This window comes from Aphis gossypii, chromosome 2 (assembly GCF_020184175.1).
Source record: "Aphis gossypii isolate Hap1 chromosome 2, ASM2018417v2, whole genome shotgun sequence".
NCBI lineage: Eukaryota > Metazoa > Arthropoda > Insecta > Hemiptera > Aphididae > Aphis > Aphis gossypii.
This window is the reverse complement of record NC_065531.1, coordinates 48,416,725-48,471,991: the sequence shown is the minus strand read 5'-3', so window position 1 is coordinate 48,471,991 and position 55,267 is coordinate 48,416,725. Positions and strand designations below refer to the sequence as shown.

Below are 55,267 nucleotides of genomic sequence, written 5' to 3'. Positions count from 1 at the left end.
AAGACATTTCTGTGGAACAACTAGAGAAATTCGAAAAATAAATTTATAAATATATATTTTTTATAGATTAACAATACATTTTTAGTGTTGATTAGGTACAATTTAGTGTTGATTAGGTACATTAAACGTTGATTGCCGACTACCATGATGACAATGTGAAATCGTTGGGGAACATTAATTTGATTTATTTTACGTATATCATAACCATTATTACTATTTAAAACTATTATTATTATGTTAATAATGTATTATACAATTTAGAATAGTAAAATTGATGATAAGCAATAATTAATTAATTTTTAAATTATGTAATTATGTTTTTTCTACTTTAAATTTTATTGGAAAAAACTAAAACGTTTCATGTCCTTTGTTTATCATCATTAGTCATTACTAATTTTGATCACTTGAACTTTTTGTATTCTATTATTCTAAGTATTGTGTAATAATATGTTCTATTTAGTAAACAAATTTTAAAAAAATAACGATTTCGACCCTTAAAATCAATCCCTCTCGATTTAACCATTCTGAATGCTTGTTGATTAGCATAACTGACGACAAAGAATATATTTTGTTAATTTTTGGTTATTTCTACGTATTTTTTTCAAAGGATTTTTGAAATTGATAAACATGTATAATGATCTGACCGACCATATTTTTTGGGCGGTTATAGAGTCCTATAACTTCATTCTAATTTAATCTATTTTGTATTATAGGTACAATTTTTTTTACCAACCTGCTGTATTGTAGTGTGAGTTGTAATAACTATCAGGCACAACCTTAAGGAGTATTGAAGCATCCACCCAATGAATAATAAGGTTGTTCGAAATAGTGATTTATGAAATGAACTATTTGCGTATGCATAAAATAATTGAGTATACATATCGAATAATGTTGTAATTCCTAAAATAACGATTGACAGGCCCATTTGAAAGCCGAACAAACATTTTAGGTCGTCAATTGCTTCCCGAGATAGCCAATGTTTAATTCTTAATAGCTCGATAGTGTTCGCCAATAGATATCTTTTGTCCTTCGGACAGTAAAAATCTTTTTCGTATAAAATCACACTAAACGATGACGTGTCATCTGTATTCTTTGCAGTAGTCACTCTGCAGCTTGCAGTAAACGGATATTGTACACTTACACTGTAGTCAAAGTACTTTTGTTCACAATTTATTTGAATTAACTTCTCGTTTATATCTCGAAACTTCGTGTACACCACAAAACACTGGATGGCGAAGTGCAATTCTGTGCATATCATGCTAAAGTTATGCACGTAATAGAAAAAAAAATAAATAGTCATTAAAATGGGATTGGTGTGATTATGAAATAGATAAAATAATTTTAAGCCATTTATTGGTACGGTAACAATCATGCACAAGAAAATCATTGTAAAAGAAAAGTACTTGATGTGTTTCCAAGCGATGGTGTTCATTGGTATATAAATCTCAAATCCTTCTAATGTGGTCTTAAACTTTTGATATTTTTTGTACTTGACGTTGTATATAACAATCATTTTTGATATCAACGAAGCTATGATTCCCGCACTAATTGTCACTGCTGTTAAAGACATAGAAAACGCTTTTGACCAGTCGTCAAACAATTGGTTTACCAAAGAATACATAATAATTTGTATTATGCCAGTGGTTAATAACATTATAGAGTACACAGTTTGATATATGTTATCGTCGTTATTTGAGTCGAAGAATATCACACCGAAACGTTTTAAATCAAACATAATTTGTGCCGCTCGTATCGCCTCAATATAATATATACATGCAGTAGTTATCTACAAAAACATACAAACTTTATACATTAACATGTCAACATACAATTAATTGTAAAAAAAGAAATAAGTAATTATTACTGAATACTTAAAAATTATTATTATAAAAGTAAAATACTTTTCAAAATCATGAGTGTTTGCAGTTCAGAGAATCGATTTCTTTTCCTAAACCTCAGTTGAATAGCTTTTTTACCTAACTTCTTAAAATGGAAATAAAAAATGTATTATAGTTTATATTTTAGATTTAGAAACACTGCAATGAATGTATTGATTTAGTGATTTTATAATGATGAGTAAGTGTTTTTCTGTCCATCAAAGTGGCGAACGAAGGGGGTTGGACCCCGGGTCTGGACCCCCCCCCCTTGGATCATGCCATAGTATTTATTTTTATTTTATATTTTTAAAATTACACAGAAAAACAGAAAAATAATATGTAATAAATAAAAAATTTTCCTGGATCCCCCCCTTAAATAAATCCTGGTTGCGCCACTGGTCCACCATGACCTTTGGAACAGTAAACATTTTCATTTTTGATGATGGTTTCTGGTAGAAAATTAGATATATATTATATATATACTACAGTAATTACTTTAGGAAGTCCGAAAAAATTTTTTTTTTAGTTTTCTTAATTAATGAAATGTTCATTAAAAGTTTATACTATCATTTATTTTATTTATTTTCTATTTATAATTTATTTTAAAAATATTTTGACTAATTTTGAGCGATTTATAAACATGATACATTTTTGATTTTTTCTAAAAAATTGACTAGGTATAAATGTTAATTTCAATTTTATTCGATAGTTCAAAATTTTAAACAAGATCCCGTATGAATTGTTGTTATATTTGTATAATATTATAATATAATATATCTATTTTATATATATTATATATAAATTATTGTATTTTATTATATTACATATAATAAAATTTAACTTTATGAGTGTTTAAAGTATTATAAAGTATTTAAGTATATTTTATTGGTAGTAAAAAATGTATAAAATCTTCAATTTTTATAATTAAGACTTAATATATGAAATTTAAAAAGAATATTCATTAAAAGTGCTGGGACTACAAAAACTGAAAAGTATAAAAACATTTTTTTTAATAATATATAATAATATGTATCTATGTATTAGTTCAGATTAAAATTAAATTATTAATGAATAAGGATGTTAATTATTATATTGTTTGAATTCAAAAATATTATTTGTAGGGACTTAAACTTTGATACATAGCCACATAGGTATTATGAATTTAAATTTTAAAAATATGTTGGTAGATTAATTTTAAAATATTACCTATCTATTTATATTTTATAATATGTAACTATAGGCCTTTTTCGTACAAAATGATACCTACCTATATAATTGAATTCAAATTTAACACACTCACTACAGTGATCCACTCATGATAAAATATTAAAATGCACAGCAAAGCGGTACCCATTGGCCACTTGCCAATCTTTTTTTATTTCGACCTTAGATTATTGCAAAAAGACCAACTGTGATAATTTAATTAAGACAAAAATAAATAGTAGTAGGTAGTTATTAAATTAAAAATCCTATTATTCACTTATTTCAAAGTATTGATTTAAAAATACGATTAAAATAGTGAATCATATCCTCAAACAATTTGTGTTATTTTGTTTTATTTAAAAATTATTGGTAGAAAATTGATACATTCCAATCCCACTTTATTCTTTATTTTTTGTAGTATACACAATAATATCTTAACTATTAATAGTTAATATAATATGTAGTTTAAAAACAAATTATAGCTATTAATTCGAAATTCAAACAGTATCAAATGAGGAAACCGCCCTCCAACATGAATGAAATTATTTTATTGATGAGTTTCAAATTGAAGTTAAGACTTAAGAATAGAAAAAAGATTGGAGATGTTTATGGATTTTAATTTTTAAGAAATTAAAGTTTAATTGTTAAACAACGTTTACACAATTATACATTTGATGTGCAAGGCAGGAAAGAAAAGAATGTGAAAGAGGTCACAGGGGTTTGTAGACGTGAAGTTAAAAAAAACATATTTTGGACACAAATACATATTTCCCTTCGCCACTTTTTCAGGATTAAGGATATGGACAAAATACCTAAAACATCGGTAGGTGCGATTAAAAATATTTCTATTTTGCAAAAGAGCAATAATTTTTCTTAAAATATTGTTGCCATAGATTATGAATGTTTTTTGTTTTCTAAATATAATATATTATAGATTTTATGGTATAAACTTTTTCATTCAATTCGTTAGAAAATCCCAATCTAAATAACTCAATAATTGATGAAAGTTTCAAATGTTTGCGACTTATACTTTTTAAATAATAACAAATATTTAAAAAACGTTTGAGAATAAATAATTATTGTTACGCGATTTCGTAAAATTTCTTGTTTTTCCGTGAATTTTTGTGGTTTTAGCCGACTTTTTAGAAAACTTCTTACTCTTTACCTCTATAATACACTCAAGATAGTCAATTTGCTACCGGAAACCACCCCTAAAGTTATAAATTGAAGCATTATTATTTAACAAGTTATGGTGTACACACAAAAAAATCCACATCTTTGTAAAAGCAATACATCCATCACTCCATTTAGAATTTAATAGAATGATATTGGATAATACCTAATAATTATTAAATATTTATCACACCTAAATACATTAGTCTTATTTTCTAAGCATTATATTAGCTTAATTTTGAATGAACAGTACCAAAAGAACTATAGTATACTTAATCTTACCAGCATATCAAGATATTTCTATTAATAGTGAAATAAAATGTTTTATTTTCTACTTTCATCATATCAAATAATATACAGACTTTAATCTTATACTCGCCACAACTATTAGCTTACTTAATCCTTTAAACATATATGAATTACTCACTAAAATAGTGCATAGACTTACATGTTCAATACAACCTATTAAATATTAACACAAAAAAATATACATAATATTTATTTTTAGAGAGAATAGTTTAATGTATTTGTAATTAACTTTATTATATATTAGTTATGTACCTGAATAGCGAATACACAGCAACACATAAAATGTCATCATGAATTTGAATGTTGAAATATTACCAACATAAAAATTATTAAAACTCTAACTAAAATATTATAATAGTATTGTGTTTATTACTTTTTATTACTTACAATGAAGAATGTTCTGTTTAACCATTAAAAAATACTTCAAACTGACTTGTTATTATTATTTATGAAGTATCAGACATTTAAATGTCAAAACTAATGTAGGCCATTTTAATATTATTTTAGTGGTTTTGTTAGAGAAGTATTATTTATATTAAATTTCATAATAGTTAGCTGTTGATACCTAAAATATAGTACATAAATATTTTGTATAATATACAAAAACAAATTCCAAGTAATATTTGTAATTATTATATGAATTAAAGCTTAGGTTTTAAGATTCATCTATTAAGATGTAATATAAAGTTTGGGACATAAAATAAAAAAAAATCTAAAGCACAATAAATTGCAGACAATCACTTAAGCTAATGTTTTGTTTTTTGTTTCTTCACAGCTGGAGTCTATGGTCATTGAAATATGTATTAAATTTAGGATATTTCAATTATTTAACCTGTCAATATTTTGGCCTTCCAAAGCATTTATGTATAAATATATGTCTTACCACTTATGTGAAATAGTCGTATTAATAATACCAAAATATTTTTCAAGTTTAAAATATTTGAACAGAATTGTTATACTAATGGATTTTTAAAACTAAATTTACTAAAATATTAATTAGAAGTATAAATAATTTCTAAAAGTAGCCAATGTATTATTTTTGTTTCTATTTCAATATGTTATTCATATTGAAATATAAAAATATCATAACTAAACTAAAATTAATATTAACATTTATAGTTTTTATAAATTTATTTAAAAGGATGAAGAAATAATTGAATAAAAACAAATGCTAATTTTTTTTAATGTCCTTATATTAGATAATGATCAAATTTTTGGAAATTACAAGTCATTCACTTCCCTCAAACGTCTGATTGCGGATCTTACAGTAGTTGCAGCGGTCGTAGAATATACGTAAGCTCCACCTGCTACAGTTCTTCTACACCGTTTGCATGACCAAATTCCTACACAAGCTCTCTTCATGGATTCCTAAAAAAAATATATAAACCAGCACATTTTAAATATTATAACAAAAATACAATGAAATTTATAAATTAGACAAAGAGATATTTTAATTAAGAATATTTTTTCCTTTTTGCTTAACAAGCTTATAATAAACTTAAATATCTAATTAGAGTTAGATTTTTTTAATAATTTACTAAGGTATTATTCTATCCTAGAATACACTATGATCAATAAATTATAATATATTAACTTAATTGAAATAATTATCTTTATTTATAAATTATTCTGCTGGATTCCATAATAATTAAAAAAACAGTTTTATTATTTTAAGTTTTTAGTATTAATGGATTGACCTTGCTGCATATTAATATATTGTTCAATATGTTCTAATATTTTAATAAATTACAACCCCAGTGTAACATAACCTGGCCCTTCCCATACATTTTTACATAATAACAATAAATATTAACCATACAACAAAGTTTTAATGAAAATAAATTATTTAATTATTATCAACATTTTAAAATGTAATTAATGTATAACTTTTACTAAAATGAATTCAATAAACTATGTATCTAGAATGATTACTGACAGAGTAAAATAAAATATACTTGAATATAAATAAGTAAACCGCCTTTATTAGAATGTTAAAGGTAACTACTTATATTTTCTATATATACTTACTAATTGACCTAATTTAAAAATGTTGACCTATAGGGTGTTATGTTTTTTATATACTAAGTTGAAATTAGAAAATATACTTAGAAGTTACTAGTTTTTGACAAACGAATATCAAGCAGTACAAATGAAAGGTTCTTAAAGTCAACCACTCATAAACCAAAGCATAGTATTATTTTTATTTTAAAAATAATTTTGAGTACCTCACCAAAAACTTTATGACTTGATATCAGAATATAAGGTTTTGAGTAATAAAATTAAAATTCATAGATGAAGAATATTATTAATTTAATTCTCTATGCTTCTAGTTTTAAAAATTAATATACATTTTTTGATTAGCTCTAAATTTTGAATAGTGGACCTATTGCTTATTTTACTGATTATAGCCAAGCATTTAGACAGTGTTAAATAAACCACATAAAATAATCGAAAAATACTTAAACTTATTAACAATATGACAAAGCTTGATTGGCTTTTAAAGTTAATTTACTTAAAATTAAAATATTTTTTTGATACTTTGAAACTTAACATTAATAAAAACACAACTAAATCACATAGACTTTGTTGATATAATTTTAGTATATTAAGATTGAAATATCTTTACCTTTCCGCAGAATGAACAGGTATATTTGCTGTGTTGGGTTATTTCAATTTTCTTGACCATCTTACGCAGCGAGGCACCATATCGGGTACCATATTTACCTACAATTCCTACTTTCTTCGTACGTTTGGCCTGTAAAAATAAAATTATTTATTAATAGGAAACAGTAAAAAAATACAACTTTTATGTAACTATAGTTGAGTTTAATCTTGTTCGATTAAAAACATATAAAAGTTAGAAAGTAAAAAACTTAATACAGCCCCAATATTGAATTTATTGTGAATTATTCATTATAGAAGTATTATAAGTTTTACTTGAACGATTATTTAGATAAATTTGGATAAACATACCATTTTGACGGCGGTGAAATCCTTTGGACTACTTCAATTAACACAAGTAAATAAAACGAGTGTCACTAACAAGAAGAGTTAGGAAAGGAAAAAAATATTCAGTGATTATACATAATGTGAGGTTAAAACATTTTTATAGTCAGTGGTCTCAGTAAGTGAAAAAAAAATACTTACAATACAATATTTCATAAAAATGATTTTCAATTTATTTTTTATTTTTATATCATAGGTATAATTTTTTTAAATTTATTAAAATACTTAAGACAATGAATTTTAAATTAATAGTTCGTGTTCATAACTATTAACCCAAAAAAATAAAATTGAGACTGGGTTAAAATTTAATTTATTTTAGCTTTATCACAGAATAACAGACTGTGGTACAACTGTTTTTTAGCACTAGATAATATATTATCATTTAAAGTTTTTACTCTTATCTAAATAGTTATCAAAATTCATCTGAGCGGGATTTAATAATAAATAATAATCATTTAAAAATTTTACAAAAAAAATAATAATAAATAATAAATATTTTAGACATTGTGAATTTGATGTATCTGAGTGACCAGGATATCTATTACCTATTGGTAAAAGGTTACAACTTTAGAAATATATACTTACTATTAACGGCCGTTAAATAGAAACTCTATTAAAACGAATACATTTGACGTGTAACACCAACAGTAATCAGTTCTTAATTATTAAATTATTTATTATTTTTGCTTTTTTCTATAAAAGTATAAAAATACTATACAATACTCATATTATTACATTTATAATTTAATTATTTTCAATAACCATTAAAATGTGATTATTTGTTGTGGCAGATATTAATGATTTATCTTGATCAATATGTTTGAACTTGAAGAATTTGATTTAGACGATGAAGTAAATTTATTTTATTTATTATATGATTTATAAATTTGTATTTATATTTATTGAATATAATTTAAATTTTAAAACTTGTTAGTTGAATGATATGAATAGAAATTTCATTTATTTATTTTTGTATTATTACATTTAAGTATAATGTGTACAGGTACGGACTGGCTGGGATGCTACAGCATCCCTTGCCCTAAAATATATTCGTCCCTATATCGGTATAAATGTGCCTTGATTACTCTATAGTTAAAATATATGTAAATTTTGATGGCGAAAGTTACAATAATCTAATAAAGTTGTAGGTAGATTTATTATTTATAAAATATTAATAACAATCATAAAGAATACTAAGAATAATAATTTTTGTTATTTGCCCTTTAAATTAAATAGCATGCCTTACCTTTTTTACCAGTCCGCGCCTGAATGTGCACAATATATTAGGCAGTTAGTATTTACAACAATACTATTAGATTCAGAAATATCTTATGAGTATGTATTTTGTTTTTTTTTTAGGTATTTCTTAATACCCAGATGCCAACATTCATTAATAGATCACCAATAATATTATCAAATTCAAATCCTGTTACTTCAAATTTTGAAGATGATGATGAAGTATAACAATGTTTACTTTCTATAAAATTATTTTGCATTTAAATACTATATTTTTTTTTCAGATATTCCTTAATGTATCAAATTCTGTTTTTGAATTGGAATCTTCACACTCTGAAAATAATGAATTAAAAATTGAAAATACTACAAAAGAACAAAAAAAGAATAATGATGTAAGTGCAATTATATAATATGGGTATGCTATTAATACTAAGCTAAAAATGTCACTTTATTTTGTAGTGTTAACACTTCATAGATGTAGAACTCTAGTCAATCAATAGTATTCTAGTTAGAAACTGGAAACCAAAACAATAATACGTTTTTCTATTTAAGAAAAATAATATTTTATAAAACTTAATTTTATTTACTTTCTAGATTTCGCAAAATATAGTAAAAACCCAATCCAAACAAGATATTACAAAATCATATAATGAAAGTCAGCAAAATAAAATAAAATTAAATTTTGATGATGCTTTTGATTCTGATGATGAAGTAATATAATTTATAATAAATAATATAATATGTTTTGTTTGTAGTATGCATTTTTAATTATTTATTATTAAATTCCTTATGTTTCAGACTTTTTTCAACACATCAAATATAATAGAAGATGCTATGAGTCCATTAAAGGACAATGACTGTACAGCTAAATTTGATTTTAATGATGATCATAATGAGGTTTTTTCTATGAATACATTATTATGATAATTATATTGTTAAATTAATTATTGTTTAAGTCACATTTACCATTAAATTATTGTCCTTAAATTATTTTTCATAAATAAATGTTTGTTATATATTAATTATAATTCTGTACATTCCTTATTTTAGGTTTCAATTGTTAATTCTGGAAGTTATCAGTTAAAATCTTCAAACTTAAAAAGTAAATTTGAAAAATCTTAAATTGATACAGAGGCAGCTTGAACATTTATAAGATTGGGTCTTTGCCCAGGTCAAAATTTAGGAGGTGTGGTCGGGTGGTTACCTTTAATAATATTGAAATTTTTTGAAATAGCAAAAATACCTAACTTATTATTTATCCTGAGGTATATTAATATTTTTTAATCTGTATTATGAGTAAATAATATGTATTATATATTATAATATTAAAGTATAAGTACTAATAATTCAGTCCAACTGACTTTTTATTTAGTAAAATATCAAATTTTAGCACTGGTGGGTAAGTGGTAATATTAGGCTTGCTCAGTCAAATAAAATGTTCAAACCGCCACTGAATTGATACATTCATAATTTTTCAACAATTTAACATAATAAATATTCATCTTATTTATTAAATTATATTTATGATAAATCATAATATATATTGTGAAATGCTCAAAACTTGTTTTTAGATTATAATAAAACAAATTGCAACGGCCATCTTAATACAACTATTACTAGTGTAAAATCAATGACTCCAAAATATACTTCTAGAAAATTTCCTGGACCTGCTGGTCTACTTTCAGAAAACGTAAATACATAATAGTTTTGTTTGTAGTTTAAAAAACTGTTTATCGCCTTTTATTTTTTAGTATTTATTTAAAGTATTAAAAGTGTTATATTAATGTTTTTTATTTTATTTCTAGGAAGATCTATGTTTAGAAGATCCTTCAAACTTGGAAACTTTGGATATGTCAATTAACATTAATGAAAATGATAGCAAAGAAGAGGTAATTATCTCCATTGTTTTAAATATTTACAATAATTCATAAGCAAAATATAATTTTTTTATTTTATTTTAATTACAGTACAATATTAAGAATAATTAGATACTCACCCATAGTATTTTATATGTAATATATTACCTAGTATATTTCATGTTTTTATTAATTTTGGTTTGTTTTAATGATTTTCACTTAGAATTTGTGCACTCAAGCAAATGATTCATCTTTTTCTTCATCACCATATCAACAATTTCTATCAGATTTTTTCACCACCGATGTTGATGCTTTATTAGATAAATTTAATGTTGCATGGATAAAGCAGAAACTTCTTCCATACACTGCGTCTGGTCGTTCTTTCACAGATAAGATACCATTTTTTGTTTCTGTTTTAAAAGAAATTGATTGTTTATCACCAGATCCAACAGTTCTACTTGCTGACAAAACAGGACATATCAGAGGAACAATTCATAGAGCTGTTTGGAACCAATTTAGCAGTCAGTTGAAACCTGGAGCTGTTTTAGTATTAACAAATGTTGGCGTATCATGCCAAAAAATACTTAAGGGATTTACTCTTAATATTACTGGTGATCATTTAGTTGCCATTTATAGTTATTCTTCTGGTATGAATGGCCTTCATAAATTATAATAAGAAGTACTAATATACTAATTTGAAATAATGATTTATTAAATTTTAGAGAATGTTCAAGAAGTAATTGTTACTCGAACAACAATTATGACAAATAATGAAATTGTCAGTGGAGTCAAACAATGTAATGCATACAACGCGGAAGACTCAAATAAAAATTCTAATTCAGTAATAAATAAGAGTCGGATGAATATACTTAATAATTTGAAATTGGATGACACTTTGACTGATCATAGTCCCCTACCATCAAATGTCAACTGCCAAATCAAAAATAATACTCCTGGTCAACTAACACCTGCTAAAAGTGTTTTCACACCAAGAACTTCTGTAGTTCATAATCTATTCAAAAGTGTTCCTAGTATTTCTAGTGATTTCTCAGAAGAACCACCAACCAAACGAACAAAAAATGAATCAAAAACTGAAGATCAATGTTCAGATAACGAAATCTCTATTATTCAAAATATTTTTGAAGGAATTGATGAAAATGAAATGTTTAATGATTTTTGTTGTTGAAGTGCTTCTTGAGCTACAAATCTATTTTATTTCAAAGGTGCTTTTTAATTTAACTAAATTGTAGTTTGTAAAAGTTTATTTTTATTTGTAATTAAATCTAATTGTTAGTGAGAACAGTTCTCCACTGTTAATTTCATTGTAAGCTGCATTATTCTTCATATCTATTTTTGTTTAATGATTTTTTACTTTTATGATAATATTAAACAAAATAATAATTGAAAATATTTAAATTGTTCCAATTTAATTTTAGATCCTTAGATTTACTGTATTTAAGGTTTTTGATACCATATTTTTAGAGTTTTATTGATAGTAAGTACTTCTATTTTAGGATTCTCTTAGTTTATTTAGTTTTTTTTAAAAAAAAGTTGTCATCTTTCGATTGGGATAGAAGTAGCTGACAATTGTATGAAGAAAAACTTGAAGAAATTAAATCATTTTCATATAAAAATATGTCTATATATTTACCACTACAACTTTGATTGGAATATTTATGTGAGATTGTACTGAAACTGCATAATGATAGAATCAATCAATCTGGCAGCCACCTTAAAATATTTAGTTTTTTTAATGACAATTTAATTGTTCTCCCCTTTAAAAATTCATGATATTATCTAAATATATTTAAATTTTATAACAAAAATAAATGGCCAATTTAAATAAAATTTATCTTTTGAGTAAATAAAAAAACAATAAACTTTCAAGACTATTTAATATATTGAATTTAATTAATATAATTTAAGTATTTAAATATAAAAATCAATTGAAAATTCTTACTAAAAGCTTTTATTGTTATTAAACCAAATATTGGTGTTAAAAACTTCAAATTTAAATTAATTCAAGAGTATAATAAATAAAAAAAAGACCAATAAATTTAAATTTAAAGCTTAAATTACTTTTAAATGATGGTAAAAATACATTTGTTTATCGACATAATGTAACAAAAATTGTCATCACAGGTATAGTAAATATAGTAAATTAGTAAATAATAATATATTTCTTTTTAACAATATCTATAAAAACATGTATAGTTTACTAAGTGACATACACTTATAAATTCATATTAATATAAATATCTTGATTTTACAAATTTAAATCAAAAATATATGTTTTAATAATAGTTATAAAAAAATATATAATAAAATCTTAAATTCATCTTAAACAAAAAAAATTAACCCAATAGTTATAAATGTATCTTGTAGTACACAAAAAGAACACTATACTTTTGCCCTTTCTGAATTAACCACAAGCCAGACTAGTTTATTAATATCATGTAAATCATCGAACAAAAACCCTAACAAATTGAAATATTGAACCTGAGCACACATTATGTAAATTATATACCATACCATTACTGAAATATCATATTTCAATTCAATTATAATTGATAACACTAATTTATAATTGTATATTGTTTCAAATTAGTCATCTTAACGTCAGATTTATAAATCTCATTATAATTTTATTATAATAAAACAATAATATTAAATACATTATGTATTAACAAATATAAATAAATCAAAAAAAAGAAAATAATAATATTTGTTTTATATTGCAATTTTTGTATAAAAAAAAGAAATTAATTCTTTTGGGTAATGGATTAACAATTTATGTTTAATGCTCAAATATCATTACAAAATTAAATTTATAAATATTTAAATATTTTATTTATATTCAAATTTGATATTGTGGTAACTTAATGGCAATTTTCCGTCGAAGTATACATGTATGTGTCAATGTAGTAATGACATATACTAAAATAACCTGCCATAGATCATCGTTAAAATACAGAAACCAATCTATACATAATAATACTAAGAACAATGTCCATCCTTTCTTCCATCTATACATTTGCTTGTGCGTAAGAACATACATTTGAGCTAATCGGAAAAGAATACTACAAAAGTGAAGCCAACCAGTATCTAGTGAGTCATCTTCCTGAAACAGTAAACCAGTTAATTTTTAATAATATTAAATTTAAAAATATTTGATTTGTATGAAATACAAAATTAAAGTTATAAGTATTGTCCATATTATTATTTTTTAGTCAAAATATAAATAGTTGCATAGGAATATATTAAGTGTTGTTTATACTATATAAACTAGTGGCGGTTTGACAATTTTATTTGACCATGGCAAACACATAAAATATACTACCACTACCCAAAAAAATTAAAATATCTCAGGAGAAATAATAAGTTAGGTATAGGTATAGCTATTTCAAACAATTTCAATATTATTAATAATGAACACCCAAAATGTTGACCGGGGCTTTGTTGCCAAATATTGAACCAATGAAAAAACCGTATTTTTGTATGGGTTTTATTTGATGTACAGAATGGTAATATGTGCCCGGGGCCTTTTATATAATCAAGCCACCTCTGATATAAACCAACATTATTATTAAAAATAATACATACTTCAGTTGTCCAACTCCTCCATGTATCCATTACTATGACAATACTATGAATAATTAAACATATAGTAAAAATTAAAGATGTTTTGTCAATGAATGATAAAGGTTCTAAAGTAGGCAGTGGTCCGACTGAAAAAAACAAAAATAAAAAGTTAGTAATCACTAGCTGGCTTGCTCAAGAACTCTGGGGTAGGTTAGACTTAATTATTAATTTGAAATTTACCTCGAACAGTCGGAGGAATAACTTGTGGTGTATGAATATTATTCTTAGAATTTTCTTCAACAATAAAAACTTCTTGAGGTGGATCTAATGTTATATCACGAGTAATTTCAGCTAAATTTATTCTGGATGTCAATTGTTGTGGTTTATTATACATTTGTTGAATAGGATGTATAGTAGTATCTAAAAATAAAATTTAATATTAATAAATTAGATACTGACCCATTGGAGTAAATCCCAGAGGTGCTAAGGGTGCTTAGCACCCCCAATTATTTTCCAGTTTTCCATTATACCTAGTACATATCTAATATAATTATTAATAGCACCCCCCACAATTTAATAAGGATTTGTACCAATGTACTGACCAATAGGCAACATAATATTATTTTTTAAGTGTAATTTAAGAAAATGATTTTCAATCACAAAATTGTTTTCATACATCAGAAAATTAAAAAATTTTAATTTTAATATAATATGGAGTATATGTAATGTGTAGATTATTAACATAGAAATTAATAAAAAAGTTAGTCATTTATGGAAATATGTTTACAAATTGGAGAAAAGTATTTTTTTACAGACAGGAATATGTTTTATCAAGTTTCTGATGATAAAATGGCAACTGAAATATATTTATTGTGAACAAAGACAAGTAATTAGTGGATAAGGAAAAAAAAACTATGATGTTTTTTTAATAATAAGCCCATTCATAATTTGGATTCAATTTTTATTGTTTTATAGCATTTTTAAGGTACCTATTCAACTTTTTTTGTATGGGCCTTTTTCTACGTTTTTAAAGCATATAATTTTGTGTTTTAGTAATATACATAGGTATATATTAAAATATGCAGATACATAAAAAAAATTCAAAATAAAATATTTTAAATATATTACCAAATTCAATAAGATTGTAGGGCCTTAAAGCTTGTTCAACTTTAAACCGGTCATATTTTTTTGTAAACTCTCCAGCTAATTCTTCTAAAAAGCTGTAAGCCAAAACTTGAGGATATGAAGGAATGCACATAGCCATGCAAATTATATTTAAACATGGTAAAAAACTAAAACAAAAAATGTAAAAGATAAACATTATAATATTTAAAATTATTATTTATACATTTATAAAACTCCTACTAAAGATAACATCACACAATCTTACACTTGAAGATTTAAAGTTGTTTTAAAATAAAATTTGTACTTTACACATCCTTAAAATAAAAATATTTTACACATTAAAATTTTAGATTCTGAACGAAGCGATGAATGTATGTACAATGATGTGTGTTTTTTTTATGTCTGTGTACTGCATAATTAGTCGAAATAATGCCTTAATTTCAAACTTTGGGGGTGGTTTCCGATGGAAAAGTGAATATCCTTGGTGCATTATAGAGGTTAAAAGTGAACATTTTCCAATAGTTCTCAAAAAAATCGAATAAAACAAAAAAAAAGTGACGGAAAAACAGGAATTTTTACGCAAAACCAGTTTTTGACCAAATCAATGTTTTTATATGGTTGTAATTCAAAAACTAATCACTGTAAATACTTGAAATTTTCACCAAATGTTTATATTAGTGTTATCAATATACAGTCAAATGTTTAAAATATTTAAAAAAATGGAATATATGTCTTTGTAATTCATCAAGTATACAAAAACCCTAAAAACATTCATAATCTAAAAAAATAAAATAGACATTAAAAGAGAATAATTCAACCTATCAAATCAAAAATCTGAATGTAGGTATATAGAATATTATTGTTTTTATAATAATAAAGTAGTAAAAAAAAATATTTGTGGATAAAATATCCACAGTAAGAAGGTATTGTTAAAATGTATCAACTAGAAATTATTATCAAACATTAATATAGTAATATTTTATAATATAAGATTTTCAAATACATATTTAAGAAAATAGTAATTTTAAATCTATATAAATGTTTATTTTTGATTGTCATTAATTTACTTAAAAAACTATATACATACTAGTAGGTCTTGTCGTTGGTTCGAAGAAAACATTTATTTTTGGGTACTTCATTCTTCTTTAGAACACTCTTTACAATCTTATTAATTAATTTCAAGTCAATGGCGCTCTCACCATTACTACAATGGTAATTGGTGGTGGACGTCAATGGTAGGAGGTCCCGGCTTCTTAAAATTAAAGCATACAAAATCATATCCTAAAGTTGATGTACAACCAGTTTCACACTTAAAATAAGTTCATTATTAATTGACAACAGAAATTGTTACTACTAAGTGTATGTAATTTAAAAATTATATTGAGCACTGTAATTCAAGACTAAAAAGTAATAAGTAATAACTAATAATTAATAAAAATTTTCAAGTAAGTATTGTACAATTTATATTTTATACTCAATGGTAATAAGTACTAAGTAGTAACTAAATTTCTAATAATAATTTCTACTAAGTACTATTAATTATTGTATAGAAATTCAGTATTATTAATTTATTATAGTTTTCGTGGCTATTATCAGTTAATCTTATCAAAACGTTATCATTTTACCGACTCAGTTCTACCACGTCCGCTACTTAAATACTAAAATATCTATAAAAAATATTACTTTAATTCATAATACTTAAATGAAGGGTGAATTACAAGCTCAAGCTTATTAAGATATTTTTAATTATAAATTATAAATACATATTATTTTGTGTTAAATTTTTTTTTTAAATCGAATTTTCACACCTGAAAAAAAAATACAGGTATTAATATAAATAATGTATTATAATTAATAATTATATATTTAAGGGTATCGTTTTAATACAGCAGTACTAATAAAATAAATGTATATATAGATATGAAATATCAAAAATGAGGAGTAGCTGTTTTGATAAAATATTTTAAATTAAATTATTGTGCGTTTAATTTTCTAAGGTTAAATACAATATATGTAACATGTAGTTTCTTATAATTGAATTTTAAAATGTGACTTCAGGTTATATACAAAAATCGTACAAAATAGTCAGTACCTACCGATAGAAAATCGTAATAAACAACAATTCCTGTTAAAATCAGTATGTAGAATGAACATAAAGCTATCGTGAATCGTGATTTGGGTAAGCACCTACTCAGTATAATTTTTTTTTTTTTAATATTATCGTTATAATACTATGTATTAACCTAAAAATTATAAAACAGTTTAAATTAATAATAATCCATAAATATTATTTATATTCATTTGTTATTGAATATTTTACTACCATCGTTAAATCATATTGTTGATACAAATTTCATTATGTACATAGTTAAGTATATTATATTAGTATTAATATGTGGTAATGCTACAGTAAAAATCAGTAACTTCGTAATTATAAGAAAACTCAAAAATATTTATCTGTAGTAAAATTTTTATCGAATTGATGATATTATTGATCATTGGTTAAAGTAAAAAAATATACTCAAATTTTTCAATTAGTTAGAAAATAATAAAAACACAAAACTTTATTTTCCGAATAATTTTATTTTTGTAGTTACTAATTTTACCAATAGCCGGGCATTATACATAGCCACATAGGTAGTAGGTACTATATAAAATGTAATACAACTAATACAGCAATGTATATAAAATGCCTATGCATATTTTTTTCAGGCTAAATTGTTTGAAGTTATATTTTATTAATAATTAAATAATTATTCTATTTTATTATAATATTAGTCATTAATTATTAAAATGATTATTGATTACTCAGCACTATATACCCGGAGTACCATAATTAAATGGCATTTATATTCAAGCCACATAACTGTCAATTATAATTTCTATGTTTTTGGCTTATTGTACAAAAAATAACATATAGATTATTGAATCGCTCGAACAAAAATTAGAAAAAAAGATCTTATATTTTATCAGTATCATAAATCTAGTTTATTGAGAGTTTATTTTATCACTAGTTTGTAAAAATATGTATTTAATGTTTAATGGCTGATCGAAATATCAAATTACATAATAATCAAAATACTCTCAAAAATGATTCTAGTCTGTATAATTTTTGATATATTTAAGCGAAAATTATTCTACTCATATTAATGAGTTAAAATAATACAACCAATTTAGCATAGTCCGTTGTTATTACTTAAATGTCTTAGGTAAATTAGTTAAATTCAAATGTTTACAATTTAAATCTAACTATAAAATTAGTATAAACATTGTGTGTATGCATATATAATTTTTACAACTTACAATCTTTAAGTTATACTTAGTTATAGCTCTCTGCGTCTATACCCTAAACCTATTTCTATTGAAATTATTGGTGTACATAAATACTTAGGAACATTGCATTTGGTTGACGGCGGTTTCCTATTGACATGTATATATGATTGGTGGGAAGAAGGGTGATGGCTATTCTTTTTCTTAGACAATTGTCAGCTCTAGAGAGAAAAACCCACCCATAACTGAGGTTCCAAAAAGCGACGTTGCATGTTGGCACCGTCGCCTTACTCTACTTGGTCACTCCGTCTCCTATGGTTTAATATTATTATGTATCCTCGTGTTTATGAGAAATTGTTGTAGTATTCATCTCACGTATTAGTTATGATATGCTCAGATATGAGTATTGAGTAGTCTTATGTCATAGACTGAGATGATTTATTAACACCTTGTTTCCATGTATGATAGCCAGTTATTGAAAACGCCTTAAACGGTTTACATTATAGAGTAATTATTTCATCGGAATCATAGTTTGTAAATGGACTGATGAAACCATTACTTTGATTAGATCCCATGTTATTTTTAGGAATAAAAATATAATAATTCATTTAAAGAAAAAAATAGTAATTAGTACCGGATTTGATAAAAAAAAAACTAGTGGTGTATATATCCTTCGGATTGTCATTTACGACATTCTTTTAGTCCTTTTCCTGGCTTACGCAAGCGGGTAAGACGAAGAATGAATGTCAATAATGAAAGATTGCGTCTCAATACAAGTATAACTAATGACTAAATTACATTAATTATACTGTTTTTATTACAGAGCAAAAAAAGATATGATATTACAAAATATATATGAATGTAGGTGTATAATAAAAATAAAATGTATTAATGTATATTTATTTAATATTATTATATCATATAATACAGCTTAAGTACTGTAGTATACACTTAATTAGACCCATCAACATTAAATAATAACTTATTAGTTATTATGTTGTTGAAATATTTTTTAAATAAAAAAATTGTTTTCAATTTTAACACTACTCTTGAGATTAATATGTTTTTAATTCTGATTAACTGTTTATATATTTTAATATCGAAATACATTTAATTCACAATTTAAATATTGAGTAGAGGTAACTACTATGAGTACTACTTAATAACTTCTTAAGAATACAATATTTTTAGAATACTCTTTCTGGCTAGTCATTTTTTTTAATAAACAAAAGAAATAAGAATATTATATTGTAAACTTATGATAAAACTATGATAAAATGATAGTTAAAACTTATACTAACCTTTAAAAATAGGTATAAAATTGAAAAAATACGTAGGTATTTAACTTAATACCAGTAAAATAGTTAAGCTATTAACTAATTAAAGTAATGCATATGCATTATGTATCCGAACATGGATAACAAACAAATTTTAGTGAACACATGTACCTAATTTTATTTATAAATATATAATTTGTTAGTAAATCGTTAATGCTTTTAGGTACTTATATATAATACTTCAGTATAATATGTAATAGTATAATATATTATGTGCATTATAGTTATAGACTTAATAGTACACGAATATAAGATATAATGATACAAATATACAATGATTGAAAGATATACATAATGTGTTAAATAAGGCTATGACATATAATTTTGTATGCATGGCTCTTGTATTATAGTTGTGTTAATAATTCTCGATAATCGGTTTATTATATATATATATATATATATATATAAATGTTTTTAATTTACACGTTACTATTCTTGTGAATAATTAAAAATTGTAATAATAAAATATAAAAGCATAAAATTAATAATCCTCTTTTTAAAATAATTGAGCTGAGTAAATATATTATAATATACCAATTAGTAATTAATTACCAATATACCATTGATTAGAATATATAAACAATTATACAATATAGTATAACAAAAAAACTATTAGTATCATGTATCTTTCTTTATATTTTAATTCGTGTTTGTTCTAAACGAGGAATATAAATCGACTAATTTCTTTTAATTATTGCCGCACTGTGTAGTATATAGTATTATATTATTATTTATTAGTGTGTTTTTATAAACACATGTAACATTATTATAACATCGACATTCGAGATTCGACATATTTGAGGGAATAGAGAAGTGCATTGTCACAATAAAATATCTGTATATATGGACTAAGCTATACATCTGGTTACCATACACATAACACACTATCAGCTGGCATATTATATAATATATAAATTATAAATATAAAATATACAGCTATATTATATATGTTTACTCTAGATTGTTATATGGATTGTTTTTAATTCAGTCAGCACTCTTTACTCATATATTATAACTGTGACTATAGAGAATCTAAAATCTACATATTTGATCTGTTATATACTTAAAATTTCCACTAATAAGAGTGTCTTCTTCTTCGTGTTATTAGATATTATAGTAGCAGGTATGTCATTTTCGTGAGGTGACTGGGGAATTTTCCATACCTTAAATATTATTAATTGTTATAGGAACTCAAATTTATGATATCGGTCAATTTTAGCACATTTAGAAAAGTGGGCCCATATTGTATTGATTGTAATAACTAATAAGTAATAACCCAACTAGATACGATCTCTTGAACTCTTATACGTAATTACTTTTGAATTAGAGAATATATTAAAATAGGTACAAAGGTAAGTTAACGGAGAAAATATGCAGTATATTTATATTATGTGAATTATAAACCATAATAATCATATATTATTATTTAGATTTAATTTGTAGGTAAATACTGTAATTTATATGGTATAATATTATAATTAATAATTATCAATTTTATTCATTTAAATTTATTGATAAATCTTTCTTTTAATTTTAATTTTAAAGTTTGTTAAGAAATAAAGGCGTTAGGTATTAAGTTTTTAATTTATTTTTACTGTATGAATAAATGCATAGATTTAAAAATATTATTATAATATTATATAAATTTATATTTATCCATATCATAATAGGTTAATAATGAAAACAAAAAGGTAATAATTTATCTATTTTATCATTATCATTCAAATGAGTGCAGTTTTTCGAATAAAACATGGTTCCTTGTAAATGTGTTAAATCATTATTTGTAAGATTTTTGTTTACAACTACTTCATAACTGAGCCGAATACCAAGTATAGGTAGAATTTTATAAATTACATTTTTTTGTGTTGTTAATTTTATGTTCCTATGTTAGTCTTTTGTAAAGTTATTTGATTTGTTATAACTTTTATGAGTTTAATTTTAGTGAGATCGGTTTTGTAATATATCTACTATTCTAACTAATTGAACGTTGGACTGATGGACATTTTTAAATTTTTCTACCATAAGAAAAATTGAAATTACAACACTGATTAGTAGTCAAGATTACTCTCACATCATATAAGTTCATTATTGTATATTTTATGTTGTACTGATATAGTTATATACATTGTTTATAAAAAGTATAATAATAATAAAAACAAAAACTGTAATGTTTCTCAGATAAACTGAAAAAAATAAATAATAATAGAATAATAGTTATGTTTTAAACAGGAATATAAAGTATCTATAAAATCGTTTTTTCATAAGTTTCTATGGTAGCGTAATGATTTTAAACGTCAAATATGCTAAAGGCAACATAGGTATTGTGTCGTGAAATTATTATACTATGCTAGAAGCAATCAAGCCACCCAGCCACCCAGGTACTAAAAAGAAGAATAGAATAGAAAAAATAACATTGTATACTCACTTCAAAAATTTATCTATGCTAAAAAAACCAATAGGTGCCTACGGATTCATAACTTTGCATACAACTCATACCCATAAATGCTATACTATAATACTATAATACCCATAAATGCTATAATGATATACTTAGGCATAAATAATGATTGAGATTTAGAGGGCCTGAAGCTCAAGACTATTTCGGACAAGTACGAGGCTTGTTAACTCCCAAACATGTTTTCAGTAAGCTCAAATGAGTATAGGTACTAGAAATTTCAAATTATACATAAATTATAAATATTCAAAAATGAAAAAAATAAGTCTATTAAATAATAATACTATGTGTAAGAAAAGTTAACATTAATATTTGTTGAACATTCAAAGTATCAAAGTATAGGCTATAGCCAATATTTTTTCCTGATTATTTTGAGAACTGCTGAGAATTTTTTACTTTTGAGTCCAAAAAATACCAACTAATTTTCTTTCAGAAACCACCCCCAAAGTTGAAAGTTGAACTTACTATCGAAGTATTTTTCTGCCCCAAAAAGTGATAAAAATAGACACAAAAAAATATCTACATAACATTGTAAAATTAATACATCCATTGCTTTGTTTAGATTTTAAAATAGGTATTATAAGTTACCTAAACATTAGAACATACATAGATGGTAGTCATTAGCTTGATAAGGAGAATTTAAAATAATATAATAATAATAATGAAAAAATAAAGACTTTAGACTGGATACTTACAGTTAAATCTCTAAAGAGCAAAAAAATTACCAATGATTTCAAAGATAGGTGCTATATTTATGAGTGTAATTTATACTTATAAATATTAATTATTTTTTAGCATTCCTTAAAATTAACTACATATACAATATATATGACTAATATGAGATATATTAAATACAATATTCTTACAAACGCGTTTTAGCCTAGGCACTCTTTATCTGTTTACTATTTATATTTTCTACCTTATTTGTAAATATACCTATATTGAAACGCCTTGTTTGTCAATAAATCGGAATTCAACAGCGAATGTTTTTTACACATACATATTATGTATGATAAAATATACATATTACATTTAAATATATATATACCTATGTAAAACCGCGCGCGATGAGTGGCTATGGCGTTAGGTAGCGAATATTATATAGTATAATATATATAAGTTGGCCGCGTTCCCACAGAAGGCCGTCACGACATATCCAGTAAATCCTGCCGCCGGCATTTGCTACCGTGGGAGTCGGTCTGCATCGGTGGCCGGTGGGTATGTATATTCCTACTTTATACATTTATACCTATATTATATTATAGATGTATATGTATTACGTGTGTATAAAAATCGTGTATATCGTCAGTACCTACATTGTATATATACTTATATACGCGCACGCAGTAACACAGGGGTCGCTTTGCTATTATTATGTTGTTATACACACGGAATCTATACTTATATAATATACTAAGTACAATACTATATAGATATAGGTTACTAAATGTGTAATATAATTTTTATCATATAGCAATGCAGCACTATTCAAATAAATCAAGATCGACGTTGGCCACAAGTATAGATACACATGTAAAATAAAATTTAGTATAATAATAATATTATATTATATTAGGTAAATATACCGCAATTATAATAACAGCATATAGAAGGTATAGGTACTTACCTCTTACCTATACCTTATATTAGGCTTATCGCTTATATAATAACAATATTACTATAGACGCAAATATTGTTTTTTATATTATATTAGATGTATTAGTTGTATTACCCAGCTTTTCCTGATTATAAAATTAATCTATCGCTATATATCTTTTTCAGTTTTGCTTTGTAGTTGAATTACCTATACAGCAATTTTATGATTTTCCACTTCTTATTAATTATGGAAATAATATTTTGGTAAGCACAACAAATTGGTAACAGACCCAACGAATGCTTAAAACTTAAAAGTCAAAGTAAGCCTAGTATCATTAAGATTGATATTCGTCTTTACGGGTTAATATCAAAAATATGTCTTGCAGAATTAAGTATTGAGTTAGTGGGTATTAAATATTAATGTTCTGCTGTACAGTAGGTATCGAGTGAACCCCGGGTATAGAGTAGGTCACTATTATGGGTGTATTAAATTTAAATGCAATGATAGGTATCATTGTATATGAAAAAGGATTCTGAACGGAGATTATTTGTCATCCTACTAGCCTAGGTTATATATTTTCCATTAGGCGGTGAAAAACGTGGTTTATGTTTTAATGATCTGAACACCCCGAAATTAAATGATGTACAGACAATGGAAATTTAAATAACTTTTGTATGTTTAGTAACTTTTAACTAAAACAAAAATCAAAAATTATTTGACAGTAAATCGTTATTTTATGCGTGAATGTATTTTGATTTTTTATTATTTTTAATTATAATACGAACCACTTATAAGAAACCTTGTATTAATTTTAAAGTATTTTTGAGCATTTAAAACTAGAAATTAGAAAAACTAAAAATTTCAGTTATATCTATAAATTGCTCAAAAAGCCGGAATATTTTGAAAATTTAACTAACTGTGTATAGATAATGTTATTATAAAAATTTAGAAAACATCTCAAGTATTTACAGTGATTAGGTTTTGAGTTAAAACTATATAAAAATTCGATTTTTATGAAAACTGCTGGAAAATTTTTACTTTTTACTTCTATAATCTATATAATACACCGATGATATTCAATTTTCCACCGGAAACCACTCCTAAAGTTTTATTATTTCGACAAATTGTGGTGTACACAGACTAAAAAACAAAAAACATAACACACATCGTAGTGAAATCAATACATTCATCATTCCTTTCAGAATCTATAAACAAGTCACGAAAAATCATAAAAGTAGTCATCGTATCTGATTGTTTTCAAACGAATTTGGTTTTAAGGTTGTTTTTTTTAATATATTTCTAAAAAATGTACTTCTACACGAAACATTTTTTTCTTATTATAATAGTAATAGGTACATTAAATAATCTGTAAACAATCGCTACCAAAATATTCGATTTTTGTGAACCAAAACTAAATTTATGTTTGAACACTGTAAACCACTTTTATAGTAACCTGCTTTAGTGGTTGAAAAAAAAACGATGATTCTTGTTTGAAAAAAAGATATTTATATCACCTCTACGGCGAGTGCACACTCCTCAAATATTTAAACGTCAAAAAGTAGAGTATCTTAAAATATTTTCTTTTAATGTAACGCGTTTAATAAAACGTACCTATTATAATACTAAAGGATAAAATCGACGATTGCGTCGATCCACAAAACGTTTAAATCTTATAATAATATAATATAGGATACTTCGACGTATGTCGTATTATGCAACAGATAAGTCGGTTTTTTTTTGTTTTGTATGCAATAACAATAGTATATATTATAGGTATGCCCCTACACACATAATACACGATCCTATCTGTATTATTTTTATATACGTGTGTGTGTGTCGTAAGAGGTGCGTATTGTTGTGTGCGTGTTCACTATAACTATATGTATTGCAGCAGACGAAAAGTCTAAAATGCGGTCCAAGAATGTGCGTTTTGGAATTTCGTCGCGAGACCATTATACACGGCTCGGCGGCGGCACGTGATGTGCGGCGGCGGCTTGGCAGTCGGCTGTTCATCGGTACGGTCATCAGGTGCGGCGGCGGCGCGCGTTCGGTCACGAAGCAGAAACCCGTGTGGCGGTGCCGGGCTGGCGTCTGTTCGTCCGTACGTGTCTAGGACGCTCGGCGGGCCCAAATGTGCGCGCTCGTGGTACGTCGTATATATATATATATATTATTATTATGTATAAATACACACACACAATCTATAGAGGCGCACGCGTGAACGTGTAATACGTGTGTGCGCGTGTGGCGTGTACGTGCCGTATAGTACGCATAAGGTATATTATGTGTCATAATTATGACACTGTTCCGCGTGTGGTGTATTTGATATGCGACCAAAGACAATAGAGAGAAAAAGAAGACTTTAGGCTATAAATTTAGAAAATTTAGGTGTATATTAATTTGTTGCGTTGCGGTCGATTAGATAGATTTTTATTTCGACCGTGTCCGTTTTTTTTTTATTTATACAAAACGTACAGCGCCAAGTTTCGCGAGAGCTTTCGGACACGCGTTTTGGCAACCGAGCGACAACCCGCTGTCGCGCGCCGCCGACACGTCGCAGCCACGCGAGGCGACGATACGAAAATAACAACTTTTACGTTTTTATGTTTATGTTGTACTCGCGCGTATGCGACTGCATGTTATTGTATAGCGCGTGTGCACCTATATCGTGTACGATTATTGGTACACTCGGCGATTATTATTTTATTTTTTTGTTTAATGTGCTACAAAAAACTTGTTCACACACACGATTCTACAGTCACTTTCAGAGGCTTTTTTTATATACGAGTATACACAATTTGAATTATGAATTTCAGAACAGAGCAAGTCGAATAAAAACGTTCCGGGAAAAAAACCTTTTAAACAAAGTAAAAATTAGTACAGATCTTTTAGGTTGTCACGATTGACCAAAAAATAGAAAGTCGTAAAAAACCGTCGCGATCGACTGGTATATACTATATAGTATATATGTATAAAAATGTTATGTGGTCGGGGAGGGTTGGATTTATTTTCACCCTTAATATGATTTATGACCACCACTGCCGTAAACAAATAGAATATAATCGATTATCTCAGGTACTATCAAACAACCATGCATTTTAATAAAACTTAAGCGGACATAACTGGCTCATAGATTCAATCACTTGAATTTCAAAAAAGCACCAGGTAATTTACTCATGAGTCTAGAAACGAGACTAAAAATATAATACAATCTGTTCACTATTATCATCATTTTGTATTCGTTTAGTTAATAATATTAATTATATTAGTCATTATAACAAGAGATGTGATATAGACGAATTTCGTAGTTTTTAATTTTTAAACATAATATTCTATACAATTATATCTTACCTAAATTCTAGATATTCATGCTTAATGGCTTCACAATATATACATTTTATTTTGTAATTTAATATTTTAAAAATGTTTATACATTGTGAATCATTAAAAAAAAAAAAATTTATCATATAATAAACATTTGATTAAATTGACATTAACGTTTAGACCGACATTAAATTTAAATAATAATATTTATTATTTTTTATTAATAATAATTATTATATAATCTATATCAGGAGTGACCAACAAGTCAATCGCGACTTCCTGATGTTATTCTAAACAAAAGAAGAGTTTACAAATATATTTACTAATATATTTTTGATTATAAGCAATTTATTTTTTTTTTTTTGGTCGATTGTAACAACCTAAAAAAACTCAGAGGTAGATCAAAACCCCATAAAAATTGGCCACCTCTGATCTATAAAATCTATGGTCAGTGGTAATAGTAAACTTCTGATCCAGCATTTAAGTATACATAATTTTATATGATCTTTTTAAAATTTAAAGTTTAAACAGTATAATTCGTTTTTTAAAAATTTACCTCGTGATTAATTTATTTTAATTTCGTATTTATTTTTAGCTTATTTTAAATTTACTATGTAAATAAATAAATTTATTTTTTTTAAATCATCAATACTTATCTTTAATAGTTTAGTTATACTTATACCTCAGGTACTAGTTTATCTGCGTGTGATTCTCATCAATGTGACAATAATGTTTGTGTTCAAATCGTATAATATCGTATACATCGTAAATAGTGCGTATATTTAATAGTGATGTGCGCTGTGCAATAAGCAGTTCATTGACATTTCGACAAAATAAGGGTTAAAACTGTTAAAACACAAGATTCATTAAATATTTATTGATTTACACTCAGACACCTTGCCTGAACGAACGCCTTTACTGTTTTTGAAGATTAAGTACCTATACTCACCTGGTGGGCCGTATGATACAAATAATAGCCACTTGCATAGTATCTTCACAGCTCCCCGTGTTAGCCAAAGATAGTTATCTTATACTCATATATAGCATTGAAAATACTATCTATACTCAATGTATATAGTCATATGATCTCTAATACATATGGTTGCTGGCGTTATTGCTTAAAATTTTTTTGTATTTATATATTATAATATACACTGTATGTCTATATCTATATGCTTTATAGTTTATATTATAATAATATACATTATATATAGGTTTGTAAAATCCAATTGAAACCTCGGGAAAACTATCGCATGACGTGACGTATTTTAATTTTTTAATATAATTGTTTTTACTTTATTTATTTTGTCGTTGCTTTGTATTATTTATACATATTTGTAATGATATATACATTTTGATACATCATTATTTGAATTTAAGGATGTTGAATTATAATTTAAATTTAAGAATATTAAATAAACATATCATCCGGTACAGCTTGCTACACAAACATTAATTAATATAAGATAACTATTATTGATTAAGTTATTTTTAGATTTAAGAAAATGAATAATCTTTGAAGCTGTATAAACAAAAATTATTATAACAATAGTACATATAATAACTATATCAATATACGAATGGTTAATGCCGCTATCTGTAAATTCATGTACAAAGGCGGCATATTAACATCTATAAAAATGACTACGACAGTCAACACCAGGCTCAGTCACTCACCTAACACTTACTCAATAGATATTCAAAATTGCTGTTAATAATTTTTATAAAGGTAATAAATGTAACTTTCTATAAATCTATCTTTCGATTTGTTTATTATAATATTTCAATATACCTTTTTCTCTTTCAACTAGGTATTTAATATCTACTACACCAAGTCGGACATGATACAGCCGATGACCATAAGTGATTCAAAAGGTAAGTGAAAAAAATATATAATAAATATCTTCTATACATTACCACCTCTTAGAAGGGAAAGACTCTCGTACCCATCCCCCATTTTATATCTCATAAGTCATAAAGTGATGAATTAAAGATACATTACTGAAGGAACAAATATTTAAATACAATTCCATACTTTAACCTAACATCATATTTTTAACTCATTACATATTCTACACATAACACATACATCATGTATTCATGTATAGGAATAATAGATTTATGGTGGTATTATACCTGCAATATTAGAAGTTGGAACCCGAGTGTGGCGACGAATGTTTGGTCTTTTCTTTGGCGGACGTCGACCGTCGTGACTCGTGTCATAAGTTAAGTGGTGTACCTATTAGAAGTTATACTCGTGTATATTGTGGCGTATTTTTTTGATTATTAAATATTAGTAAAATCTTAACCTATTTTTCGTGATGGCCTCTGTACATAGTCTGATAGGTGCAATTAGGAGTTGCGTAAGGGATATCAGTACTCATAATTTTAAAATTAGCACCTTTTTCGTGTTTATGTATCAAAACAACTATACTTACGAAAAAAAAAACCCAAAACCAGCTTGTCATTAGACATCAGACAATTAAAACTTTTAGAATCATACCTCTTTTATTAATTCGTGTACATAGTACATAGTAAAAATAGCACTATAATACATAAATTATTAAATATTTATTTGTTTTTAAAGAAATTTTATCGATGTGATATCCATTATACGATTTACGAATATAAGTTATTAGGCAAAAGTGAATAATTATGATGTGGTTTAACTGAACTCATCAAATCTCTTAAACGGTTCCCACGATCCATTGACCCCAGCATGACCTATGCTAATGTAATATAGTGATATCGTATATAATATTATGACGTATACGAAATACGTATTAGTAGGTATTGTAATCATAAATGTTTTTAGTCTAAAATACAGGTCACCCGCTCGGGTTAGTTCAAGACGTAAAATAAGTGAATAATATTATTACAGCTTGAAAACCGACCAAAAACGGGAAGCTCTTGGAGAAACTACATGTAAGGCGCGTCTTAACGTCAATATTCCGCGTGTGTATAGAAGAAAAATGGTAAATAATTCGATCACACGAGTTTTTGAGGAGAACGTCGTCGTCGCCGCAGCCGCCGCCGCACCTATATACTCGCGCAGTAGTCGTTCGCGTCGTACGTAAATAGAACATAAATATAATACCAAATCCGAAAAGGTCGTCGCGACACGACCTTGTCGCACGAGAAAAAAATTGCGCGTTCGGCATCCCGGCGCGATACTCTCTCTCTCTCTCTCTCTGCGGTCATCTATACGATGAGCTGCATATTATTATATTATGTGACGGCGTTGGGATTTTACGACGTTATATTATATATTATATTATTGTTTATCGCGTACATCGTGTGTTATTTTAAAAAACGAATTTTATTATTATTGTGCGACAATAATCCGTGAGCGCGGGAGTGACCGACGGCGAGCGGGCGGCCGGGGAGGCGTCGCAGACTGCATTCCTCAGGTAGCTCGGGTGCTCGCACACACACACACACGTCGTCAAAACGTAATGGAACGTACACACACACACACACACACACGTATATATACATTACACTCATCATACGGAACGCAGGTATACTATTGTGCTCACGTATTCTTCTGTTATGGGTCCGGCCGGCGCCAACACGAACCCTGTTCCATTAACGACGCGCACAGGTGTATTAAAAATACATATATATACGACGGTACAACAATAATAATATTATTATTATCATTATATATTTTCGAGAGCTTATGGGTTTCTCGTGTGTGTGAACAAGGATAGTTTATATATATATATATATATCGAACACGTACATATTATATTATATATGTGTCGTTGCCGCCGCGCCCGTCCTCCTTTCACCACCGCCTCCGCCGTCGCAATACAATACATGCGTGACACCTGTACAGGTGAGCACCTGTGTGTGTGTGTGTGAGGTGCATCGACGCCGTCGTCGTGCCTGTGTGCGTGCATGTACGACGAGAAGAGTCTAGACGTGCTCGTGGCGCCTACGTATACTGCCCCCTTTCTCTCTCTCGCACACCTCGCGCGACGGCGGCGGCGGCAGGTTCCACTCACATAACTCTCTCGAGGACCGCCGCCGCCGCCGTCACGGCCAATAATATTCACGTGCGCCCGACGTATATATGTATATATAATACCGTATAATAGCTCCTATACAGGGCACCCCGAATGACCGGGAAAATTATGTGCAGCACATATAATAATGACTTAAAAAATACTTTTCGCTCCTTCGTGACGAGCGATTAAAATGTATATTATAAGCGGAGAACGCGTCTTTCGTGATATGGACTCTTGCGGTGGCGACGAAAGCACAAAGGTCGTCGCACGTCATCGATTCACCGTCTGTACACTTTTGAATACCCTGTATACGCCAACAGTCACAGCAGAGAGAGAGAAAACCCGCGGTGAACCTGCACACGGTTACCTACCAGGTGGCCGATTAAACTGTGTACATTCCTCGTGTTATAGGCGCATACCCGATCCATTATATTATTATTATTATTATGTGTACGCATTTGGTATCTCTTGCGCAGTGTGGACGAACGAATAATAAGAAAAGAAAATCATTTATATTATACGAGTAAACTTACCTATGACCGTGTGAGTCACTGCAGCACAAAAGAAGGTAGCCGCCGCGTGACGCCCGGTTTACCTATATATCGAAATAGGACCGTGTTAGCAGTGTTCGAGGATATATTGCTTGACTACCCGAGTGCAGTTGATAAATCATATACACACGAGGGTCGACGAACTCGCGATAATCGATCGTAAATTGATTCCAGATGTCCCTTTTTTATTCGTTACCGTTCAAACATAGTATAGGTATATAATAAATATAAGACTTCCCATTGTGAAGGGACAATATGCGTCTTCGCCCTTTCGGTGCTATTGTGTTAAGTTTATTGTGCATACCTTGCAGGTACAGTATGTTACACCTCGAAATCGAACGAAAATTCCTGTGTGATGATTTACAGTATACGCGCACATCAATACAAACTACATTTTTACACTAAAATTCAATCACCCGAGAAATCACTTATTTCTTAAAAATAAATAAATAATAATAAAATTATATTGTATATTTATATGCCATATCCTTTCTTCTAAAACCATGAATTGTCTATTTAGTTATATTTTAATAAAGTAACTACGCAAAATACTTTGTTACAAATTTACAATAATATATTATATGAACAATAATCCTATGTATTAATTATTATTTGTATTATACATTTCATAGAATTCAAGATTATAATAATTTTAATTTATTTATGGTACAAAAATAAAGCTTATAATAACACATAGATAAATATAAAACCAGTATTTAAATTACATTTTTTTATCTATTTAAAATTCACAGATTTTGAGGGCTGGTACCGAATTGGTTCCCGTTTGAAAAAGGTATTTTATTAAGTTGAGCCGAATTTGTTCCCGTTTAATTACTCACATTTTCCTTCTCAATTTTACAGGCTTAGGACTGTCAACTTAAAAGTAGATTTGGTTAAAAATGTGCGTTAATGTGTGTTATAAAAAAATTGATATAATATATACAATTTTAAATCCTTGATTTGCAAATTTGGAGCAAACTTTCTTCAAGTATTCAATTCACTTAAGCTTCTCATTAATGTACTCAGTCATACAACTTTCCAAGTTGTTGTTATTTTTTTCTTGTTTGCTAGTAAGTTTTCTAGTATTATTACTTCGAAATTTAATATAATTTAATGTCTGAATACTGTTTAAAGCCTCCATAAAATAAAATATATTAGGATAGATAATTTGCTAAACTTCCAATATATAAATAAATATATTGCCATCTTATTGTATATTATACTATAGACTATAGAGTGTAGCCGCGTAGGTACATTTATATTTTATACTATTTAATATTTTATATTTTGTACCAATTATTAAAAACTAAAAATTAACTGTACACAAACGAGAACCAATTCGGCCAAACGGGAATCAATTCGGTTACTCTCATTTTGTGTTTCATTGACGAGTTTGTCTCATACTTTACCAGTGATAAATAGATAAAAGCGCTCACTAACAGGGTTGTAAAACATATTTGAATGTATCATTAAACCTTTAATTATTTTTTATCAGTTACAGTGCAATTATAAATATTAATATACAATCATGTCATACTGAATAATTTATTCTCAATATTAATAATTTCATGGCTATCGAGTTATTTTTAATGTATAAAAAGTAAACACTTGTTAACTTTAATACAACCTAAATATAAGCATTAAATTAATTGGACTTTAAAATCAAATAATATAATATAGATAGTCTATACAACTAGCCACCTAGATATAGGAGTTCTGTGTATGTTATATAATATGATGATTTAAATAAAATATTAGAACCTGTATTTAAAAGATAGATAATAACAATATCAATAATCCTACTGTTGCTAATATTATGTTTTTATATTTATATAATGTATGTGTAATATGTTTAATGCCACGGTCAATATATTGAATATAAATGTAGTATAAATGTCAACTGTATAAATATATAATTAATATTTTAATTAAAATCATAAGATATTAGGTAATCTATTGATTAAATGTACGTATTATAATAATAATTAGTCGTGCAAAGAGATGCTCTTATAGCTATAAAATAATTTTTATTGATCATTTTATAACGATTGCTTTTATTTTCACTGTTAGCTGTTTCACAGTTGTATAATATGCCCTTCTTGTACTCCCAGTAGTGTATAAAATAATCAACTGAAATTTTCATAATATAATTCATTTATAGGCATTTAACTATATAATGGTGGAGGTTATAGTTGTCTTCTCAAATCGAGTTGGTTAGTTTATTTTGCTGAGATGGAAGAATGAGTCTACCCACATGGTCACCACATATATATAATTGAAAGTCCTTGTGCATTAAAATTCACCCAACAGTTCACCCACAGCATTGCGTGCTTAAAGACGCACAACGTGATCAAAATACACAAATCTAAAATAATTCAATTTTATCTCACAAGATTTTCCAAACACACGTAACCATGATATTATTTTTAATTATAAACTAGTCGTAAATATAATATCTATACGATCATTATATATTTATATCTATAATACATGACGGTCACGCATAAATGTATAAATTATAAATTACTTTTATTATTGATAGTCAGTTAAATTTTTAAAATTTATATTGTATCTTTAGTCATCTCGTAAAGGAATTATTTAAGTAAGTTTATAAATAAAATGTCTATCTTTCATAAAATGAACGCTCACAGTTAGGTTAATATATTTATAATTTATCAGTAATATATTATTTTTACATTTTATCGTTTTTAGTAAATATGTATACGCCATCTGTCACCTGTGTGTTTGTATGTTGTTTATGGTTTATTGATCAGTTCTATCTATATACAAACTATAGAGAATAATATAATACATCATAAAACATATTACTATAATACTATAACATTACACTACTTAAACCTATAACCGATATTATAATTTTTTATCAATATCAATTTTAGTTTAATTGAATAAATAATAATCATTTGACTTAAAAATATATTACAAATTAAATATGATATACCTAGATGGCTAGATGTACTATGTACTCGGTATGATAATATTTTAACAAGTGTATATGGTTTTCATTGTTGTACTATTGTCCTTTTGCCTTTTAGATATTATAACAGTGTAAATATTGAATACGTCAAATATATTATATTGTGATAAAAAACGTGTGATAATTAAATGGAAACCGAACTACCCTGTATCAACTTATACAGGATGATTCATTACGATGTTTAGAACTTGTAAGTAGGTATACTTTAAGACTAGGTATATTATTTTAAAAAACTCAAAATTATTATGTTAATTAATGTTGTATAATAGTTCTTATAACAATAATATACATCTACTTATAGATTATAGTAACTATACTTATTAGTTAATATAATATATTAATATTCAGACAACTTTGAAAACTATAAATGTTAATAGTAAATAAAAATTTAATAATTCAAAAACTAGTTATCCATATTTTGATTTACATACCAACACAGATACATCAACGTTTTATTAAAAAATCAACTACTTAAATGGCAAAGAAAGATTCCACATATTTCCTGCTTAACAACATATTATAAAAATAAAATAAACATGCCACATGATTGTTATTTAAAATGGTAAGCTTATAAATAAGTAAAAAATAGAAGTAGGATTACTTAAAAATTTAAAAAATTAGTATTTGAATTATTGTACTTATTATAGTAAATTAAAGAAAAAAATTTTATGTTAGTGCTTGGTGCTTGCAGATAAATTGCTGGTTTAAATTATACAATTTTAGTATGTGCATATCATACACTAAGAATGAAAATAATGAAAAACGAAAAAAAATATGGTTATTAAGTCCAACTTAAAAATATTTTGTTTTTAAAATAGAAAAGGAAGGTATAGGTATATCATTAATTTTATTAAAATTATTCGATTAGGTCTCAATGTTATTTAGAAACTTATAAAATCGTATTTTGTGTCACAGAATAAACCTAGAAACCATTAAATAATATTATGCCGTGTTTGACTTTTTCACATTATATTATATTAATAATTAATATATTAAACCCTTATATTTAATTATAAACAATAGTTCATTGATGAGCAATAATTGCCTGTTGATTAAACTGATTAAAACGATGATAAAACTATGATAAAACATCTAAATTTTTATTTCGAAATCATTAATCAGTATAGGTATATTATTGTACCTATCCAACGGGTGATGTCTGTAAGTGTGTTACATTGGTAATTGATAATTGTTACACTATACTGTTTTAATACATAATATTACGATTTATAATAATTGGAATTTTCACTTTCTTAAATCAGAATGAAAAATTAGCTACTATAGCTATATTATATCGAGATCATCATGTTTCTTGTATACGGTATACCTATATATAAGCTGTGAAATCCGTAAATGGATAATTTATTTCTCGAAACTGAGTCCCTCCCACAAACCACCTCAGATAATTAGTATTACAACCAAGTACTTATATAGACCGAACTCAATGGCGGCACCTCTGCGGTAATATTCGAATGCCCATAATATTATATTATATTACATTTTTTTTTTTTATTTCTCATATACTACGACAATGGGACTATATTGCTAACCGTGCTACAATAGTAATAATAATATAATAATGATAATAATGGCAATAATAATCATAATAATAAAAACCGAATGGTGAATATAATATATTATATTAGTATACGTATTATGTTATCCCCACATCACACCCCGTGATCTACGGGGTTGGTTTGCTGCAGCGACTTTAATATTATTTTACACACTGCATGTACAGTCGTTGTCGTCGTCGTCACCGCCGCCACCGACGCGTTTTCTGGGAATTCGTTTCCCTTGTAATGTGTTTTTACGACAGTCCTTTTGTCGGCCTATACCGATTGGCGCCTGCGGTGGCGGCGGCGACGACGGCGGCGTCGACAGTGTCGGCCGCCCGCGGAGGTCCCTTTCAATATTCGCAGCAACTCCAGACCAGATGTGTATACGTACGTCGTGGTGTATGTGTGTAATATGGGTATGAGTATGGGTGTCGGACTTCGGTCATATATATAATACGTCAGCGCTCGTGGGTGTGTGCAGTATTTGATTTTTATACACACATTTTGTACCTATGTACGGCTACGCGTTACACCTATATACCGATACATAAATTATGTGTATATATGATGGTGGGAACGTACATTATATATAATATGACGGCACCCTCTGCAATCCTTGTGACTATCACAATATCGTTAGGTGTTATTATATTGTTGCGTATAATAACGATGAGTGTTTAAAATACAATATAATATATAAGTGCGTTAATATTTCTGTCGTGAGAAATCGTGATGATTTTACTTACGCATCCCCTCTGATCTGTCATCTACCACCGCCGCTGCATCGGGACGTTTCCACCACCAAAAGTTTTTCTATTCGGGCAATTCCAAAATCTTTCTTGGTTATAAGGTTTGAAATACAATAGATATGAATCGTGCAGGGATGTAATATTTTTAGATTTGGCGCCTCGTCGGAAAGGGTATATCAAGAGATAGAGAGAGAGGGTGAGAGTCGAGAGAAATGGCCAGGAGTATATATAGAAATGACATAGAATATTATTTATAATTATAATAATAGACCGAATAGAAATGGTTTACATGTCATTACATCATAATAATTGTCCGTCCTGCGGCCTCCGCTGCATTTGATCATGTTACACCTATACAATTTCAATAAGGTTAAACACGGTTGTAACATACCTATAATTTATCCTGATTGAATTTTCATTTTTACTAGGTGTACTGCTGATATTAAATAGAAAATATTGTCTTGGGAAAAAGAAAAAAAGTACTAGAAAATAAGGAAAAATTCACCCCTTCGGTTCTATAATATTATAAAAACATTGAAGATGCGCGTGTATCTTACACGGAACGCATTACAATAATTTGTTGGCGGAAAATCGTTTACGGAAACCTCCCCACCGTTAACTATAAGACGCTCACAAAACCACTCACCGTACGTAATATTATAATAATATGCATATTGCGTATTATACTACCGGACGTACGCATCGCGCGGGACGCGGTGTGGGTACACCCGGGTCGTCGTGACCACAGCGGCGGCGCTTACACCCGCGATAATTGTTGCGGCCGCCCACCCCCTCGAGCCGGCATACACGTCGCGTACATTTATAATAACACGTATACGCTTAGCCGGCCGGTCCGTGGGAATGTTAACGCTGCGCGATGCTTTCGTCGACCGCGGGCGTCGTCTGACGGACTAGGTTGTTTTTATTTTTTTTCCACTTTACTAATTTCGACCTCCACGGCCGCCAAAGACGCGGTGCGTGTGTCGCCTTTATAGCTCAGTTATATAATACACTTGTACAGGTGTGTGCGAGCGCATTTATCAGTGCGGCTACTCACCTATACCTATAATAAGAAGAGAGAGAAATTAACATTTTTTGGTAATATTAAATAATAAATTAATCCAAAAAGTTATAAAATATAAATACTGCTTACATGACAACACAATAACTGCAGTGACACCGTTATCGCGCGGACATCGTACTATGTCGTTATGCTGCCCATTCTTATCACCCACCACGAGTGAAGCAAAAAATGTTTTTCCAAATTTGACCGATACAAATACAAATAAAAGATAGAGGAGGAGATCCGATAAATATATTATTTATGACAAATGTCAAAAATGTGGCAAAAAAATATTGTCTTAGAAGTAAATGTTAAAATTCTGATAAATTATTAATACTATAAATTAAAGAATTTCAATTATAAGAAAAATCTGTTCATGTTTTAATCTGAACATCGCTCTTATCAAATCGATGTTTATTTTATTTATAATATTCTCGATATTAGGTAGGTATATGATCATATTTTGTATAGACATATATAAGTTGTTTATTATAGCGTTTGATAGTAAATACCCACTTAAATATTTTTGTGAACATTTTTGTTTCTCACAGCAATATTTAAAATAATATCATATATCTACCTCACCACTTATGTGTGCAGTGTGTGAACTGCTACAGGTAACATATATATGCATGCAATATAGGCGGTGTATATACAAACTCCCGGTAGTTATTTTACTATTATAAATATGATGACGATTGCAGCAACGACTATTAATACCATAATAATATTGTCTATCCTGAGGGATTGTGTACAAGGAAGAGACCTTAAAATAGTTCCATTGCCTATCCTTGAGAATAGCTATATACCTATACCTCCTAGTCACAGCGAAGCGCGTTCTGAACTGCACTTGCCGCAGGACATCTCTTGAATGACATAATTATTGGTCGTTCAAATAACGTTTTATTAATGACCTCTACCGAAAATATACGTTATTATTTACTATAGTCCATACTCTATAACATTTTATAATAATCACTTTCAAAACGCGTTTTTGCGATCAAAGTATATGTTTTAAATTATTACTATACCTGAATCTAGGAGAAAAAAGCAAATGAAAAAAAAGCATATAGGTAGATGTAGCAAAAAGCAATATGCAGTATAATTAATTTTTTCCCAACACCATATAGGTCGATAGACTTCAAATAATTTAGAATACATTTTAAAATGTAGATATAATAGTTACGGCTGGCTTAAGTATAGTAATAAAGCACAATTACACATTCAAGCTTTTAATTAAACTGTATGTAAGTAGGTAACTACTACCTACACCCAAAAGCATAACTAAAGAATTTTTGAAAAACATGTTGTGCTTTTATCGATAAAATAATTTGATATGTTACCTATATAACATATTGAGTAGGTAATAGTTAAAAAAACTTTTAATGGGAGATGATAAAGGAAATGACTACGAAAGCTACAAAATAACCAAGTATATTTTACGTATTTCTCTGATGAAGTAAAATATTGTTAGTATGGTATTTAATTTAATATCGAATTAATCAACGTATTTGAAAAAAAAAACAAAAAAAAATATTTCGATTGTTTTTTTTTTCATTTTGCTTTGTTTCCTATATTACCATCTATCATAATAGTTGGATACTGAATTTTATAAATATATTTTAATAATTGTATTATTAGTTGTATACAATTAATATAATTTTAATTAGTTTTCGGGAGCTATATAAAAAATGAAATGTTACGAATCAAAAAAAAAAAAAATAATGAACTTTTAAAATACTGATATATAATATTATAACAAAGTATTGAATAAACATTTAGAAACAAACATAGCTAGCCAATAACCACTTAGTGAACCATCTTACGGATTCTATAGAAGGTAATACAATTATGCGTTTTAATTTTTAATATTATTCCAGTCACAGTAAACTTTTGAAAAAAAGATTTCGCTAAAAGAAAAAGATGAGTTATCGAATAATATGATTTTTGTGTATCTTCATAAATCATAGATACGCTTTTCATTTCGACGGAATTGATGAAGTCCCTTTAACCCTATCATTTATCCATTATCGTATTCGTATACGTATTTAAAATGAATGAATATAAGAATTATAATAGTAAAAGAAAGTGCTTTGGTAATTAGCACATTAACATACTATAATATCATTTAAAATAATTCATTTACATTAATAAATCGTAAAGACAGTTTTATTCAATGTTATACAAAGTATACTTACATAACATTTATGTCAAAAAAAGTCTTGGATTAAAAGCAATTTGTTTACAAGAAATATGACGTGTATATATTTTGTTATACTATGTTTGCTATGCATATCAGTATAATATGCATTTGTGACAACGTTATAATATCGATCTATCATTATTATTCTATTGTAGTCTATGTAGAATACCTACTGTTTGTTGTTATAAACAATAGGTACACCGTATACATAAGAACACAGCGAGTCAAATAAACAAGCAAATGGTTTATTTCTTACGTTCGTGTATAAACGGGTACTGTGTAAAATTGAATAAGCTTGTATGTTTTTGTGAAACTGTTTGTATTAGTAATTTAATTTCAATGATGTATATCTCTGGATAACACAAAGCGGATCTATATAAACAATGAAAAACACACCTCTATTCATCCCTAAAACGATAGATTTTATATAATAGCATGTTATTATGTTACTTTTTTCCCAATGGTTAACTATGTTTAAATTGTGCTGAACACTAAAAAGTAAAAATTTTAACTTAACTATCGACAATATACACTTACGTATTCATTGACTATTCTACAATTATATATAGTATATTATATGAGTATTAAGTACATGACATAGATTATATAGATACACTAAAAAGTAAATACATAAAAATATTATTACGTAGTTTTCGAAAATTCATAAGACCATTATAATCAGAACAATTCTACAAAATTAAAAAAATTCTGAAATATTTTTTAAACATAAGTATACTTATTACAGCTTTTCTAATTTTAACTTTGAAAGTTAGTCTCATGTGATCTGTAAAGACGTACAACTGTACATTATAGTGTATAGGTATATTATACATAGATACAATTATAGAATAAAATTGGAATAGGTGTAGGTTCAATTGTTTCAAATATAATATATAAAACCATAAAGGATACAATTTACAAATTTCTTTGAATATACCTATGGGCAATACATTCCAATAAATTATTTTTTAATAGATAATATTATGTATGCTATTTTAAATTTATTAGTTGTATTATTATTGGTTTAAACATTTTTTATTTATAATTTTTCATGGAATACCTATTTTGTGTCTATCGTATAAAATATAATGCAACAACAAAAAAGGTTATACTATAATATACGTTGAATGTTGATATTACTAAAATTGTACCCACATTACTAATTTTAAACTTTTACGCACTATAATAGTTAAATTTGATTACTACTTTCTGTTATTGGATTACTGGAAAACTGGATATTCTTTTTATCTTTAAGAATAATTAAATACAAAATACTACGACAATGTGTATTTTTGAATCAGGTGGCATGGAAATTAATTTTCCCCGGAGCGTTTTTTTCTTTTCTTCCACTTAACGTAATACAATTATGATAATTATTCGGTCGTAGACTTTTAATAATTTAATATATATAATTATACGAGTATATGTATATAATATAGAACATCCCGCAGTATAGGGATTAGGGATATTATACTATCTCTATGAGTTATAGTCATAAAACTGGTCTGTATTTCAAAGAGAAAATTCCACTCATACCCATCAATTAACCAAATAATAAATATTACAGAGTGGATAATAATTTATAATCTCTATAGTGTGCAAAAATATTTTGTTGAAATATCGTGTTTACATTATTTTTCAATCATCAGTGCTCTCTGCAGAAACATTAAATTACGCATATAAAAATTATTATATTTTAATACCTATTATATATATATATATATATATATTATATATAATAGTTATAAAATATCTATATCTGTATCATAATAATAATATACGTATTACACCTGTAGGAAATTTTTTTTTTTAGCATCCACATCTGCCTGTGAGTGCCAAATGGTCAACACACCTGCATGTGGGATGATGTACCTATATACAATAATTAGCCGGGAATAAAAGGTATAAACTTACAGAAAAACACACCCCGGCGGCCCGTGTAAACGATTTCCTGGGTTAATTAGACCACGCGCACACGTAAAAAAGTGATGAAGAATCATGATAAAAAAAACTGGTCCCTGCGACATCGCAATAGGGATAGTATTATTTCCTTTGAATCAGAGCCGGCGTTTCATTTATACACCTATCACACACACACATATGAGTATAATATTTAGGTAGTCTTATACACCAACACCATAATGAAACAATTACACGTCTATACACCGAGCGAGACGCCTACTACTCGTCATTTTTTTTGTGGTGGGGTGGAGGGTCATACGGGCAATGAGGGTTTGTATTATAAATTCAAGGATGTCACCGATTACTGATAGGATGTATTATAATATATAGTGCATTCACATTACACACTGCACACAGGAGGTAACACCGCGCTTACACGCGTATAGCCAGGTGTATAAGGACTAAAAAACAAGGGGGAAGTTGAGGCACGTCGCACGTGCCGTCCCGGCGATACGCACCTGGATAATATGTGTGTACTTGCGTTTAGTTACACGAACATATATATACACCTTATATTATAGTAAGTAATTGCAATCAGCTGCGACGAAACGATTATGATATTATACATGGTGTATCAAAATAGTAGCAGGGAATCGTCAATTTTTAACGGTATCCGGGGATCTATTATGTGACACTCATAAATTATATCACACACGTCTCTACTAAATATATAATACATAACTACATTAATATAATATGATGTGTAACGCTTCTATCGATTTTTGTCAAAATTGAAAATATTGCACGTTATGCCTATGCGCTTATTAGTATACATATACAGCGATATTCCCTACAAAAGTTTAAATGTCTCTATAACTTTTTTAGGCACACTGTATGAAGTTTTTTGTCTGTTTTAAATATACATCAGATACCTAAGTCCAAGGGGTGCCTGTTTAGTTCACAGATAACATTGTCGAATATACCACTACTGCAGTTGTATAGTAGGTATACCTGGTATATAAAGATACGGATATCCCCAATTATATTCGGTTAGGTACCGAATAAATTTTTCCAAAGGACGAAATTTATACGCACCACACCCGGTCTCCGATACATGCAGTCTTACATAATATAGGTATTCATAGAATAGTCTTATTACAACAATAGAATAACGTTTAATTTCGCCGACGACAACAGTTGTTGTAAGTTATAAAACTAACAATATTATAATTTAGTATCGTTACGGTATTGTTTCTTCGGTTGAAAACGAAACGTGGTAACCGATATTATATAATATGTATAACTATTATAACTATATAAATATGTGTATCCCGCGCATGTGGACACCACACGTCAAGCTGCCCGTTACCGATGAGATCCAACCGTTTTCTTTCACGGTCAATTTGTTCATAGAGTTCGTTATAATGTATTTATGGGTTACGCGACTATCGTTTTTCGGACGCACTCGCGTGTATAACTCCCGCATCCGCCGCGAGGAATCACCCCCGCGTGGCCACGCTTGTAAAATTATCAAGAGGGTTTGAATTGTATGTACAAGTATAATGTGTTCGTCAAATATGTTATATATAATGTACAAAGACCAACGATAGTATATAATACTTAATACAATTTCGTTACAAAAACAAAACACTTTAAGCCTTAAATTAATTTTAAGCTATTATATAAACGAGCCGAGAAGTCATAGCCAACCAACTTATTATATATACACACTAATACACAAAACGTTTAAATTTTAGTGGTGGAATGCGTCCTGCGAAGGGATACAAATTAATTCATTTAACGATAATTTAATCTATAATTAATAATCTATTATTCTTCCTAAAGGTAAGTACGTCGAACAAAGTTTATATATCTACGCATACAATAAATATTCAACACGTATAAAATTCTAAACTAAAATTAATTGTGTTTAAATTCCAATGGGCACTGTCTATAATCTATATGCACGATAGTATTAGTATCCTTTCAGACTCAGCGTAATTATGTTAAATATATACTTAAAAAATTATTCAAGGACCATATAAACTTCTCTATCTATTCATCCCTCCTAATAAAAAAGGGTTAGTAATAACACTCTCCGATCACACAGACGCTGAGTACAAACTCACGCACGCTCGTCTAAACACATGCGTTCGTTAAATGCTACACAGGACAAATTATAAGCGCCTCGTTATTGTACTCGTAAATGTGTATTGTGTATTTTTGTTAAACGTATATTTTATATGTTATTTATATATATACAAATATGAGTTTGAATTATATTAGAATACATATTATATGAATGCGTGTTATTATTAATACTCAGAGCGACCGTGTTTGTATAGTCCATTATATAATATACGTGACCCCGAAACCATCTGGGCCACCCCAAGACCCACGTGCTCTTCGTTTCGGTGTAGTTTCAGTGTAAAAAAAAACCGCCAAGATAATAAATATCCACGTCCTTAATTAGAGTCCGTTTGTCAAATGTCCGGTCTGTATGTGTGTGTGTGTGCGTATGTATATATTATGTGTAAAGAGCGAACACGTTTAAACGTTTTTTTTGCAACGCCTTATTGGTCCCAGGCCGCCTGCAGCGGGAGATGACCCGCGCTGTCGCAAAACAGGAAACGACCCTCTCACGATACTTTTTCTTCTTCGCTGCATATACATTTTAAAAGACACGTCACACGTGCATATATTATATATTATTCAACCAATAATTTTTTCCTTGATCATAATTTCGAATTTTATATTCAGTAAATATAATTAGGTAATTCATTCAAAATATCTAAATATTCTAAACGATATGTTAAATAATTAAACCATATTAATATACTATAATCATAATATAACTTCAATAATGTCGGCATTTTAAGTATTATATTTTTTTTATTGCTTTTAGGTTTTTATCATGATGCAATAAATACTTATAGATATAATTTAAGAATTAAAATAATAACGTATATATATAGTTATTATAAAATAAAATAAAATATAATTATTCATTTTAGAGTGTTATTTAAACTATTTAGGTACTTCGCATTTTGTTCAAAACATAGCTATTTATATATATTAAAATAGTTTGAATTTTGAATTTTGATAGTGATAAGTAATATTTTTAATTTTCTAGTGTTATAATATATTTTGGTATTAAAAAACTAATTTATAAAATAAAATAGGTAATATATATCCAAATAAAACAATTTTTTTTTCTACAAGTATTTTGTTGATTTGAAATTTTGAAAGAAGAAACCACTCTTGATATTTTAGTTTACACTATGATTATAGTTGCATACGTATACTTTCATGTACTATAGGTATTTTGTTATTCCCGTAAAAACGGGGTCATGATATATTTTCAAAAGTTAAAATAATTTTAAAGCTAAATAATATTGTTTTTAAAACAAAATTCCATAGTCACAACGTGTTGAAATAGAAAAAAAATAATTGTTCTAAAAGCTAGAACGTGTCATTTTTATAAATGTGTCAACATTTTTTTATTTTTACTTTTTACACACGTATAAAAAAATTCAAATCTTTGTTGAAATATTTTCTGTCAACTCGTTGTCAAACAGATTTTAAATATAGGTATATCGGTAAATGTACTAAGTATATGTTTTTGGCAAGTAGCAACAGTAGAACTACAGTTAAGATTGAATCAATGACACAGTTATGTATTTACATCGATTATGCACCTCTATGTTTATAATGACAATATATTATTGTGTTAAATCTAATAAATTATTTACAAAATATTAAATATTAGTAAAATTAAATAACTAATTAACGGAATATTATTACGTTTGCAGAAAATTTATCCTTAGGAATATAGACTGACAGCCCTTCGATCTTCGCTCAGAAACATTCTTCAAATGTAATGATTTACATATCATTGAATTTAAATTAAACACGTCATTAACAGTAATCGATGACTACTTGACACTTATTATAGGTAATATACAGCTACGTGATTTCCTTGCTTTCACTCATTAAATTGTGGTGTAATTTTTTTGAGTTCATTGCTAGCATTATAATTTTAGACATTTTAGATTTTACAGATTTACAAATTATTTTATAGTATTGAAATTTGGAACATTGAAGAAAGCCGTCAATGTTTGTACATATATTAGCAGAGTATGATTTATAAGAAAATGTAACAGATCATAAACAAAATAATACCTACCAATGTGGTAATATTAGTAATATTTAAATAGAACAAGACATAAGTAATAGGTACGCCAAGTTCAGTGTAGAATAAATTCAATATGGATATACCATAGTGCCTGTAGCTACACACACAAAATACATTTTTAAAAAAATTATAAATTCTATGACGTGCAACTTTAAATACAATACAGAATCCAATTGACGGTCATGTGATCATTGTCAATGTCACATATCTAAATCTAATAAAATGTACCTATTAATTATACGTAATAAATTCAACATAATATACTCTCTTTATATACATTTTATTGAGAAATTGAAAACATACTATCTACCTAAATTATCATATAAATAACAATTATTAAATTAAAAATATGAGAATACTATTTATACGAAAATGTAAAATATAAATTATTCGCATAATATATATATAGACTAAGAAATTATTCGATTGAGACATATTATTAAACATCAATATATAATACATAAATATATTCCTTTCATGAGTTTCAAGAGTTTTCACACTAAAAACCCCGAGAATTTTTGAAATTCCAAATATTAAAGAGTTAGTTGTAAATTGCTTCGTATACACATTTAACACTTATTTTTCAACCAGACGTTTTCTTTTAATGGTTTTGAGATGTTTTGTATTTTAATAGTTCACATTTTATAGTAAGATATACAACATTTTATAATATAAAGTATTAACCCATATAAAATTATCTCCAATTAATGTAAATGGCAATTAGACAAAGACCTGTAAACGATGATGGCAATATTCATATTAAGAGGACACCACGCCTTGTCAGATTAATTTTAAAGGAGTTGAGCCAATTGATATTTTTGTAGTAATAAGAAGATGAAAAGCTATTGGGACATAACAAAATAATATAGGTATCACTTTATATGGATACCATCGATGTACCATGTACGTAAAAATAATTTTAGGGTGGTCTTTATTTTGTAAATAGGATATGATTTAGCACTTAGCGATCTTAGCGGCTACTATTAAATAAGTTTCTAAAAAGGAACTTGCAAAAACCGTCTTAGGCACAGCCGCACAGAAGCCAATAGGTAATTATTTCATGATAAACGTATAGGTATCTAAAACCTTAAATTATAGTTGTTTTAATTTTATTTCAAACTTAATCAACAAAAATGAGATACTGAAAAAAACTTCATAATAACCATAGATAAATCATATGTGATATTATATTATGTTTATAGAAATATAAAAATAAAATATAAGAATGTATATAAAAATACTTATACCTACTTAAACTAAACAAATTATATTATAACCAGTACATACAATATGTACCTATTATAAACATAATTTTTATGATGGCTTTTCTCTATTATCCAAAATACCGAAGTTACTGAAAATATAATATTATTATAGCCAGTATTATATTAGTCAATACACTGCAATTCAAATCATCTATGATAAATGATTATGTCAAATTGTCAACAGACTACAAAATATTAAAAAAGCAAATAAACTTGTGGTCTTTTATATTAATGTTGTTATATGATATAACTGACGTAAGTCGACTGTAATTTCTAGGGAGGTGTGCGGTACACTACCCCCTCTTATAGCCTATTTACGCCACTTTACGCAGTGCCTAGGTACACATATTTTATGTCAATTGATTGTACAGACAATGAGACAACATTAGTGTTGATAAACGATATCAAAATATTGTATACACACATGTTTTTGTGTAACATACGTTTATAATATTATGTACTATTTTGTTTATATCAATATAATATGTGGTTTGTGTATGTTTCGGTATTTGTAATGTACTAATGTGTATGTGTATGTGTATATTATATTATGCGTGCGCGCGCGGGACGGGACGGGGACCACATGTTCAAACTGAACAATGCGGCGGAGACCCGAAGACTACCGCAGTACAGCGCGCTGCTGACCAGTCACCAGTACTGGTCTAGAAGACACTAAGACAGCGCGTTCGGTTGACGGTTGTTCAATAAACGTTTATTCTTCTTACATCGGGTGTTATTCGTATTGCCCTCGAAGTGCGAGTGTATAAAAATAATATTTTATAATAGTTGTTCGATTAATATATTTGTGCACCGACTTTACTGAGTTTTATTATAATACGTATACATAATGGTGACTTCGCGCATAGCATTAGAAGGACTTTTGCAAAATAGACTGACCACAGACATCTGCAAAGACGCGTTAAGGATGCAAGGAAATACAGCGGAATTGTTTCATTTATGTAAGTTGTAAACGATTATGTCCGTATATATATATATATTAATGTTGATTGTTAATGATAGAGATGTCGACCATTGGCCAAATCCGAGTATACTATAATTGACTATTTAGTACTAATATGTTATTTATTATGTATATTTTATGTTACACAATACACGTGTTCTTAATAATAATTAATAACGAATTGAATATATATTTTTTTTTTCAAAATTTACTTGAAATATAATATTATTTACATAACTATACAGTTAAATATCTCCATTATGACTTAAAGAAACGCTATGATAGCAATAATTTTGATATCATAAAATGTAGGTATACCTACTTCAACTTCAAATCTCTACGGATTATTAATTAAACCACGTTTTGCTTTTATTTTTAAACGAAATTTTTAAAATAGAAATTTTGTTCATCTTAAAGTTTAATAAAACTACATCATGCATGTATTATTCAAATAATAAAATTATATATATCTAAATATTATAAACACCACCTAACTACAATCGTCAATCATATTATATGCATCGTAAATTCATAAAACTCATTGAATGACTTATCACTAAAATGCTTCATTCACGTACCTACATCTAATAGAACATTAGATTTAGACCACACCTAGCTAGTTCTAAAAAAATCCAAAACACCCACGCAGGGATTGATAGGGTAATATAAACTTACACCTACGGAGTAATTTTTATGAATGAATCTTCATTTAATACAAAAAATTCTATTGTTGTAAAAAACTTAAATAATACCAACATTGTTTATGTTACATAAAAAAAAATACTGTATTGTATTAAATTTGCATACATATTCGAATACGGGGTGATAATGTGCGTAGGTCTACACTAGGAAAACTACAGTCTAGATGATAATACGAACTTACAACTAGTGATATACCTATATGTATATACGCATATATACACTACACATATTATTAAATATAAAATATTTTACATATTAAATTATTATGTCGTCGAAATATATGATGATACGAACCGTGTACGTAATTTAATTTTATATTTACAACATATAGTGTGGGAATAGGTAGTACTATACTTGAGTCTTGAAGTACTTAGGTACATAATACTTAATTACTCATGAAGGATCATTATTTCTATTAACTTTTCATGTTAAAACAATATCATAAAATTATAGCTGTATAAATACATTACAACAAACAATTGACAGTGGTCAAATGTCAATATATACTTAAGTTTAAAAGGTAAAATATAAAATTGATGAACAAAAAACCGGAGAAATTTTTTTTATATAATATATAAATGTTGAGTAAATACTTCTACCATTTATTTTATTTATAAATTAGTTGATTTATATTAATACGACTTCGGACTTACCTGTATTAGAATCTTATAATGTTTAAGTTGTTCTATATAATTTAATTTTAATTTCGTGTTGAAATCGTATATGATGATAAACTGTTAAAAATAAAACATTTTAAATGTTTAATTAAATTTAAATTATCAATTACCTGCAAATAATAAATTTACATACTTACAGTAGCGTACTTAGAAATTTCCTAGGTTCAAAATATATATTTGTGTTTTGAATCTTCTTATAAAAATAAACCACTAATTTATTATATTATGATTTATTATTATATGACTAAGTCATGATTAAATAAGTATTATTTAATCAGAACACATACAAAATTGTTATGAAATCGGTTAGTCTTAAATAATACTTTTTAAACACCAAACACGATTACAATTGAATAAATTAAAATTAAATTTCAAATCATCAATATTTTTAGTCCATACCACGGTTATCTACTAGTAATTAACCGTGGTCCATACTGATCAGGTTTTAAATAATTCGAACGAAAAGTATACCAAGGTATAATAATAATTGTATAAGCAACTTTTTTTCTTTTTTCAGTTATAATATAAAATGAAAAAAAAACCAAGTGCATAAAAGGTAAAATTAAAATAATGTAGTAAACACCTACAAGTTTACAGATTCCTGTTACAAGTAGCAATATTATTATGATAATTACAAATTATAGCGTAAAGAATATAACAAAAACAAATACTCTATTTTAAATTATTATCAATTGATTCCCCTTAACCGACAGTTTTAAGTTAATTTTATTAGACTTATTTATTTGAAAAATACGACTATACAACGCAATTATTTTTTAAATAATAATAAAAAAGATAATTGTAAATTGTGTAGTCTTAGCTAATTTCAATAAAACTACATACAAAATTTATAAATTAATTCGACACGAATTCGTTAGTCACTTATAAAATTACCTAATTAGATATTATTATAGTTAATATTTCAGTAAATTTTGTAAAAACAGAGACTGATGCAAACCAGCTGTAGTTCTGCATTACGTTTATTATGTGTTTAATCAACGAGAGTTGTTATAATTTATAAATATATACAGAAATAACGTATTACAATAAGTAATAACTATATTAAATTAAAATAAAACAAAACCACTATTTAGTAATATTTATACTCATTATGATTCAAAATATAACGTATCCAGTAAATTAATAATATACGTTTCGAAACACTTATAGCAGCCTTTGATGAGGCAAAATTAAATCAAACCTATATCGCGTTATATCTTATGGTTTATACTCATCATCTCGGTATGGTTGCTGCAGTGGTGGAAAATATCATAATTTATGATATTTAAATGAGATCCAAAATCGGGGCCAATACCTCTACACCGGGGGTCTTCAAACTTTTTTTGCAGCGGGCCACATATTATTTTTCAAAAATCTAGTGGACCGCATTCGTAGTAAAAACATGTATTTTATACAAAAATTCAGTTTTATTATTACAATTTTTATGATTACATTTTAAATTACAAATTATTATTATTATTATGCTCGATCCACAATCGATTACGAACTAATACAGGCAACAGCCGATATTTATATCTAGGTATAGGTAATTTAATTTATTTTATCGCATACTTCCGATAGCGATAACTCAACCAATTTTATCGAAATAGAAAATATACATGCTAAATTTAAAATGTGATCACAGGCCGCATATTATAACAGGGCGGGCTACGGGTTGAAGACCCTGCTCTACCTTACAACCACCGGAATTTTTATTGAAGCGACTGATAGTGATTACTGATTACGATATTTATATATTGTACGTTTATTCCTGCAGTGTGTGCATTACGCTTAATTTTTGATACAAAATTAAAATAGTCCAATTCATGGAGCTTTGATGAATTAACTCATTTTCCATCTCAACGATTGGCCGACTTATGGAAATTTAAAGTTACTTATTGAAAAAGAGAAACTTGACTTTTATTTTAGGTATATTATGTATAATAGAAAAATATTGATAAAAATAATGGAAAAGAGTAAAATAAAAGCGGCTGTGGTGACAATAGGACACGTGAAATAAATAACAATAGGTATCTATCAACCGACAACTGACTTATGCAGCCAGGTGTTCAATAAGTTTAAAAATCTTAATTACCGCATGCATGTTTTAATACCTACATGGACCAATAACAGTTAACACTTTTATACGTTTATAATATATAAAATATTTAATAACCATTAACCACATTAATTTTATCATAATAATATCGTTTATCAGTCCCGATTTTAATGACTCGATGACCGTTTCCTAAGTTATCGAAAACACCATGTACAAAGCGTATTTTAAATATTATTAGATATTTAATTTAAAATATATTATAACGAAGTTTTTTTAACGTTTTACAGACGCGGGAAAACATCACGCAGATGACACGTCGTCGTCGTCGTGTGGAGCAGAAACCGTGACGATCAAGCGGGAAGCGCATACGCCGACGACCGACCAGAGCGAAGATTCCGGCGTGGACGTGTCGGCGGTGGCCGATGGCCACGACAGCAGTCGCGGGGCGTTCAAACGAAAACGGTTGGACGATTCCGACGACGGAGACGGGTGTCCGACCGAAGCCAAGTTCAGCAGGACGGCCGAAGGTGCCGCGACCAGCGTGCTGCGGTCGATCAACATGGACACCAGCTGTACGCCGTTCAGGCCGTGGAGCTGCAACGAAGAGTCGTCGTCAGAAGTGGGCCTCCGGTTGTTCCACGACATACGCAACGTGGACAGGATACTGACGCTGACGCAACAGCGCCGCGGCGGCGAACAGTCCCCGCGGTTGCCGCCCCCGCCGGAACCACAACCCTTGGATCTGACCAAAGGCCACCGCGGGACGAGACCGCCAGTCGACTCCGCGACCTCGACCGTGGACGCGGCCGCTGTGGACGACGAAAACGCCACCGCCTGCAGATACGCCACACCGTCATCCGCGACGGTCGCATCGTTCCGCTGCAGTACAGTCGCCGAAACCACTGCGGCCGCAGGCGCATCGACCGCCACCGGAACGACCACCGTCGCGGCCACCGCCACCGGATCGACCGCGGCTACCGCGACCACCAGGTACAGCAAAAACATGTCCAGGGCCCGGAGGATCGAGGCCAACGCTCGGGAAAGGTCTCGGGTGCACACCATCAGCGCGGCATTCGACACGCTCAGGGCCACCATACCGTCGTACTCCCGAAACCAAAAGCTGTCCAAACTGTCGACGATCCGGATCGCCAGTGCTTACATACTGACGCTGTCCCGACTCCTCGACATGGACTACAGCGCGGAGCAAGACAGCCCGTCCGTGGCCGAGTGCGTGGACAACGTGACCGGAATCATACACATGGAGGGCAAGGCGAGAAAGAGAAAAGACGATCAGTAATTATAACACTGACATCGATGAGGTCTGCAATATTACTGTACACAATATCGTCAATAATATATTTTCTCATATTATAATATATATATATTATTATTATAAGCAATAAATATTAATATTATATTTTTGATCGTGGTCGGTTATAAGATGGTATTCAAAACGGTCGCCGAGTTTATCGCACGTAAAATATTTCCGTCTACTGTCAAATCAAAAAAAATAAAATAAAATAACGAAGATTTCGATTAGTACCTGTACGTGTAAGACATTATATTTTAATATTTTTTTTTTGGAAATATTGCTCTTACTTAATACCTCGTAACAATTTTCGACCGTCCGTCTTTGTATGTATTGTTGACCATCGTTCGGTCGTAAAGCGTACAATACATCTCGATTTGAGTTCGAAAGCGTTGACGAGGAGGGTTGTACATAATAATCACGACTACTAGTCAAAGCACACGGCGAGAAGACTGCTGCTGGACGAGAAAGAGTGAGAAGAAACGTATGATTTAATAAACATATCGTTTTATTCATAATATATAATTATATTATAATCGCGTTGGAGCGAAATTTGTAAATAATTCCAAGGCAGCGACGACAGATCACACTCCTACCCCCTTGGATACGGCTCCGGTACGCACAACGGACCTTTTTCACCCTCGAAGATCACACAAGCCAGACTCTCGTGATCCACATGTTAAAACACATGGCCAGCACTTGTCGCGTAAATATAAGGCTGTAATATATATAATATTATATTGTTATTACGACGAGTACGCAGCCCTAGTGCCTATATTGTATATGCGTTGACCTATAAAAATAAAAAATTCAACTGTACACAATAATATACAATATTATATACTATTATTATAATATGTTGTATATTCATAAATAATATTGTACTGCACGCTGCACACCGAAACACGACATTTTGTAACAGTTAAATTAAGCGTGGTATATTGACATAATAATATTATCAATATTATTTATAATCGTAAATTGTAATAATATAAATTATAAATTATGTACTAGGTATGTAAGCTTATAATTGTATACACATTCCGTAAAAATTCACTCGCGTATCGTTGTTGAAAAATATCGATTGTTAAATTATTATAATATTAACATCAACACGTCGTTGATCACACATATTACTACAGCAATAATTATATTACAATATATTATAATATACGTTAGCTAAGTAGTGTTTTACGTATGAATCGTCCGCTTTATATTACTCGATTGCAGCATCGAGTACCTACTGCAGTCGTGCAGGCCACAAAGCGGTATAATCTAAGGTTACTACACCCTGCTAGTGAGCCCATCCACTATTATTTTATTATATAATTATATCCTATTTTTATTTTTTTGTTATTTATACATAATTACGTATACTAGTCAATTATTATTTATATCAATATGTACCTATTTAATATAATATTATAAATTATATTATTAAAAGATATAAATTATTATTTTTTATTTTTTAAAAAAAAAAAACAAAAATTTATGTCTACAACTATTGTAATATCTTTTATTTTTTTTTTAAATTATACGTATTAAAATTTTATTTTAATTCTACAATTATTGTGTGTACTTCTATCTAACGTGTACTTATATGAATTTGTTTTTGCCAAAATAACGTCGATCACTGAAGTTTTTTGTGTATTAATAATACTATATTTATAGGTAATACCCTGCGTAGTGTATATAAGTACACCTAACTACT

The 55,267-nt window shown here is 28.0% G+C and overlaps 4 protein-coding genes across 8 annotated transcripts; 2 read left to right on the top strand and 2 right to left on the bottom strand.

Moving 5' to 3' along the window:
• Positions 1–5,662: 5,662 nt before the first annotated feature.
• Positions 5,663–7,698, bottom strand: LOC114120477 (60S ribosomal protein L37a). The gene is made up of 3 exons (XM_027982394.2): positions 7,536–7,698; positions 7,189–7,317; positions 5,663–5,930 (listed from the first exon to the last, which is right to left on the bottom strand). The coding sequence occupies exons 1-3, from the start codon at positions 7,536–7,538 to the stop codon at positions 5,784–5,786; spliced, it is 279 nt and encodes a 92-aa protein (XP_027838195.1). The 5' UTR covers positions 7,539–7,698; the 3' UTR covers positions 5,663–5,783.
• Positions 7,699–7,971: 273 nt separating this feature from the next.
• On the top strand, positions 7,972–12,068 carry LOC114120475 (uncharacterized). 4 transcript variants are annotated; one of them, XM_027982390.2, is made up of 11 exons: positions 7,972–8,126; positions 8,360–8,420; positions 8,928–9,026; positions 9,089–9,196; positions 9,399–9,515; positions 9,603–9,701; positions 9,855–9,906; positions 10,376–10,494; positions 10,610–10,693; positions 10,884–11,307; positions 11,383–12,068. In XM_027982390.2, the coding sequence occupies exons 2-11, from the start codon at positions 8,385–8,387 to the stop codon at positions 11,844–11,846; spliced, it is 1,602 nt and encodes a 533-aa protein (XP_027838191.2). In that variant the 5' UTR covers positions 7,972–8,126; positions 8,360–8,384; the 3' UTR covers positions 11,847–12,068. The 4 variants fall into 4 exon arrangements, with proteins under 4 accessions (XP_027838191.2, XP_027838190.2, XP_050056435.1 ...); XM_027982389.2 differs by having other exon boundaries at positions 7,984–8,215; XM_027982391.2 differs by having other exon boundaries at positions 7,995–8,119.
• A 1,304-nt stretch (positions 12,069–13,372) lies between these two features.
• LOC114120476 (vesicle-trafficking protein SEC22a-like) lies at positions 13,373–16,925 on the bottom strand. The gene is made up of 5 exons (XM_027982392.2): positions 16,455–16,925; positions 15,371–15,534; positions 14,483–14,662; positions 14,264–14,388; positions 13,373–13,781 (listed from the first exon to the last, which is right to left on the bottom strand). The coding sequence occupies exons 1-5, from the start codon at positions 16,643–16,645 to the stop codon at positions 13,518–13,520; spliced, it is 924 nt and encodes a 307-aa protein (XP_027838193.1). The 5' UTR covers positions 16,646–16,925; the 3' UTR covers positions 13,373–13,517.
• An 11,973-nt stretch (positions 16,926–28,898) lies between these two features.
• Positions 28,899–54,078, top strand: LOC114120450 (transcription factor ATOH8). 2 transcript variants are annotated; one of them, XM_050200446.1, is made up of 3 exons: positions 28,899–29,079; positions 29,162–29,225; positions 52,535–54,078. In XM_050200446.1, exons 2-3 carry the CDS (start codon positions 29,192–29,194, stop codon positions 53,542–53,544), a joined length of 1,044 nt encoding a protein of 347 aa, XP_050056403.1. In that variant the 5' UTR covers positions 28,899–29,079; positions 29,162–29,191; the 3' UTR covers positions 53,545–54,078. The 2 variants fall into 2 exon arrangements, with proteins under 2 accessions (XP_050056403.1, XP_027838157.2); XM_027982356.2 differs by lacking the exons at positions 28,899–29,079; positions 29,162–29,225 and adding an exon at positions 48,467–48,807.
• The last annotated feature ends 1,189 nt before the right edge of the window (positions 54,079–55,267 follow it).

Bases quoted from the DNA above. Each gene is read 5' to 3' on its own strand.
- LOC114120477 (XM_027982394.2), bottom strand. The intron at 5,931-7,188 runs GTAAAGATATTT...TATTTTTTTTAG, and splicing joins CCTGTTCATTCTGCGGAAAG to GAATCCATGAAGAGAGCTTG.
- LOC114120475 (XM_027982390.2), top strand. From the start codon at position 8,385: ATGTTTGAACTTGAAGAATTTGATTTAGACGATGAA. The intron at 9,027-9,088 runs GTATAACAATGT...TTTTTTTTTCAG, and splicing joins ATTTTGAAGATGATGATGAA to ATATTCCTTAATGTATCAAA. The intron at 9,907-10,375 runs GTAAATTTGAAA...ACTTGTTTTTAG, and splicing joins AAAATCTTCAAACTTAAAAA to ATTATAATAAAACAAATTGC.
- LOC114120476 (XM_027982392.2), bottom strand. From the start codon at position 16,645: ATGATTTTGTATGCTTTAATTTTAAGAAGCCGGGACCTCCTACCATTG. The intron at 15,535-16,454 runs GTATGTATATAG...TTTTTGTTTTAG, and splicing joins ACCAACGACAAGACCTACTA to TTTTTTACCATGTTTAAATA. The intron at 14,663-15,370 runs GTAATATATTTA...TTTTATTTTTAG, and splicing joins CTACAATCTTATTGAATTTG to ATACTACTATACATCCTATT.
- LOC114120450 (XM_027982356.2), top strand. From the start codon at position 48,696: ATGGTGACTTCGCGCATAGCATTAGAAGGACTTTTGCAAAATAGACTG. The intron at 48,808-52,534 runs GTAAGTTGTAAA...AACGTTTTACAG, and splicing joins AGCGGAATTGTTTCATTTAT to ACGCGGGAAAACATCACGCA.